Source organism: Salmo trutta, chromosome 5 (genome assembly GCF_901001165.1).
Source record: "Salmo trutta chromosome 5, fSalTru1.1, whole genome shotgun sequence".
NCBI classification, from domain to species: Eukaryota; Metazoa; Chordata; class Actinopteri; order Salmoniformes; family Salmonidae; genus Salmo; species Salmo trutta.
In genome coordinates this window covers 51,242,083-51,314,171 of record NC_042961.1, presented here as the reverse complement: position 1 = coordinate 51,314,171, position 72,089 = coordinate 51,242,083, and the positions used below count along the sequence as shown (strand labels likewise).

General features: G+C 42.6%; 3 protein-coding genes across 3 annotated transcripts; 2 read left to right on the top strand and 1 right to left on the bottom strand.

Moving 5' to 3' along the window:
• Positions 1 to 17,530: 17,530 nt before the first annotated feature.
• On the top strand, positions 17,531 to 52,008 carry LOC115194414 (cytosolic phospholipase A2 gamma-like). The gene is made up of 16 exons (XM_029754096.1): positions 17,531 to 17,673; positions 18,200 to 18,261; positions 22,449 to 22,556; positions 22,867 to 23,009; positions 23,152 to 23,347; positions 23,556 to 23,655; positions 23,756 to 23,896; positions 23,987 to 24,064; positions 27,502 to 27,537; positions 31,255 to 31,422; positions 31,533 to 31,700; positions 33,159 to 33,239; positions 33,529 to 33,612; positions 33,905 to 34,059; positions 35,315 to 35,489; positions 51,264 to 52,008. Exons 2-16 carry the CDS (start codon positions 18,211 to 18,213, stop codon positions 51,446 to 51,448), a joined length of 1,869 nt encoding a protein of 622 aa, XP_029609956.1. The 5' UTR covers positions 17,531 to 17,673; positions 18,200 to 18,210; the 3' UTR covers positions 51,449 to 52,008.
• Positions 52,009 to 58,814: 6,806 nt separating this feature from the next.
• Positions 58,815 to 59,973, top strand: LOC115194965 (60S ribosomal protein L4-A). The gene has a single exon (XM_029754869.1). The coding sequence runs from the start codon at positions 58,900 to 58,902 to the stop codon at positions 59,971 to 59,973; it is 1,074 nt and encodes a 357-aa protein (XP_029610729.1). The 5' UTR covers positions 58,815 to 58,899.
• Positions 59,974 to 64,749: 4,776 nt separating this feature from the next.
• Positions 64,750 to 67,616, bottom strand: LOC115194419 (negative elongation factor A). Its single transcript, XM_029754104.1, has 7 exons — positions 67,443 to 67,616; positions 67,254 to 67,323; positions 66,970 to 67,058; positions 66,663 to 66,774; positions 66,149 to 66,465; positions 65,763 to 65,862; positions 64,750 to 65,072 (listed from the first exon to the last, which is right to left on the bottom strand). Exons 1-7 carry the CDS (start codon positions 67,599 to 67,601, stop codon positions 64,888 to 64,890), a joined length of 1,032 nt encoding a protein of 343 aa, XP_029609964.1. The 5' UTR covers positions 67,602 to 67,616; the 3' UTR covers positions 64,750 to 64,887.
• Positions 67,617 to 72,089: the final 4,473 nt, after the last annotated feature.

Below are 72,089 nucleotides of genomic sequence, written 5' to 3'. Positions count from 1 at the left end.
TCGTTGTGCCTACTGCCCTCAGGTCAGAGATAATGCAGAGAATCCATTCCTCACACATAGGAACAGAGGGATGTCTGAGAAGAGCTCGCAAGTGTGTCTACTGGCCAGGCATGAATGCACAGCTGAGAACGTACATGGCACAATGTAGCACCTGCACTGCATGTTAGCAGAAAGAAACGTTGAGGCCACACGAAGCACCAAAGCGTCCCTGGGAAAAAATAGGGACTGACCTGTTCCAGTTCAACGACTGAGACTACATGTTCACAGTGGATTATATCTCCAACTTCTGGGAAGTGGACCATTTGGAGAACACACAGTCAAATGGTCATTCCAAAACTGAAGACACTTTGCACGCTATGGGATACCTGACATCCTTTACTCAGACAATGGTCCCCAGTACTCTTCAGACGAGTTCCGAAGTTTCAGCAAGGCTTGGGACTTTACATACATGAAGCGCACATTTCGGTACTTGCTGTATGACTGATGAGGAAGTCCATATTGCAAATGTACGGTCCCTTACTAGACGTCCGCGAACGTTTGTAAAATCGGCGGACGGCGGTGGGCCGTGCACCGGGGCCGGATCTTCCGGGAAGTCATCGAACGAAGTCTCTCGGACGTTCGGTTTCCGTTTAATAAAAAGTTCAAATTTTGGTCATTTTTCACCTGTCCCGGAAAATAACAGCAGAGGACGAATGGATCATATTGCAAATGTACAAAACATCACCAATCACGACGTGGCCTTTTCTCCTAAACGGAAAAAACTTCAAAGACGAAACTTGGCGAGCATAGGTTTGGCATAATGGGCAGTTGGCCCCGATCAAGATGGATTTGAGGCCTCAACGCTTTTTGAGTTATGGCCATTTTTCTGGGATTAAAGGTCAAAAATGAAAATAGAGCGCTAATTTGACCGCTTCAGGTCAAAGTACATGAGCCTATGGTGTCAGGAAAAAAGAACCAGACATTTATCTATCGTCATTTAAGAGAAATCGTACAATGTACAATTGGTGATGTTCAAAAAATAAAAAATATATAAAATAATTACAGATCCAGTTGCAGCGTGTTCAGATGCATCCGTTAACTTCTTACATCTACACGTTCCGCTAGCGGAACGTCTGCTCCAATATCCAATGATGGGCGGGGCGCGAAATTCAAACTCCTCTAAATCCGAAAACTTACACTTTTCAAACATATGACTATGTTACAGCTATTTAAAGACAAGACTCTCCTTTATCTAACCAAACTGTCCGATTTCAAAAAGGCTTTACAGCGAAAGCAAAACATTAGATTATGTCAGCAGAGTACCCAGCCAGGAATAATCACACAGCCATTTTTCAAGCTAGCATATCATGTCACATAAACCCAAACCATATCTAAATGCAGCACTAACCTTTGATGATCTTCATCAGATGACACACCTAGGACATTGTGTTATACAATACATGCATGTCTGTTCAATCAAGTTCATATTTATATCAAAAACCAGCTTTTTACATTAGCATGTGACGTTCAGAACTAGCATTCCCACCGAACACTTCCGGTGATTTTACTAAATTACTCACGATAAACGTTCACAAAAAGCATAACAATTATTTTAAGAATTATAGATACAGAACTCCTCTATGCACTCGATATGTCCGATTTTAAAATAGCTTTTCGGATGAAGCACATTTTGCAATAATGTAAGTACATAGCCCGGCGTTACAGGGCTAGCTATTTAGACACCCACCCAGTGTAGCCTTCACCAAAATCACATTTCCTATAAGAAAAATGTTCTTACCTTGCTTGTTCTTCATCAGAATACACTGCCAGGACTTCTACTTCAATAACAAATGTAGGTTTGGTCCCAAATAATCCATCGTTATATCCAAACAGCGACGTTTTGTTCGTGCGTTCTAGACACTATCCCAACGCTAAATCTCGGCCACGAGCATGACGCAAAATATGACAAAAAATTTCGAAATATTCCATTACCGTACTTCGAAGCATGTCAACCGCTGTTTAAAACCAATATTTATGCAATTTATCTCGTAGAGAAGCGATAATATTCCGACCGGGAATCTGCCTGTCTGTAAACTGAGGAAAAAACCAAAAGCCGGGGGCGGGGCGTGTCACGCGCCTAAGGCTTAGTCCATTGACTGACCACTCAGCTTTTGCTCTCGTGTGCTTCAGCCAGGGCTTTGAATGACATCATTCCTGTTTTTCCCGGGCTGTGAGACTCCATTGTTGACGTGACAAGTGTCACGTAAGAGCAGAGATCCTTTGTAAACGATAGAGAGAATCAAGAAGGGCAAGAAATGTTCAGACAGGGTACTTCCTGAACAGAAGCATCTCAGGTTTTTGCCTGCCATAGGAGTTCTGTTATACTCACAGACACCATTCAAACAGTTTCAGAAACTTTGGAGTGTTTTCTCTCCAAAGCTAATAATTATATGCATATTCCAGTTTCTGGGCAGGACTAATAATCAGATTAAATCGGGTACGTTTTTTATCCAGCCGTGAAAATACTGCCCCCTAGATGTAACAGGTTAAGGTGGGTTTCGGAGCTCTGTGAGATTTCTGTGATTTTCTGAAATAACACAAACTCATTCAACCCTCTGTAAATAAGTCAGTTCTTAACCTCTCTCGGGGAGTTGGGACGAAATCGTCCCACACTATTCAACAGCCAGTGAAAAATCTGAGCGCCAAATTTAAAACCACAAAATGTAATAATTAAAAGTTCTCAAACATAGGACTATTTTACATCAGTTTATAGATACACTTCTCCTGAATCGAACCACGTTGTCCGATTTCCAAAAGGCTTTACAGCGAAAGCAAAACATTAGATTATGTTAGGAGAGTACATAGACACAAATAACCACACAGCCATTTCCAAGCAACTAGTTAGCATCACAAATACCCAAAACACAGCGAAATGAAGCACTAACCTTTGACGATCTTCATCAGATGACACTCCTAGGACATCATGTTACCCAATACATGCATTTTTTTGTTCGATCAAGTTCATATTTATATATAAAAACAGCATTTTACATTTGCTCCTGTCGTTCAGAAAATATTTTGCCTCCAATACTGCCGGTGAATCAGCGCTACAATTTACAAAAATACTCGTCATAAACGTTGATATAATATTAAACTGTCATTCAAAGAATTATAGATGAACATCTCCTTTATGCTAACGCTGTGAAAGATTTCAAAATAACTTTACTGGGAAGGCACACTTTGCAATAATCTGAGTACTGCGCTCAGAAAAATACACTAAGGCAATACAGATAGCCGCCATTTTGGAGTCATCTAAAATATTAAATAGCATTATAAATATTCACTTACCTTTAACCTCTCTAGGGCAGGTGGCACCAAATCGTCCCACCTACGTAACAGCCAGTTGAATCCTGTGGCGCGATTTTCAAATACCTTAGAAATGCTATTCCTTCAATTTCTCAAACATATGACTATTTTACAGCTATTTAAAGACAAGAGTCTCGTTAATCTAACCACACTGTCTGATTTCAAAAAGGCTTTACAACGAAAGCAAAACATTAGATTATGTCAGCAGAGTACCCAGCCAGAAATAGACACCCATTTTTCAAGCTAGCATATAATGTCACAAAAACCCAGAAGACAGCTAAATGCAGCACTAACCTTTGATGATCTTCATCAGATGACACACCTAGGACATTATGTTATACAATACATGCATGTTTTGTTCAATCAAGTTCATATTTATATCAAAAACCAGCTTTTTACATTAGCATGTGACGTTCAGAACTAGCATACCCCCCGCAGACTTCCGATGAATTTACTAACAATTTACTAAATTACTCACGATAAACGTTCACAAAAAGCATAACAATTATTTTAAGAATTATAGATACAGAACTGCTCTATGCACTCGATATGTCCGATTTTAAAATAGTAGATTGCCCGGCATCACAGGGCTAGCTATTTAGACACCCAGCAAGTTTAGCACTCACTAAAGTCAGATTTACTATTAGAAAAGTTTGATTACCTTTCCTGTTCTTCATCAGAATGCACTCCCAGGACTTCTACTTCAATAACAAATGTAGGTTTGGTCCAAAATAATCCATAGTTATGTTCCATCAGCGGCGTTTTGTTCGTGCGTTCCAGACACTATCAGAATGCTAAATAACCGTCACGCGCACGGCACATTTCGTGACAAAAGATTTCTAAATATTTCATTACCGTACTTCGAAGCATGTCAACCGCTGTTTAAAATCCATTTTTATGCCATTTTTCTCGTAAAAAAGCGATAATATTCCGACCGGGAATCTGCAATTAGGTAAACAGCCGAAAGAAAATACAGCACGGGGTCGACTCGGGCACGCGCCAAATTCCTTTGCCCTCTTATCGGCCACTTGGCAAAGGCGATTATGTGTTTCAGCCTGGGGCTGCCTCGTCATCGTTCAGCTTTTTCCCGGGCTCTGAGAGCCTATTGGAGCCGTAGGAAGTGTCACGTTACAGCTAAGATCCCCACTCTTCAATAAACAGAGACAAGAAGAACGACTCCTTGTCAGACAGGCCACTTCCTGCATGAAACCTTCTCAGGTTTTTGCCTGCCATATGAGTTCTGTTATACTCACAGACACCATTCAAACAGTTTTAGAAACTTTAGGGTGTTTTCTATCCAAAGCCAATAATTATATGCATATTCTAGTTACTGGGCAGGAGTAGTAACCAGATAAAATCGGGTACATTTTTTATCCGGCCGTGTAAATACTGCCCCCTAGCCCTAACAGGTTAATAATCTTCATCAGAAGGCACTTCCAGGAATCCCAGGTCCACAATAAATGTTGTTTTGTTCGATAAAATCCATAATATATGTCCAAATAGCTCCTTGTTGTTCGCGCGTTCAGTTCAGCTACTCCAAATGTAAGAAGCGCGCCGAAAAGAAAAGTAAAGAAAGAAATCTATTTACGTTCGTTCAAACATGTCAAACGTTGTAAAGCATCAATCTTTTGGGCCTTTAGAACGTGAAACTTCAGTAATATCCAACCGGACGTTCCTGTGTCTTGAAAAACATTTTGGAACACAGGTGTCTTCTCACATGAACGCGTGCCAATGAACTGATGGGTCACCAACTTCCCAGCCTTCCTGTTGGCTCTCTTTTCACCATAGAATCCTAAAACAACGTTCTAAAGACTGTTGACATCTAGTGGAAGCCTTAGGAAGTGCAAAATGAACCCTAACTCACTGTGTGTTCGATTGGCAATGACTTGAAAGGACTCCAAGCACCAGAATTATCACTTCCTGGTTAGATTCTTCTCAGGTTTTTGCCTGCCATATGAGTTCTGTTATACTCACAGACATCATTCAAACAGTTTTAGAAACTTCAGTGTGTTTTCTATCCAAATCTACTAATAATATGCATATTCCAGTTCCTGGGCCTGAGTAGTAGGCCGTTTAATTTGGGTACGTTTTTCATCTGGCCGTGAAAATACTGCCCCCTATACCTTAAGAAGTTAGCGTAAAGACTTAAAACTCAATATTCTATAAGAGCCTAACCCAAGGAGGATATGTGTTCACTTTCAGCTTCCTGTGTCAACCAGAAGGGCCTTAAAATGGTGTCATAGGGGCTGTTTCGAAGGGTAAAAAAGGTCAGATCTTTCCAAAACTTCATGTGTGACTAGGCAACCCTCATGAACTGTAAATCAGTCATTTATCCCATCAGATGTCAAAGAAAAGCTCTCACACACACACACAGCAAGGATGGAGTGACACAGTGCGGTGCTTAAAGACACACAGAGCCTGCAATGGCATTACCATTATCTCTAGGCTGTGCCGAGTTCAACGAGATGCCCCGCTTGACCGTAGCTCGCTCGGTCTGAGCGCAGCGACCTTGAAAAAAAGTAGGCCCATAATGAAGCCTGGCCCTAAATTGCAGGTGCTTTTGGGTGACAGCGAGAGAACCGTTAGGGTTAGAAGCACAATTCGACCCCAGGAACGTTCCTGAGGTCCTCCCGATCTGTGCAAGCCTAACCTTGATCGTGTGGCATTAACGCTTAACCTGTTTAGGATAGGGGCAGTATTTTCACGGCCGGATAAAAAACGTACCCGATTTAATCTGGTTATTACTCCTGCCCAGAAACGAGAATATGCATATAATTAGTAGATGTGGATAGAAAATACCCTAAAGTTTCTAAAACTGTTTGAATGGTGTCTGTGAGTATAACAGAACTCATATGGCAGGCCAAAACCTGAGAAGATTCCATACAGGAAGTGCACTCTCTGACCATTTCTTGGCCTTCTATAGCCTCTTTATGGAAAATAGAGGATCTCTGCTGTAACGTGACATTTTCTAAGGCTCCCATAGGCTCTCAGAAGGCGCCAGAACGGGGAATGATGACTCTGAAGTCCCTGGGCGAAAAACTGCAGTGCATTTGGAAAGTGGTCGATCTGAGAACAATGACACGGGCGCGCGCAAAAAACATAACAATTATTTTAAGAATTATAGATACAGAACTCCTTTATGCAATCGCGGTGTCCGATTTTAAAATAGCTTTTCAGTGAAAGCACATTTTGCAATATTCTGAGTAGATAGCCCGGCCATCATGGCTAGCTATTTTGACACCCACCAAGTTTGCCACTCACCAAACTCAGATTTACTATAAGAAAAATTGGATTACCTTTGCTGTTCTTCATCAGAATGCACTCCCAGGACTTCTACTTCAACACCCAGTGTTGTTTTGGTTCCAAATAATCCATAGTAATATCCAAATAGCTGCGTTTCTTCTTGCGTTCAAGACACTAGCCGAAGGGTGACACGCCGGCGCATATCGTGACAAAAAAAATCAAAATATTCCATTACCGTACTTCGAAGCATGTCAAACGCTGTTTAAAATCAATTTTTATGCGATTTTTCTCGTAAAATAGCGATAATATTCCGACCGGGAGACGTATCCGTTCAAACACTAAAAATGTAAAATGGACTCTTCACATGCACGCGCGCCCGTCTCATTGTTCTCAGATCGACCACTATCCAAATGCGCTACTGTTTTTCACCCAGGGACTGCAGAGTCATCATTCCATTCTGGCGCCTTCTGAGAGCCTATGGGAGCCTTAGAAAGTGTCACATTACAGCAGAGATCCTCTATTTTTGATAGAGATGACAAAGAAGGCCAAGAAATGGTCAGACAGGGTACTTCCTGTATAGAATCTTCTCATGTTTTGGCCTGCCATTTGAGTTCTGTTATACTCACAGACACCATTCAAACAGTTTTAGAAACTTTGGAGTGTTTTCTATCCAAAGCTACTAAGTATATGCATATTCTAGTTTCTGGGCAGGAGTAATAACCAGATTAAATCGGGTACGTTTTTTATCCGACCATGAAATACTGCCCCCTATCCATAACAAGTTAAAATCGGACACTGCGATTGCATAAAGGAGTTCTGTATCTATAATTCTTTAAATAATTATGTTTTTTGTGAACGTTTATCGTGAGTAATTTAGTAAATTCACCGGAAGTTTTCGGTGGGTATGCTAGTTCTGAACGTCACATGCTAATGTAAAAAGCTGGTTTTTGATATAAATATGAACTTGATTGAACAAAACATGCATGTATTGTATAACATAATGTCCTAGGAGTTTCATCTGATGAAGATCATCAAAGGTTAGTGCTGCATTTAGCTGTGGTTTTGGTTTTTGTGACATTATATGCTAGCTTGAAAAATGGGTGTGTGATTATTTCTGGCTGTGTACTCTCCTGACATAATCTAATGTTTTGCTTTCGTGGTAAAGCCTTTTTGAAATCGGACAATGTGGTTAGAAAAAGGAGAGTCTTGTCTTTAAAATGGTGTAAAATAGTAATATGTTTGAAAAATTGAAGTTTTGGGATTTTTGAGGTGTTTGTAATTTGCGCCACGCTCTATCATTGGATATTGGTGAGGCGTTCCGCTAGCGGAACATCTAGATGTAAGAGGTTAACCTGTTACATCTAGGGGGCAGTAATTTCACGGCTGGATAAAAAACGTACCCGATTTAATCTGATTATTAGTCCTGCCCAGAAACTGGAATATGCATATAATTATTAGCTTTGGAGAGAAAACACTCCAAAGTTTCTGAAACTGTTTGAATGGTGTCTGTGAGTATAACAGAACTCCTATGGCAGGCAAAAACCTGAGATGCTTCTGTTCAGGAAGTACCCTGTCTGAACATTTCTTGCCCTTCTTTATTATCTCTGTCGTTTACAAAGGATCTCTGCTCTTACGTGACACTTCTCACGTCAACAATGGAGTCTCACAGCCCGGGAAAAACAGGAATGATGTCATTCAAAGCCCTGGCTGAAGCACACGAGAGCAAATGCTGAGTGGTCAGTCAATGGACTAAGCCTTAGGCGCGTGACACGCCCCGCCCCCGGCTTTTGTTTTTTTCCTCAGTTTACAGACAGGCAGATTCCCGGTCGGAATATTATCGCTTCTCTACGAGATAAATTGCATAAATATTGGTTTTAAACAGCGGTTGACATGCTTCGAAGTACGGTAATGGAATATTTCGAAATTTTTTGTCATATTTTGCGTCATGCTCGTGGCCGAGATTTAGCGTTGGGATAGTGTCTAGAACGCACGAACAAAACGTCGCTGTTTGGATATAACGATGGATTATTTGGGACCAAACCTACATTTGTTATTGAAGTAGAAGTCCTGGCAGTGTATTCTGATGAAGAACAAGCAAGGTAAGAACATTTTTCTTATAGGAAATGTGATTTTGGTGAAGGCTACACTGGGTGGGTGTCTAAATAGCTAGCCCTGTAACGCCGGGCTATGTACTTACATTATTGCAAAATGTGCTTCATCCGAAAAGCTATTTTAAAATCGGACATATCGAGTGCATAGAGGAGTTCTGTATCTATAATTCTTAAAATAATTGTTATGCTTTTTGTGAACGTTTATCGTGAGTAATTTAGTAAAATCACCGGAAGTGTTCGGTGGGAATGCTAGTTCTGAACGTCACATGCTAATGTAAAAAGCTGGTTTTTGATATAAATATGAACTTGATTGAACAGACATGCATGTATTGTATAACACAATGTCCTAGGTGTGTCATCTGATGAAGATCATCAAAGGTTAGTGCTGCATTTAGATATGGTTTGGGTTTATGTGACATGATATGCTAGCTTGAAAAATGGCTGTGTGATTATTCCTGGCTGGGTACTCTGCTGACATAATCTAATGTTTTGCTTTCGCTGTAAAGCCTTTTTGAAATCGGACAGTTTGGTTAGATAAAGGAGAGTCTTGTCTTTAAATAGCTGTAACATAGTCATATGTTTGAAAAGTGTAAGTTTTCGGATTTAGAGGAGTTTGAATTTCGCGCCCCGCCCATCATTGGATATTGGAGCAGACGTTCCGCTAGCGGAACGTGTAGATGTAAGAGGTTAACATAGGGCTATATATCATTTGGGCAGTATAAATGCCATTTGGACATGGTTCACTGACTTTTGGGTTTGGAAACCATCTTCCTATGATCGTACATGGCAAATGGACAAACATCCTGATTTGGCACATTCAATACTTTCATGTTGCAGTTGGACATTTCTTATGGCATTTGGCAAAAAAAAGGAAAAAAAAGTGACTTTTGACTTCGAATTTTGTCTGCCTATGAAATCATATTGCAAATGGACAAAACATATGCCTTATGTACAAGCAAAATAAAAATAAATAAATGATGTCAATAAAATATGTCAAAAGTATGTTCATACGGTTCTTATACATGTGTAATTGACAAAAAAATAAAAATCGGAAGAATTTCAAAAAATGGTCCAGAAAGCACTTTTTTAAGGGGGTGCTACGTTTTCGGAAAAAAAAACCTTTTCTTCAAAATTTGACTATTGGGTCTTGACTTGTGTTACATTTGCAATAAGAAAATTCACGGTGGAGCGCGCTCGCCATCTATTGGATATTTGCTGTAATTTGGCACATTCAATACTTTCATAGATGTATAATTGACAAAAAAAAATGTGGATATTTCATTTGGACATATCTTATGGCATTTGGCAAAAAAAAAAGAAAAAATGTCACTTTTGACTTCCTATGAAATCATATTCCAAATGTTTTACTTTGAGAATTTTTTAGGATTCGGATGTCTCATTTTTGCCAAAAGAATAGTATTTTCTTAGTTTCGTCTTATATTTTACACTGTCTGTATATAAATGTGTTGTGTTCTTTTTATTTGTAATTGATAACAATCAAAAAAAAAAAAAAAAATTATGTCAATAAAATATGTCAAAAGTATGTTCATACAGCTCTTATACATGTGTAATTGACAAACAAATCAAAAGAATTTCGAAAAATGGTCCAGAAAGCACTAATTAAGGGAGTGGTAATTGTTTTAATTTTTTTTATCACTTTTTCAAAATTTGACTCTTGGGACTTGACTTGTGTTACATTTGCAATATGAAAAAGGTACAGTGGAGTGCGCTCGCCATCTATTGGATTTTTGCGGTGTGACACTTGGCATTTGCAATATGATTTGGATGAAACGGCGTCCAAATGAGTGGTATTGTACATCGTGTGTATGATTCGTACAGTGCCAATATGTTCCCATTCATTTTTGTCCATTTGGAGGGGGTCTTCCCTTACACACAAAACATAGTCTCCAGGATACCCGCAAAGTAATTGGAAAGTGGATTTGGCAGTGAAAACAGCCAAAAGATTGATATCAAAAGCAAAGAGAGCATGCTGACCCATACCTGGCCATGCTGGATCAAAGATATACCCCGTCACAAGGAACATACAGCAGCCCTGCAATGGTGCTCATGGGAAGACACTACTTATAATGAGTGAAATACTTCTGAGACCGGGGATGGCAAACTGTCAGCTGGAGAAGTTCAAAGAAAGACAACAGAAACAGGCAAAGTACTACGACACCTCTGCTAAGGATCTCACAGAGCTGCAATGAGAGGACAGGGTGAGAGTTCAGCCACTCACAGGACAGAAACAGTGGTGGCAGAGGGCCACAGTAGTCAGACCTGTGGAGCAAAGGTCCTACGAGGTGAAGACAGAACAGGGACAAGTCTTCAGGAGGAACAGGCGACACCTGAGGAAGAGCAGAGACATAGAGGAGGATTTCCCCACTGTTGAGGAGCCTGGCACAGAGCCAGTAAACAGAGCACCAGCTGATGCCCAGCAGGGTGCTGAACACAACCTAGAGGTGAACGCTGCACCTCAACAAGAAGATCCAAACATGTCAGGTCAAGCACCTCCCGATGTAATCAACACTCCCCACACAAGGTGTGGTAGGACCTATACACCTGAAAGAATATGTGTGAAGGTAAAAAAAAATATATAATTCATGGACAGTCAGAGACAGTAAACAAACATTCAGTTCACATTCCAGTTTATTGCAGACATGGACGACAAGCCAAAGTTAGGTGGAGTCTGCCTTTGTTGTAAAAAAATTAAAAAGAGAACATGTAGCAATATTGATGTTACTCATATTGATGTTACACAGGAAACCAGTTGTTACTTACTTGATTAATGTGCTGGTTGACAACATGTCTAGTATAGTTTGCTTAACTATATATATTTGTCTGTCGTGACTACAACACAAAGCATATTGAAACATGGATCATAGAACCATAACACATTCACATTGCATGGCCTGGAGTTAGATCAGAGATGGAAGAGGAAGTGAGACATCTCACTGGCTCCTTGTTTCTGGTTCATAACAGAGAGGTAGAAAAAGAGAGAGGCCCAACTCCCTCTTCCCTCCCCTCCCCCACCCTAGCACTAACACACTTGATTCCACTCATCAACTCACCCTTAATTAGTGGAATCAGGTGTGTTAGTACTTGGGCAAAAGCTAAATGTGTATACAGGATTGGGAAACCCTGCTATAGGTAAACCTACCCTACATACACATGCACCCAGATCCTCTACTATAGACCTATAGTCTCACCACAACAGCTCTCAACCTTCAACAACTTTCCCTGTCTCAACACCATTAAATAAATATATATATTTTTTAATGTTTGCACTAGATACGTATCAATGAAGTTCATCTGTCCCTATTCAAATATACTTATTACTTAGTCTGAATGTCTGTATGGTCTGCCAGCTTAGTGCACAAACATAACAGGCCCAAGTAATTTCACTATCTAAATATTGGTATTCATTTTCATGAATTATTATCATAGTTAAAATGTTCCACCCCCCTCTCTCTTTGTCCTCCAGGCATACCTAACACTGCAGGTGTGGTGTCCCGGCGAGGGGTGCTCTCCGTGGGGGACACTACTCCCGTGGCCCTGCTGAAGGGGGGGCTGAGGCTATCCCCCAGGTGGCAGCTCAGGTGTGGCATTATAGTACTTATAACATGGTAATAACATGGTTATAACATGTAATAACATTATGACTGTGCTGATGTAATAACACAGGTTATGTCCATAGTAATAGGATACCAGGAAGAAGCTCAGGCCTGTTATGTTAAGTGTTCAATTCTTGCCATATCAGGCTACCTCACTCTATAGAAAAGGGATTTGGGCTCCTGCCCCTGTGGGCCGTTCTGGCTCGGACAAGGTTTACTTCTTCCCCAATTGTCTTCTCTCCTCCTTTCCTGTGGACATTTTTGGCCATAAAACCACACCATCCTGACTGGTTGCATCACCTCTTGGTACAGCAACTGCTCTGCATCTGACCGCAAAGCGCAACAGAGGGTAGTGCGTACGGCCCAGTACATCACTGGGGCCAAGCTTCCTGCCATCCAGGACCTCTACACCAGGCTGTGTCAGAGGAAGGCCCTAAAAATCAGTCCAAAAAAGAGTCCAGTCACCCAAGTCAGACTGTTCTCCCTGCTACCGCAAGGCAAGTGGTACCGGAGCGCCACGTCTAGGACCGAAAGGCTCCTTAACAGCTTCTACCCCCAAGCCATTAGAATGCTGAACACTTCAACAAATGCCTACTCTGACTATTTACCCCCTCATTTTATATATAAAAACAATGTGCCCTGATTCTCTTACACAGGCTCAATGTACACTCCCTGGACTCTAACCACGTGCTACACCCCAACACACTCACACACACACATTCCCTCACACACGCTGCTGCTACTCTGTTTATTATATATGCATAGTCACTTTAATCATATACATATTACCTTAATTACCTTGAGTATCCTGTACCCCTGCACATTGACTCCGTACCCCTTGTATTGAGCCTAATTGTTGTTTTATTGTTTTACTATTTTCTCTTCAATTTATTACGCACATTTTTTCTTACTTACATTTTAAAAACTCTGCATTGTTGCTTAATGGCTGGTAAGTTAGCAGGTCTACACCTGTTGTATTCGGCGCATGTGACAAATAAAATGTGATTTGATTTAAATACCACATTAATCAGATATCATACTGTACCTGACCATTACAACAGATCAACGATTTGACCAAATCAGTAGTCACTGTGTTTTTCCTTTGTTGTGCAGTGTGGTAGAAGTAGACCTAATAGTAGTACCAGTTACTGTTGGTGGGTTCCACAATCCTGCAGAGTTACATTACATTTGACAAATTGTAAATGGCCGTTATAGACCTAAGTGGAGTGGCCATCTTGGAACACAACGACTGTTCTTTCACAAACTGTTTTTAGACTACTACAGAGCCTGTGTCCAAAATCTGTCTTGCCTACTGCTTACTAAAACTACATACTATGTACTAATTGTACTACATCCTTTTTACAACATACTGTTTAGTAAAAATGTGCTAAGAACGGTGCAAGGACCCCTAATTAAAGCTGCATCAGCATCTTGGGGTCCAAGCTCAAGGCCAGATCCCCACATGGTTCTGTTTAGTCTTTAAAGACTTTAATGTTCTGAGAGATATGAAGAAACTAAGGTTTTATAACAAAGGAGGGGTACCTGCTAGGATGCACTCCATGTGGTGTAAAACAGAGTTGGGATCAGCAGGGTTTGCGGCGCTTGTGATGATGATGCTGCTTCAAGCCACCCTCTTCAGGAATGTGTGATGGCATGTTGAAGCAGGCAGCAGGGTTTGTGGCGTTTGTGATAATGTTTCAAGCCACCCTCTTCTGGAATGGAGGAAGCAGTGTGATGGCATGTTGAAGCAGGCAGCAGGGTTTGTGGCGTTTGATAATGATGCTTCAAGCCACCCTCTTCTGGAATGGAGGAAGCAGTGTGATGGCAAGTTGAAGCAGGCAGCAGGGTTTGTGGAGCTTTTGACAATGATGCTTCAAGTCACCATCTTTAGGAATAGAGGATGTAGGGTGATGGCATGTAGAAGTAGGCAAGCCAGCAGTGTCTGTGAAGCTTATGATGAGGATGCTTAAAGCCACTTAATTTGTGAATACCCTGAAAGTATGGGCCACCAACAACAATGTTAACAATGGAGCAAATGCATCCCATGACATTTCCACATGCAAATAACACTTGATTTGAATTATACATCTGTATTTCTTAAAAACTTTAATGTTCTGACAGATATGAGGAAACAAAGGTGTAATAAAAAGAGAGGTACCTGAATAAAATATATACTTAAACAGCTGTATCTCCTGATTGGTAGAATATATCTCTATCTGATTGCTCATTTGTAAAGCAGACAAGTAGACTAAGATATCATAAGCTCTAAGTATTAGTCTAATTTGTTGGGAAAGTGAACAAAACAGTGGGTGTTTCTAAAATAGGTTATTAAATCTTGGTCTACTTGTCTACCATTCAAATCTGAAATCAGAACAGAAATATCTACTGTCATTCAAGAGGTATCGCTGTTTTAGTAACCGCATCAGCTACTTTCATTAAGCTAACTTCCCACCGTTTATATAAATGGCATTGACCATTCAGAAATGTCAAATTATAGCACTTCCAGGGGTGAAAGTAAGGCGGTACGGTCCGGTATGGCATCCCGGCAAAATAAATAGTTGGGGTGCGCCGTACCGATAAAACATGATCCTATCACAATAATGAAAACAAAATGTCAAGACAACTGTAGGCTATTAAACCATTATAATAACCGCCAGTCAGACAATTGAACGAATGGACTTGAAAACTGGTGGTATAGCCTACGCTCCAACGTGATGTTGTTCGACGACAACATTGACATTTTTTCAAGGCAGATATGAGCGGCTGAGATGTGGGCGGACAGCAGTGGATGCATAAATTCTGGCCTAATGACAATCACCAAATGTCATTAACTTTTTGATGTTTTGTGTAACAGATGTCTGTTCCCATTCACCACTGTTTGGAGGCTGGAAATACATGTATGTTGGTAGTGGATGAACGTGTGGGGGTAGCCTAGTAAAGGTGAACGTGTGTGGGTAGTCTAGTAAAGATGAATGTGTGTGGGTAGCCTAGTAAAGGAGACCTTTGAAGTGATTGTTTGACAAGTGCGAGCACACAGAGGTCCCATACCGGGAAGTAATTCATTCTACTTTCACCCCTGATCACTTCATAATTAAATGAGACAATTAGAAAACAATGAGACTTTTGACACACATAAATCAAGTCTTATTTGCATGTGCTCCAATGTTAACATTGTTGTTTGTGGCCCAGTCATTGAGAATATTCACATATCACAAAGTAGCATGACAACTTGACAAAAAAAGAGACACAGTATTTGCATACCAGTCAGGGCAAATACTGTCTATACTGTAGCAGCATCTAAGGTACAGTGGAAGTCGGAAGTTTACATTTACTAGGATTAAATGTCAGGAATTGTGAAAAACTGAGTTTAAATGTATTTGGCTAAGGTGCATATAAACTTCCGACTTCAACAGTACCTTAAAGAATGTGAAATGTCAGAATAATAGTAGAGAGAATGATTTGTTTAAGCTTTTATTTCTTTCATCACATTCCCAGTGGGTCAGAAGTTCACATACACTCAATTAGTATTTGGTAGCATTGCCTTTAAATTGTTTAACTTGGGTCAAACATTTCGGGTAGCCTTCCACAAGCATCCCACAATAAATTGGGTGAATTTTGGCACATTCCTCCTGACAGAGCTGGTGTAACTGAGTCAGGTTTGTAGGCCTCCTTGCTCGCACACGCCTTTTCTGTTCTGCCCACAAATTTTCTATAGGATTGAGGTCAGGGCTTTGTGATGGCCACTCCAACACCTTGACTTTGTTGTCCTTAAGCCATTTTGCCACAACTTTGGAGGCATGCTTGGGGTCATTGTCCATTTGGAAGAACCATTTGCGACCAAGCTTTAACTTCCTGACTGATGTCTTGAGATGTTGCTTCAATATTTCCACACAATTTTCCCTACCTCATGATGTCATCTATTTTGTGAAGTGTACCAGTCCGTCCTGCAGCAAATCACCCCCACAACATGATGCTGCCACCCCCGTGCTTCACAGTTGGGATGTTGTTCTTCAGTTTGCAAACCTCCCCCTTTTTCCTCCAAACATAACGAGGTCATCATGGCCAAACAGTTTTATTTTTGTTTCATCAGACCAGAGGACATTTCTCCAAAAAGTACAATCTTTGTCCCCATGTGCTGGGGACAACCATAGTCTGGCTTTTTTATGACGGTTTGGAGCAGTGGCTTCTTCCTTGCTGAGCGGCCTTTCAGGTTATGTCGATAGAAGACTCGTTTTACTGTGGATATAGATACTTTTGCTCCAGCATCTTCACAAGGTCCTTTGCTGTTGTTCTGGGATTGATTTGCACTTTCGCACCAAAGTACATTCAAGTCTAGGAGACAGAACGTGTCCCTTCCTGAGCGGTATGACGGCTGCGTGGTCCCATGGTGTTTATACTTGCATACTATTGTTTGTACAGATGAACGTGGTACTTTCAGGCATTTGGAAATTGCTCCCAAAGATGAACCAGACTTGTGGAGGTCTACATTTTTTTTCTGAAGTCTTGGCTGATTTCTTTTGATTATCCCATGATGACAAGCAAAGATGCACTGAGTTTGAAGGTAGACCTTGAAATACATCCATAGGTACACCTCCAATTGACTCAAATGATGTCAATTAGCCTATCAGAAGCTTCTAAAGCAATGACATCATTTTCTGGAATGTTCCAAGCTGTTTAAAGGCACAGTCAACTTAGTGTATGTAAACTTCTGACCCACTGGAATTGTGATACAGTGAATTATAAGTGAAATATTCTGTCTGTAAACAATTGTTGGAAAAATTACTTGTGTCATGCACAAAGTACATGTCCTAACCGACTTGCCAAAACTATAGTTTGTTGACAAGAAATTTGTGGAGTGGTTGAAAACGAGTTTTAATGACTCCAACCTAAGTGTATGTAAACTTCCGACTTCAACTGTACATCAGGAAGGCTGAGTGACACTGAGGATTGAGTGACGTTTAAAAAAAAAATCTGAAGTGACATGTTGGTACTAGCGAAAATAAAATGGGCATAGGTGTCGGCCTACTGGTTATGTTCAGTATAAGAAAATCATCCCCCAAAATTCCTACCACTCCAGTTCCACAAGGAAGTGTCACTAATTATGTGTTACTGAGCAACAGTTAGGTGTCTCCTGCTATTATCCCAGTATCTGTCACTCCCAGCATGTGTGTGTGTGTGTGTGTGTGTGTGTGTGTGTGTGTGTGTGTGTGTGTGTGTGTGTGTGTGTGTGTGTGTGTGTGTGTGACTGGGCCTATATAAGATGACAGAGGATGGGACTAGAGTGTAGAGATCAAGAGGAGATCAACTGGAGGTGAAGATTAAGACTGGACTAGTCTGCTCTACTACACTATACATCTCTGGTAAGACTTCTCTGTCTATAAACTGCATGTAGCATTTGTGTGTTGTTTTACTATTTTATTGATTAATCAATAAAATAGTATAATATCATATATATATATATATATATATATATATATATATATATATATATATATATATATATAAATAATCAAGAAAATAGTATAATATCATATATATATATATATATATATATATATATATGATGTTTTAAAGCCCTTTGTGACAATCTGTCTTTGTAAAAAGTGCTATATAAATTAATGGGATTGATTGTTGTGTAATAAAATGATGCAGGTGACCTTTATTCAAATCAGTCTAGAGTCTTTGGCTTCTAGTGTTGAAGTCACATTGATAGATGTGTTTAGGACATAGAAAATATATATTAGAGTGTCTTTGGGTTTCATCTGAGTACTATGTCCTTGAGTAATTGACTATCACAGTAATGTTATTAATTTATAGAACATGTTATCAAGAGTTTTCTGACCCTTTGACATGGATAATAACAAAGGGATTGGTTTGTGTTTAAAGGATCTGTGTAAATGAATTCAACAAGAGCAATGTTGCAACCAAAAGATACTCTTACTCTTAAGGTAAGAAACTCATCTTCACAATATAGAATAGGACATTTGTCTGAAAGGAACTCCACAATACTATAAAAATACCTTCTTATTGAAATGGTATGCTACTGCATAGTGGATATCGCTAAAATATATATTGAATAAAGCCCTTTTCTGTTGCTGTCAATATGAAGTTCACCAAATTGTATCACAATGAAAGGAAGCTTACTTCATTATGTTTATGTACAGCACCAGTCAAAAGTTTGGACACACCTACACATTCCAGGGTTTTTCTTTATTTTTCCTATTTTCTACATTGTAGAATAATAGTGAAGACATCAAAACTATGAAATAACACATATGGAATCATGTAGTAACTAAAAAAGTTTTAAACAAATCAAAATATATTTTATATTTAAGATTCTTCAAAGTAGCCACCCTTTACTTTGATGACAGTGTTGTGTCTTTGGCTATGCAGGATTAAGTGATATGACATGCTATTCTATAAAATAATTTCTCTGTAATTAATATTACCTGATTAAGCTAATCAGATAGATAATTAACTAGAAAGTCAGGGCACCATGAAAGAATGTTTATAGTGCTGTTATCTCCTGAATAAACTCTTAAAGACCTAGTAAACTTTTACATCAGTAGCAGTCAATATTTAATTGTCACCTTGTTTAGTCTCATCTGAAAGTGGTAAATTCTTGGTTATCTTCACGAACCCTGGCTAACAAGTTGAACCAGCAATACAAAATTGGGTTTAATTATTTATTTACTAAATGCCTAAGTAATCACACAGAATTACATGTACCGAATGGAACATACATTGATTCCAAATTATGTCATAAAGAAAACTTCCCTGGTGGACGGAGCCGACATGATGGCTGGTTACACAAAGGAAAGGGGGTTGGGTTTGAGTGAAAGAGCGGGAAGACTGAGTAACAAAGGGAGAAGCTATGCTATCGTAAATACAGTATCTTATGAATTGTAAATTACCACCCATTTGAAAAAGGAGAATGCAATAAATATTTACTCTGAGCTGCGCTTCGGTAGATTGGTCATCGATGGAAGGCCGGTTTGTCCTTTATGGATCTCTGAAGAATGTTTAGTGGTGAACTGGAGCGTGGTAGACTGGATACTCTGTCCGTCCTCTCCTAGCCCACGTTTAGCGACTGCTGCTAACTCAACGGCTAGGAGGTATCACTTCTGGAGTGAATAAGAGTTCAAAGTTCATACCATTTACATTTACATTTACGTCATTTAGCAGACGCTCTTATCCAGAGCGACTTACAAATTGGTGCATTCACCTTATGATATCCAGTGGAACAACCACTTTACAATAGTACATCTATATCTTTTTTACTATATTCTATCCCACGTATTCCTTAAAGAGGTGGGGTTTCAGGTGTCTACGGAAGGTGGTGATTGACTCCGCTGTCCTGGCGTCGTGAGGGAGCTTGTTCCACCATTGGGGTGCCAGAGCAGCGAACAGTTTTGACTGGGCTGAGCGAGAACTGTGCTTCCGCAGAGGTAGGGGGGCCAGCAGGCCAGAGGTGGATGAACGCAGTGCCCTTGTTTGGGTGTAGGGCCTGATCAGAGCCTGAAGGTACAGAGGTGCCGTTCCCCTCACAGCTCCGTAGGCAAGCACCATGGTCTTGTAGCAGATGCGAGCTTCAACTGGAAGCCAGTGGAGTGTGCGGAGGAGCGGGGTGACGTGAGAAAACTTGGGAAGGTTGAACACCAGACGGGCTGCGGCATTCTGGATGAGTTGTAGGGGTTTAATGGCACAGGCAGGGAGCCCCGCCAACAGCGAGTTGCAGTAATCCAGACGGGAGATGACAAGTGCCTGGATTAGGACCTGCGCCGCTTCCTGTGTTGCCATACCAAGTTGCCATACTTTTAACTCATGCTATATTCTGGCTGATATAGTCGAAATTCATCCTTTCGGCGTGTATATCGTCATCTTCACGTTAAAATTCGATGCTAATTTCATTAGGTTATTATCTGAGCCATTTCAACGTGGGGACCGTCGTCCTCGGAACAGGAAGTTACATTTTCGTCAAGAGCTTTATATAGGAGGGGAGAGAAGGGCGTGTTTCATAGTTTATAACCAATGTCTCTTCACTTGGGCGGGGCCACTGAGTTGAGCATAGTTCACTCATGAAAACCCAATTCTCTCATTTGGAAGCTAAAATTACATTTCATCTTTTCACAAATAGTTTCATATTTAAACATTTAAATTGCACAACAATTCCATGTGAATCTGATAACTATAATGTGTAGATATTCCAAGATACTAATGATAGGATGACATAAACTGTAAGAATGTCTCAGATGCCAACTGATCTGACATCATATTCATTAAGTACCAACGCATATTTTCAACTGGTTGGATTACCGAAATATGGTTCCATTTCCCACCTTTTGATGTCCCCAGAATCTCTGTGTTAACCAAGGGATTTTCAATAGTCACATCAGTAGAGTAGAGAGAGGAAAAAGGGGAAAGGTATTTATGGGAGTCATAAACCTACCCCCCCCCCCCCCCAGGGCAACGTCATGACAACAGCTTCACACACTCTTGGCATTCTCTCAACCAGCTTCATGAGGTAATAACCTGAAATGAATTTCAATTAACAGTGTATCTTGTTAAAAGTTAATTTGTGGAATTTCTTTCCTTCTCTATGCATTTGAGCCAATCAGTTGTGTTGTGAGAAGGTAGGGGTGGTATACAGAAGATAGCCCTATTTGGTCAAAGACCAAGTCCATATTATGCCAAGAACAGCTCAAATAAGCAAAGAGAAATGACAGTCCATCATTACTTTAAGACATGAAGGTCAGTCAATCCGGAAAATGTCAAGAACTTTGAAAGTTTCTTCTAGTGCAGTCGCAAAAACCATCAAGCGCTATGATGAAACTGGCTCTCACGAGGACTGCCACAGGAAAGGAAGACCCAGAGCTACCTCTGCTGCAGAGGATAAGTTCCTTAGAGTTAACTGCACCTCAGATTGCAGCCCAAATAAATGCTTCCCGGAGTTCAAGGAACAGACAAATCTCAACATCAACTGTTCAGAGGAGACTGTGTGATTCAGGCCTTCATGGTAGAATTGCTGCAAAGAAGCCACTACTAAAGGACACCAATAAGAAGATGAGACTTGTTTGGGCCAAGAAACACAAGCAATGGACATTAGACCAGTAGAAATCTGTCCTTTGGTTTAATGAGGATGGTTCCAACCTCAGTGTCTTTGTGAGACGCAGAGTCGGGGAACAGATGATCTTCGCATGTGTGGATCCCACCGTGAAGCATGGAGGAGGAGTTGTGATTGTGTGGGGGTGCTTTCCTGGTGACACTGTCTGTGATGTATTTACAATTCAAGACACACTTAACAAGCATGGCTACCACAGCATTCTGCAGCGATACGCCATCCCATCTGGTTTGGGCTGAGTGGGACAATCATTTGTTTTTCAACAGGACAATGACCCAACACACTTACAGGTGTGTAATGGCTATTTGACCAAGAAGGAGAGTGATGGAATGCTGCATCAGATAACCGGGCCTCCACAATCACCCGACCTCAACCCACTCGAGATGGTTTGGGATGAGTTGGACCGCAGAGTGAAGGAAAAGCAGACAATAAGTGTTCAGCATATGTGGGAACTCCTTCAAGACTGTTGGAAAAACATTCCAGGTGAAGTTGGTTGAGAGAATGCCAAGAGTGTGCAAAGCTGTCATCAAGCCAAAGGGTGGCTACCTTGAAGAATCTAAAATATAATTTTATTTGTTTAACACTTTTTTGGTAACTACATGATTCCATATGTGTTATTTCATAGTTTTGATGTCTTCACTATTATTCTACAATGTAGAAAATAGTACAAAAAATAGTACAAACCCTTGAATGAGTAGGTGTGTCCAAACTTTTGACTGGCACTGTATACTGTACTCATAAGAAACTCAGAATATGAGGATGGCATTAGTCTGCAACATACCACACTGTACTGTAATACATAGCTATGAATATGCATCCAGAATTAAGGAATAAAATCTACTTTTCTGACAAAGTAAGAGTATAAACTGTCAGAATTATGTTTAATTATCTTAAAATAACTTTCAATTGAAATGCCATGTTACTTTATAAATGTTATGGCTCAATTAAAACAAACTGTATCATTATGAAATAATATCTTGTACAGTTTTTTCCGTCTCTCGTTCATTCTGTCAGACTGTGCGTCTGTCTCACTCCATCAATGATGAAGAGATAAAATACGTGACGTTGAGGAAGACTCTGATTAAGAAGTGGCTGAAAGGTCAGGGTTTCAACTGTGAGCTGGTGGGTACTCCTGTCTTCTCTATCGATCACTCTCTCTGGTACACATGGTCTTTCTCTAACTCCTCTGTCTCCACAGCCAACTACATATGGAGCCCCCTCCCCACTCCCATGTCTCCAGCTGCCTGCTATTAGCCCCCCCCCCCCCATCATCCATATATAACGCACTGTATGATGGGATACTGATGTGAAATCCTTTAGATTTGATCTCTCTCGGTCTCACTCTCTCTGTCTGTCTGTGTGTCTGTCTGTCTGTCTCTCTCTCTCTCTCTCTGTCACTGTTTCTCTCTGTCTCTCTCTCCCCATCTCTCAGGAGGATGTTCCTAACATAGCATTGCTGGGGTCAGGTGGAGGAGAGAGGGCAGCAGTGGGCATGCTGGGATCTCTGTTTCAGCTGGAACAGGACAACCTGCTGGGCAGCCTCCTCTACATGTGTGGGGTGTCAGGCACCACCTGGTATATATATATATATACATACACACACACACACACAAACTATTATTCTTAGCAGGAAAGTTTATTTTGAATGTGCTGAAACAAATGAGGTATCTCTCTCACACCCTCTTACTCACTCACCCAATCACTGACACACACACAGGTGCATGTCATCTCTGTACAGCGATCCAGCCTTGTCGTTGAGTGAGCGTTGTGATGAGGTGATAATGAAGATGAAGGATTCTACGGTGGACTGGAGCAAAGCTGTGGAGTGGCTGAAATTGAGGAAAGAACAAAACCAGGACTTCAACCTCACTGACTTCTGGGGCGCCTTCATTGCCTGCTATTTCATGAAAGAGGTCAGTGTATGGTTGTGTGTGTGTTTGTGTGTGTGTCTATCTGTCTGTTTGCCAGTGTGTGTGTGTGTGTGTCTGCCTCTGTATCCCCCCATCATCTCTTCACCACCGTTGTTCTCTCTTGCCCCCCACCCACCATCTTTCCCTGCCTCTCCACCCCCCCATCTCTCCACTCCCCATCTCTTCCCCCTTGTTCTCTCTCCTGTATCAGATGCACACTCGCTGTCTCTCTGAAGATACTAACATCATCAAACCCTACCCCATCTACAGCGCCATAGAACTGGACTGCCACAGACAGGGTGACACTAAAGGTGACTTATGCAGGGTTCATGCAAACTTGGAAATTCAGAACTTTCTGAGTCAGACAAAGCCAATGAGTGTACATTTCTGTAATTTACCAACTTTCTGTAGGGGTGTGGTTTGAGATGACCCCCTACGAGAGCGGCTTCTCCGGATTGGGCGCTTTCGTCCCCACTTCCTGTCTTGGGAGCCAGTTTGAAGGCGGGACTCTGAGAGAGAAGAGGAAGGAAATGGACATGGTTCTGCTGCAAGGTGGAGAACGCATAGACACACATGCAAACGTGCACACACACTCACACACACACATCAATTTATTGTTGTTTGTTTGTTGTTGCTGGGCAGGTATCTGTGGGAGTTCCTTTGCAGACAGGCAGGTGAACAATGCTTATGTGGTAAAAAAGATCTGGAGCTTATTTGGAGGTAAGTTACAGTACAGCATGCTAGTTAGCCTGCAACCGAGGAACAGACACAGTACAGACACACAAAGAAACAACAACAATGAAGAGAATCACCTTCAATCAAAAAGAAACACAAAAAAATGTAAAACAATACTCCAAAACAATAGTAGACAAACTACAGGACACTACTAGACCATAAACTACAGGACACTACTAGACCATAAACTACAGGACAATACTAGACCATAAACTACAGGACAATACTAGACCATAAACTACAGGACAATACTAGACAATAAACTACAGGACAATACTAGACGATAAACTACAGGACACTACTAGACCATAAACTACAGGACAATACTAGACCATAAACTACAGGACACTACTAGACCATAAACTACAAGACACTACTAGACCATAAACTACAGGACAATACTAGACCATAGACTACAGGACACTACTAGACCATAAACTACAGGACACTACTAGACACTACTTTGGGGCAGGTAGCCTAGTGATTAGAGTGTTGGACTGGTAACCAAAAGGTTGCAAGATCAAATCCCCGAGCTGACAAGGTCATTTTTTATTTTATTTTTCCGTTATTTTACCAGGTAAGTTGACTGTGAACACGTTATCATTTACAGCAACGACCTGGGGAATAGTTACAGAGGAGAGGAGGGGGATGAATGAGCCCATTGTAAGTTAACCCGCTGTTCCTAGGCTGTCATTGAAAATTTGAATTTGTTCTTAACTGACTTGCCTAGTTAAATAAAGGACAATACTTAAGTGATAATGCCAGTGAAGCCGGTGTTTGAGGATATTTTGGCACGGGAGTTGTTAGGTTCGAGACAAAGCCGAGGTCAGCAAACTGTGCCAATATATCCTCCAAGCACCGGCTTCGAGGGCATAATCACTTTTATACAATGGGGTAGCTACATATTCAAATAATGATTGACATATTTTTATTAAAAACATTATTTTGATATATTTATTAATACTATCTAATCCTTCCACAAGATATAGTCGCAACACAAATCTAGGGTTGCTACCCAAGCCGGCCGGCCGGTTAAGTTGTTAGAGACGCGACCCAGCCGTTCAGTCTTTTTGTTCTGTATCTATGGACGCAACCCAGTCGTTTGTTCTAAATGTTCTTTTGCCATATTGGCTGTGATCAGCATTAATTTTGCAGATAGATTATAGCTTCCATCAATGTAAATGTCTTCATCACTTCCAAACTCCCATATATTTTTTTGCAAATATATATACACACATACAGTTGAAGTCGGAAGTTTACATACACTTAGGTTGGAGTCATAAACTCCTTTTTCAATCACTCCCCAAATTTCTTGTTAACAAACTATAGTTTTGGCAAGTTGGTTAGGACATCTACTTTCTGCATTACACAAGTAATTTTTCCAACAACTGTTTATAGACAGATTATTTGACTTATAATTTACTGTATCACAATTCCAGTGGGTCAGAAGTTTACATACACTAAGTTGACTGTGCCTTTAAACAGCTTGGAAAATTCCAGAAAATTATGTCATGCTTTAGAAACTTCTGATAGGCTAATTGACATAATTTGAGTCAATTGGAAGTGTGGATGTATTTCAAGGCCTACCTTCAAACTCATTGCCTCTTTGCTTGACATAATGGGAAAATCAAAAGAAATCAGCCAAGACCTCAGAATTTTTTTTGTAGACTTCCACAAGTCTGGTTCATTCTGGGGAGCAATTTCCGAACACCTGAAGGTACTACGTTAATCTGTACAAACAATAATACGCAGTATAAACACCATGGGACCACGCAGCCGTCACACCGCTCAGGAAGGAGACACGTTCTCTCTCCTAGAGATGAACGTACTTTGGTGCGAAAAGTGCAAATCAATCCCAGAACAACAGCAAAGGACCTTGTGAAGATGCTGAAGGAAACAAGTACAAAAGTATCCATATCCACAGTAAAACGAGTCCTATATCGACATAACCTGAAAGGCCGCTCAGCAAGGAAGAAGCCACTGCTCCAAAACCACCATCAAAAAGCCAGACTACGGTTTGCAACTGCACATGGGGGCAAAGATCGTACTTTTTGGAGAAATGTCCTCTGGTCTGATGAAACAAAAATGAAACTGTTTGGCCATAACGACCATCGTTATGTTTGGAGGAAAAAAGGGGGAGGCTTGTTAGCCGAAAAACACCATCCCAACCGTGAAGCACAGGGGTGGCAGCATCATGTTGTGGGGGTGCTTTGCTGCAGGAGGGACTGGTGCACTTCACAAAATAGATGGCATGAGGGAGGAAAATTATGTGGATATATTGAGCAACATCTCAAGACATCAGTCAGGAAGTTAAAGCTTCGTCGCAAATGGGTCTTCCAAATGAACAATGACCCCAAACATACTTCCAAAGTTGTGGCAAAATGGCTTAAGGACAACAAAGTCAAGGTATTGGAGTGGCCATGACAAAGCCCTGACCTCAATCCCATCGAAAATTTGTGGGCAGAACTGAAAAAGCGTGTGCGAGCAAGGAGGCCTACAAACCTGACTCAGTTACACCAGCTCTGTCAGGAGGAATGGGCCAAAATTCACCCAACTTATTGTGGGAAGCTTGTGGAAGGCTACCCGACATGTTTGACCCAAGTTAAACAATTTAAAGGGAATGCTACCAAATACTAATTGAGTGTATGTACACTTCTGACCCACTGGGAATGTGATGAAATAAATAAAAGCTGAAATAAGTAATTCTCTCTACTATTATTCTGACATTTCACATTCTTAAAATAAAGTGGTGATCCTAACTGACCTAAAACAGGGCATTTTTACTAGGATTAAATGTCAGGAATTGTGAAAAACTGAGTTTAAATGTATTTGGCTAAGGTGTATGTAAACTTCCAACTTCAACTGTACCTTTTAAAAAATATAGAAATGTCCTTTCTTACTCTTCAACCCTACCACCCCTCCCCCAATTGGAGCAAACTAGTGAACAACCATTCTTAGGCCTGTATTTCCAGTTTATACATACTATATACATTTTATGGACACAGTCTATTTTACAATAGTTAAATATACATATATGTTACTCCTGTCCCTCCTCTACTCCCAACCTCTTCCATCTATTTCTGACGTCCATCCGGTTTGATTTCCATTTGCCATATCTTTCAAATTGTGCTTTTTCAAAAAAGTTCTTAACCTGTATACATTTTACGGGCACAGTATGTTTTACATTAGTTATCTTGCTGTTATTAGTCCCAACCTTCAGCTCCATTTAACCCCTTCCACCTATCTCTTAACACCATCCATCTTGGATTTCTATTTGCCATATATTTTTCTACTGTGCTATGATCTTTCACAACATTTCTGAACCTTTCTATTCTCATTGTTTTTACAGATTGTAAATTGAAAATAAACAATTTTGCTAAAAGTATTATAATATTATTGATCAATTGACTATGACTTTTCAGATCCCCCAGTACTGTCATCTGCAGGGTCAGGTCCAGGTAAATATTGCAATTCTTCAGCTATTCCTGAGCTTGTGGCCGTATGGACAGTACCAAAACAAATGATCTAATGATTCCTCCTCTTCACAGCAAAATCTGCAGTGCTGGGAAAGTTGTATCTCCCATATAAATAACATTCTATTGGTTGCAAGAATTTGTATAATAATTGAAATTGAAAAGTTTTGAATCCGGCGTCATTTTGCGTATCAGTTCAAAAACCATGTGCCATGGAATCGGTACGTCAGAAATCTCTTCCCAACTATTTTGCAATCTATATGGCACGGCTGTCAATTTTTTGGTCCTTAAATGAAACTGGTATACTTTTTTATTTATCACAATTTTCTTTAACCAATTATGGGTTCCTGAGTGGCGCAGCGGTCCAAGGCACTGCATCTCAGTGCTAGAGGAGACACTATAGACCCTGATTCGATTCCATGATGTATCCCAATCAGGCCGTGATTGGGAGTTTCATAGGGCGGCACACAATTGGCCCAGCATCGTCTGGGTTTGGCTGTCATTGTGAATAAGAATTTGTTCTTAACTAACTTGCTTAGTTAAATACAGTTAAAAAAAAGTTCCTTCTATTTTTGCGGTAATGCTGCAATTAGTTGGTTGTAATTTTGGGTAGAGCAGACATTTCCATATGTTTTTGTTAGCTGCATGTATGACATCACTCCACTCGTATTGATGATATCATCTACAAAGATGATACTTTCTTTTTTTTTCTTTTTTTTAAATGTTTTTTTTAATCAATTAGTATATTTCAGTTTAACCACAATATCTGGTGTATTATTTGTTTTGTCTTTTCTGGTGGATTTAAACATTACATTTAAATTGCAACCAACCAAGATTATTGTTATAATCTCTACCTGGCACAGCCAGAAGGGGACTGGACACCCCTCAGAGCCTGGTTCCTCTCTAGGTTTCTTCCTGGGGTTCTTCCTTTCTAGGGAGTTCTTCATTGTCACCGTGGATCTACATCTGCATTGCTTGCTGTTTGGGGTTTTAGGCTGGGTTTCTGTACAGCACTTTGTGACATCGGCTAATGTAAAAAGGGCTTTATATATACATTTGATTGATTGTATATAGACTGTAAACTCTCCTTCCAGACTCATATCAAACATCTCCAATCCAAAATCAAATCTAGAATCGGCTTTCTATTTGCAGCAAAGCCTCCTTCACTCACGCCGCCAAACTTGCCCTAGTAAAACTGACTATCCTACTGATCCTCGACTTCGGCGATGTCATCTACAAAATAGCTTCCAATACTCTACTTAGCAAATTGGATGCAGTCTATCACAGTGCCATCCGTCTTGTTACCAAAGCCCCATATACCACCCACCACTGCGACCTGTATGCTCTAGTCGGCTGGCCCTCGCTACATATTCGTCGCCAGACCCACTGGCTCCAGGTCATCTATAAGTCTATGCTAGTTAAAGCTCCGCCTTATCTCAGCTCACTGGTCACGATAACAACACCCACCCGTAGCACGCGCTCCAGCAGGTATATCTCACTGGTAATCCCCAAAGCCAACACCTCATTTGGCCGCCTTTCCTTCCAGTTCTCTGCTGCCAGTGACTGGAACCAATTGCAAAAATGGCTGAAGCTGGAGACTTACATTTCCCTCACTAACTTTAAACATCAGCTATCTGAGCAGCTAACCGATCGCTGCAGCTGTACATAGTCCATCTGTAAATAGCCCACCCAATCTACCTACCTTATCCCCATATTGTTTTATTTACTTTGCTGCTCTTTTGCACACCAGTATCACTACTTACACACCATCATCTGCTCATCATCATCTGCTCATCTATCACTGCAGTGTTAATCTGCTAAATTGTAATTACTCTGCTACTATGGCCTATTTATTGCCTATTTATTGCCTTACCTCCTCATGCCATTTGCACACACTGTACACTTGTGTGTAACTCTGTGTTGTTGTTTCTGTCGCACAGCTTTGCATTATCTTGGCCAGGTCGCAGTTGTAAATGAGAACTTGTTCTCAACTAGCTTACCTGGTTAAATAAAGGTGAAATAAAAAACAAAAAAATTGATTGAAAAATAGCAATATTTTCAAATAACTGAAAGTGAGAGGTTAATCTGAATAAAGGGAAAACGGCCTTTTTTTGAATATAGGGTGAGACATTCTTACTAATTTGCTAGAGAACCAGTTTGGATTTAAGTATAACTTTTGTATGACTGAAGCCTTTAGTTGCGAGGTCTAATGCTTTAATATTTAATCACTTCTGCCCTCCAAATTCATATTCATTATATAAATAGACCTGTTTAATTTTGTCTGGCTTGCCGTGCCAAATAAAATTCTATATTTTTTTCTCATATAATTTCAAAAAACTGTTGGCTAGGTGTAGGCAAGACCATAAGCAAATAGGTAAACTGGGATATGACTAAAGAGTTAATCAGGGTGGTTTTTCCACAAATAGAAAGGTATTTACCTTTCCATGGTAGCAAGATCTTATCTATTTTTGCTAACTTTCTATTAAAATTATTGGAATGAGATAATTTCTTTCTTTCGGGATATTTATACAGAGTATATCCACATCACCGTCAGACCATTTTATTGGTAAACTACATGGTAATGTAAAACTAGTTTTTTTTAGTGATCCAATACGTAACATAGTACAGTTATCACAATTTGGTTGTAATCCAGAGAGGTTAGAAAAATTATCTAGATCCTCTATGAGGCTGTGGAGGGACCCAAGTTTTGGACGTTCTTATCCCTTGCTTGCTAGCTAGCCAACTACGGCTAATTACAGTCATGGCAAAAAGCCAGAATAACAGCAATGTAGCCGCATTTGGATTTGTTTAATTAAGCTGTTTTCTGGTGACATTATTTGGGTACATCCATAACAGTGGGCTAATGAGGCGTGATTTCACATGGCATAGAAATTTGTTCACTTGTCAAGGCCACTGTTGTTCAGAGGAGCTATCCAACAAGACAGCTAACAAAATCACTTCATACTGAAGCTGAAAAGACTGCAAACTAGTTGCACTTTGTTTCGTTGGACCTGTTTTCAATTGATATTTCATTGTATACTCGTTCATTACTATGGGGCAGCTGGAGATCGAATTGGTAAATTGAAACAATGTTGCAAATGTCAGAGATAGACAGCAATGTTTATACAAATCTCTGCTGTTGAAAACTAAATGTTAGTCTAAATTAAATGTGAGATTATGTCAACATGCTTTTTATAGTAGAGATCAAGTTTATAAATTGCCTGGCTGGTCTGATGAGACAGTGGATTGCGTAGTCAGATGGAACAGAGTAAATAACTATTTTAATGTCATAGATTTAGCCGTGGAATCGACACCGGCTGGAAACTGGTTTTAACCAATCAGCATTCAGGATCAGACCCACCTGTTGTATAATAGACAATAAACTACAGGACAATAGCAGACAAACTACAGGGCAATACTAGACATTATTCAACGGGTGGGTCTAATCCTGAATGCTGATTGGTTAAAACCGCATTCCAGCCGGTGTGGGGAGGTAAATTGACCAGAGGAGGCTGGTGGGAGGGGCTATAGAAGGTCAGGCTCATTGTAATGGCTGGAATGGAATAGGCCAAGAGGACATCCTCAAGGTCCGAGGGCGACACATGAGTTTTACATGTCTCAGGCAGGGTTACCTCATCATGAGAGGAGGTTGTGTTTCCAAATCACCTCTTCTACACGTGACCAACCTGTTCTGTTCTGCAGGGCACGAGAGCATAAGCGTTGAGTTTGAGAGTACAGGGAAGGTAGAGGTGTGTGAGAGTGTGCCCTCCCGAGTGGTGAGCTGTATGTCTGAGCTGATCAAGTACGCTGAGGACCCAGATCCACTGAAGACAAGGGAAGTCATCACCACACTGGGACAGCTACTGAAAGGTGAGACACACACATATCTATACACACACACACACGCACGCACGCACGCACGCACGCACACACACACACACACACACCATTATCATGAACTATGTGTATAATGACTTTAGATCTTGTGAGCAGTAAGGGCGAGATGCTGTGGAACATGGACTCTGAGAGCTGGAAGAGAGCCAGCCTGGTGGAGAGAAAGAAGTTCATAGAGACAGTTAGTCTGGAGCTCATCCTCACCTCAGACAGCTGGACAAAAGACTGGAAGGACAAACGCTACACCTGCAACGGTAACAATGGCATAATATTACTCCAACACCAGGTTAAACCATTGAACTACAGCCTGCACTCTGAGATAAAAAGGGTTATTGGCTGTCCATGTGGGAGAACACTTTGAAGAACCTTTATGGGGTCCATGTACTGTTGAACCCCATTAAGTTCCATTCATAACATTCTGTGGAAAAGGCTCTACATGGAACTTAAAAGGGTTCTACATGAAACCCAAACAGGTTATCAAAGGGTTCTCCCACGGCGACAGCCAAAGAACCCTTTATAGGTAGGTAACACTATGTAGTACTTGTATTCTTAGAGGCATTAGACCCTGCACCTGCTCAGGTAACACTATGTAGTACTTTTATTCTTAGAGGCATTAGACCCTGCACCTGCTCAGGTAACACTATGTAGTACTTTTATTCTTAGAGGCATTAGACCCTGCACCTGCTCAGGTAACACTAGCTTCCACAGTACCATTTCTATTACCTGACTTTGGCTTCATGACTCAAGACCCTGTTAGTTCACTGAGCTGATGCCTTGGAGCGGAGTTTTTTACAGAAGGTTTGGGGACCTGGATGTAAAATGCAGTATGGTTATGTGGTAATATGGTCTTAGTGTAAGAGGGTTTATGGTACTAGGTAGTTATAAACAGTGGACATCTGTATCTAGTACAGCTCCAATAAGGGAGGCTGGTGGAGGGAGAACTCAGAGGACGGCTTATTGTAATGCTTGGGAATGGCATCATGAACGGTATCAAACACATATCAAACACGTGTTTGGTACGATTTCTCAATCCGTTTCATCCATTACAATAAACCCATGCTCCGATTTCTCCCGCCACCAGCCCCCTGTGGTTCAGCATCATGTCCAGCCACCCAGTCACTTATAGGATACGTGTTCCTGCTGTACGCGATAGTGGTTACTGGCTAATGTGTGTGCACGCACATATCAGACAATAACAAGAGGGATACATATGGAAGATTGGCCTGTCAGGTGTTAGATTGGGGTTGGTGAGTGGGAGTACAACAATGACTTAAATCTTGAAGATTGGCCTGTCAGGTGTTAGATTGGGGTTGGTGAGTGGTAGTACAAGAATGACTTGAATCCTGAACGTCAGGAGTTCAAATCAGTTTCGGGTCAATTTTGACAAAAGTCCTTTAAGTGTTTTTGTTTGCTAATTCTTGTTGCTAATGCACATTTTTGATAGTACCTTCCATTGACAACTTACCCTTATCCAAGCCACTCCAAGTTAATGCCTAATCCTAACCACTCAAAGTTAAGGCCTAACCTTAACTAGTGATGTTAGGTTTGATACTGGAGCTCTGAGGCATGTATCGAGGTCTCTAAGCAGCTAACTTTGAACCATTGTGCCAATGTGTGTTTTACTTTATCAAAAGTATGAAATCAATGACGTACGAAGCTTCATTTTTATCATGAGCTTTTTCAAACTGTGTGTTACATGTGTTACATGCCAGACCATGCAAATGAAGGGATGTCCGCGGAGTCGATGAGAACATCGGACAAATGGTCATTTCCAATCTCCCGGTTCCCCGATGGTAATGTTTTTTTTTCATTAATTAAATCAAATCAAACTTTATTTGCCACATGCGCCGAATACAACACGTGTAGACTTTACCGTGAAATGCTTACTTACAAGCCCCTAACCAACAATGCAGTTCAAGAAAAAACATACCTTTACCTTTCTATTACCTTTCTATCCAGTATGTGTGTGTGTACTCCAGTAAAGGAAGGATATAGAACAGACTGTATACTCTCTCCATCACTGAGATTATTTTTGACCAGTTGATATGAATTATTTTAAATTGGTGTGTGTGTCTCCCCAAGGATTGTGGATTGTAAAGAACATTTTCCCTTTGGTCCAAACATGGGAATGGGGAACCACGTCCAACTTCCTCTTCAAGTTCCAAGGTACAGTAACATCAGACCTCTTCCTAACATGATAACATAACTAGTATCAGTCATCAGGATCTGATGTTTCCCTTCAAAATATCAACTTTCTTGGTTTGTTCTCTCTTTCTCTCTCTACCCGCCTCTCTACTCCTCTCTCTTCTCGCTCCCCTATCTCTCTAATCCCCCCATTTCTCTCTACCCCCTCACACTCTCTCCCCCCTCGCTCTCTCTCCACCCTCACTGTCTGTCTCTCTACCCCCTTCTCTACGCTCCCTCTCTCTCTACCCCTCCTTTCCCTCCATCTCCCCAGATACTAACGTTCTGAGCAGCATGGCATCCAAAGAGAAGATTCACCTGGTAGATGCTGGGTTAAAGATGAATTCTCCCTACCCCCCCGTCCTGCGCCCATCCAGGGACGTTGACCTCATCATCTCCTTGGACTTCAGCGAGGGAGACCCCTTTGAGGCAAACACACACACACACACACACACACACACATGCTTATTCCTATTCAAGCCTTTCAGAAGAACATGAAGTGCCTAGATAGTAGTGACCCTCTCAATTCAATTCAATTCAAGGGGCTTTATTGGCATGGGAAACATATGTTAACATTGCCAAAGCTAGTAAAGTAGATAATATACAAAAGTGAAATAAACAATAAAAATGAACAGTTAACCTTACACTCACAGAAATTCCAAAAGAATAAAGACATTACAAATGTCATTATGTCTATATACAGTGTTGTAACAATGTGCAAATGGTTAAAGTACAAAAGGGAAAATAAATAAACATAAATGTGGGTTGTATTTACAATGGTGTTTGTTCTTCACTGGTTGCCCTTTCTCTGTGGCAACAGGTCACAAATCTTGCTGCTGTGATGGCACACTGTTATTTCACCCAGTAGATATGGGAGTTTATCAAAATTGGGTTTGATTTGAATTATTTGTGGATCTGTGTAATCTGAGGGAAATATGTGTCACTAATATGGTCATACATTTGGCAGGAGGTAAGGAAGTGTTGCTCAGTTTCCACCTAATTTTGTAGGCAGTGTGCACATAGCCTGTCTTCTCTTGAGAGCCAGGTCTGCCTACGGTGGCCTTTCTCAATAGCAAGGCTATGCTCATTGAGTCTGTACATAGTCAAAGCTTTCCTTAAGTTTGGGTCTGCCACTGTGTACTCTCTGTTTAGGGCCAAATAGCATTCTAGTTTGCTCTGTTTTTGTATTAATTCTTTCCAATGTGTCAAGTAATTATCTTTTTGTTTTTTCATGATTTGGTTGGGTCTAATGGTGTTTCTGTCCTCTCTCTCCCTTCTCTTGCTCTCTCTCTAGGGAGTAGGGGCTAGGAGGTAGTGACTAGGAAGTAGGGCCTAGGGCACATGTCAAACTCATTCCACGGAGGGCTGTGTCTGCGGGTTTTCGCTCCACCCTTGTACTTGATTGATAAATGAAGGTACTAATTAGTAAGGAACTCCCCTCACCTTGTTGTGGAGGTCTTAATTGAAAGGAAAAACTAAAACCCGCAGCCACTCAGCCAGCCATGGAATGAGAGACACCCCTGACCTAGGGAGTAGGAACTAGGGACTAGGGAGTAGGGGCTACAGAATAGTGACTAGGAAGTAGGTAGTTGTGACTTGGAAGTAGGGCCTAGGGAGTAGGGACTAGAGGCTGGTTAGGAGAAGGACATTGACATAACCATACTACTGATCCTGCTCCTCACAGACGGTGTTTAGTGCCAAAAAGTATGCACTTCAGCAGAAGGTCCCCTTTCCCCCGGTGAAGGAGAGTGTGAGAGATGAGAAAGACCGTCCGCAGGGCTGCTACGTTTTCGAGGGGCGACGCCCTGAAGAGCCCACCATCATGCACATGCCCCTGTTCAACCTGCAGAACTGCAAAGGTCTGTGGTAGTCATCATAGTAGTCAGTGTCTATCTGTCTTTTATACTTGTCTCTCTGACTACACCCTATTCTGACCTCTCTCTTATTTTCTGTCTCTTTGTTTTTCTCTGTGTCATGTCTTTTTCTTGTTTATCTGCACACACTGTCTGCTTTTTATGATGGAATTAGTATTTTTATTTTACTTTACATTTATATAACTAGGCAAGTCAGTTAAGAACAAATTCTTATTTTCAATGACGGCCTAGGAACAGTGGGTTAGCTGCCTTGTTCTGGTTGCAGAACAACAGATTTTTACCTTGTCAGCTCGGGGATTCAAATCGTGCAACCTTTCGGTTATTAGTCCAACGCTCTAACCACTAGGCTACCTGCCATAATGCACTTTAAGGTGCATTACCACTACCGGGCTGGGCTGGACTGGAGTGTAGACTTCAGTTCACCTTTCAATCACCCACGTGGGTATATGTTACTAAAAACCAAATCAGGAGATAAGAGAGGCAGGACTTGCAGCGCGCAAGCATTGTGGGTGAAATGATTGAATACTGCACGCGACACGAGCAGTGTGGTCAGCATGTTAGTCTCGGTCTCAGTCTCTGTCTCTAAGTTGTTCTAAGTGTTGTATCTGTATTAATTCTCTGGGCTCTATTTTTAACAAACCTAACGCCATGGTAAATCTAAACATTGGCGGTAGCACCATAGAAGCCATACTCAAGCGCGATCCGGACCCAGAACGGGGTCAATATGTCACGAACTGGCTTGTAGCCCATAACAAAAAGGGAGGCAATGCAGAGATCAAGGAATAACAAATATATTTATTAACTAAAGAAAACTATATACAATTAACAATGCTGTGTGTAGTCAGTAATGTACAGTGAGGGAAAAAAGTATTTGATCCCCTGCTGATTTTCTACGTTTGCCCACTGACAAAGAAATGATCAGTCTATAATTTTAATGGTAGGTTTATTTGAACAGTGAGAGACAGAATAACAACAAAAAATCCAGAAAAATCCATCAAAAATGTTATAAATTGATTTGCATTTTAATGAGGGAAATAAGTTTGCGTACGTAGATGTGATGAGGGATGAGGGGTGTCACTGGCTACACCCCCATAAAATCAGGGACCACCAAGGACCCCGGAACATCACACTAACCAAACATAAACAAACAAAATACTGCCCTGATAAACGCTATCACCCTGCCCCAGCCAACCTCATCCTCCCCAGACCTCAGAAACCTTTGCGCACACGAAGCAACCTTTAAAACCTCTTATGGCTTGGCGGCAGTATTTCGACGTCTGGAAGAGAAGCGTGCCCAAAGTAAACTGCCTGTTACTCAGGCCCAGAAGCTAGGATATGCATATACTAGCATTGGATAGAAAACACTCTGAAGTTTCCAAAACTGTTAAAATAATGTCTGTGTAAAACAGAACTGATATGGCAGGCAAAAACCTGAGGAAAATCCATCCAGGAAGTGGATTTTTTGACGTGGGTAGTTTTCAATTGAATGTCTATAGAGTATCTAATGGGTTAGGACCCAGATTGCAGATCCTATGGCTTCCAATAGATGTCAACAGTCTTTAGACATTATTTCAGGCTTGTTTTCTGAAAAATTAAGAAGAATGAGACCTTTCTGTCAGTGGACTGTAGGATCATGCAGTGCTGGTTTGCGTGCATGACTGAGTGCGCGCCCTTAGTTGTTTTTCCTTTCTATTGAATACGCTGTTGTCCGGTTGAAATATTATCAATTATTTACATAATTGACAACCTGAGGATTAATTATAAACATCGTTTGACATGATTCGACGAACTTTACCGGTACTATTAGGATGTATTCGTCTGCATGTTTTGACCGCCTTTGAGCCAGTGGATTACTGAACAAAACGCGCCAACAAAACAGAGTTTTTGGGATATAAAGAGGGACTTTATCGAACAAAACAAACATTTACTGTGTAGCTGGGACTCTTGTGACTGCAACCATATGAAAATCTTCAAAATGTAAGTGATTAATTTTATCGCCATTTCTGACTTTTGTAATTCCTTTACTTGGTTGTAAAATGTTTGTATGCTTTTGTAAGCGGGGCGCTGTCCTCAGATAATCGCATGGTATGCTTTCGCCGGAAAGCCTTTTTGAAATCTGACAAAGCGGCTGGATTAACAAGAAGTACATCTTTAAGCCGATATATAACACTTGTATTTTTTATGAATGTTTATTATGACTATTTCTGTATTTTGAATTTGGCACTCTGCAATTTCACCGGATGTTGTCGATGTGGGTCGCTAGCAGAACGCCTGCGCCAGAAAGGTTAAGAGGAAAGAAGAAAATGAGGACAGCAGAGAATAGATGACAGGAGCGACAGGACAATACAAAATAGATAAAATAAACAGTGGCCAGTCACGTGGATGACACGCATACCCTCTGGGACCACGCATATGAGAAAACGCGTGTCCACCGATCAATAGGACCAGACGCGTTCAGGAACAGCGCGCACGAGAGAGCACGTCAGCAACGACATTATCAGTACCCCTGATGTGCCGCACATCGAGATGAAATGCCTGTAAAAAAACAGCATCTCATTATCCTCAGATTAGGACACATCATAGACCTCAAAAAGGTGAGAGGGTTATGGTCGGTGTAGACCACAATAGGTACTACACCCGACATGGCGCTGTTGGAAAACGTGACCAAACAGATAAGAGGTGAAATTAGAACATTGATCACTCTGAATAACCTTAGGGCTTCCAAACAGCGAGAAACTGAGTCAAAGCTATTAGCAGACTAAGTGGTGATAGACCGGAGAGGATAGGCAGCAGGAAACCTAGTTGTCTGACATCACAGTGATCACAGACCACTACTACCATTCTTCGAGTGAGGCAGAGGGCCAACATAGTCAATAATCAGATACTCAAAAGGTTGCCTGACTACGTGAATAGGAAACAGTGGTACCGGCTTAATAGCTTAACTTCTCTAGGGCCAGTGGGACGAAATCGTCCCACCTACGTAACAGCCAGTGGAATCCTGTGGCGCGTTATTCAAATACCTTAGAAATAATGTTACTTCAATTTCTCAAACATATGACTATTTTACACCATTTTAAAGACAAGTCTCTCGTTAATCTAACCACACTGTCCAATTTCAAAAAGGCTTTACAGCGAAAGCAAAACATTAGATTATGTCAGCAGAGTACCCAGCCAGAAATAATCAGACACCCATTTTTCAAGCTAGCATATAATGTCACATAAACCCAAACCACAGCTAAATGCAGCACTAACCTTTGATGATCTTCATCAGATGACAACCCTAGGACATTATGTTATACAATACATGCATGTTTTGTTCAATCAAGTTCATATTTATATCAAAAACCAGCTTTTTACATTAGCATGTGACGTTCAGAACTAGCATACCCCCGCAAACTTCCGGTGAATTTACTAAATTACTCACGATAAACGTTCACAAAAAGCATAACAATTATTTTAAGAATTATAGATACAGAACTCCTCTATGCACTCGCTATGTCCGATTTTAAAATAGCTCTTCGGTGAAAGCACATTTTGCAATATTCTAAGTAGATAGCCCGGCATCAGAGGGCTAGCTATTTAGACACCCACCAAGTTTAGCCCTCACCAAAGACAGATTTACTATAAGAAAAATGTTATTACCTTTGCTGTTCTTCGTCAGAATGCACTCCCAGGACTTCTACTTCAATAACAAATGTTGGTTTGGTTCAAAATAATCCATAGTTATGTTCAAATATCCTCTGTTTTGTTCGTGCGTTCAAGACACTATCCGAAGTGTAAAGAAGGGTGATGCGCACGACGCATTTCGTGACAAAAAAAATTCTAAATATTCCATTACCGTACTTCGAAGCATGTCAACCGCTGTTTAAAATCAATTTTTATGCCATTTTTTCTCGTAATAAAGCGTTAATATTCCGACCGGGAAAGCGTGTTTACTTTCAAAGAGAGAGAAAATAAAAACATGGGATCCCCTCGTGCACGAGCCTCAGTCTGATGGTCCTCTGATCGGCCACTTACCCAAGGCGCTAAAGTTTTTCAGCCAGCGGCTGGAATTACATCATTCAGCTTTTTCCCGGGTTCTGAGAGCCTATGGGAGCCGTAGGAAGTGTCCCGTTACAGGAAAGATCCTAAATTTTCAATAAACAGAGCCAAGAAGCCCAAGGAATGGTCAGAGAGGGTACTTCCTGTACAGAATCTTCTCAGGTTTTTGCCTGCCATATGAGTTCTGTTATACTCACAGACACCATTCAAACAGTTTTAGAAACTTTAGGGTGTTTTCTATCCAAATCCAATAATTATATGCATATTCTAGTTTCTGGGCAGTAGTAATAACCAGATTAAATCGGGTACGTTTTTTATCCGGCCGTGTAAATACCGACCCCTAGCCCTAAAAGGTTAACTTCTCTGGGCTACGTGGGACGCTACTGTCCCACTCACGGTTCACACTATTCAACAGCCAGTGAAATATCAGGGCGGCAAATTCAAAACAACAAAATCTCATAGTTCAAATTTCTCAAATATACAACTACACTGCTCAAAAAAATAAAGGGAACACTTAAACAACACAATGTAACTCCAAGTCAATCACACTTCTGTGAAATCAAACTGTCCACTTAGGAAGCAACACTGATTGACAATAAATGTCACATGCTGTTGTGCAAATGGAATAGACAACAGGTGGAAATTATAGGCAATTAGCAAGACACCCCCAATAAAGGAGTGGTTCTGCAGGTGGGGACCACAGACCACTTCTCAGTTCCTATGCTTCCTGGCTGATGTTTTGGTCATTTTTGAATGCTGGCGGTGCTTTCACTTTAGTGGTAGCATGAGACGGAGTCTACAACCCACACAAGTGGCTCAGGTAGTGCAGCTCATCCAGGATGGCACATCAATGCGAGCTGTGGCAAGAAGGTTTGCTGTGTCTGTCAGCGTAGTGTCCAGAGCATGGAGGCGCTACCAGGAGACAGGCCAGTACATCAGGAGACGTGGAGGAGGCCGTAGGAGGGCAACAACCCAGCAGCACGACCGCTACCTCCGCCTTTGTGCAAGGAGGAGCAGGAGAAGCACTGCCAGAGCCCTGCAAAATGAGCCACAAATGTGCATGTGTCTGCTCAAACGGTCAGAAACAGACTCCATGAGGGTGGTATGAGGGCCCGACGTCCACAGGTGGGGGTTGTGCTTACAGCTCAACACCGTGCAGGACGTTTTGCATTTGCCAGAGAACACCAAGATTGGCAAATTCGCCACTGGCGCCCTGTGCTCTTCACAGATGAAAGCAGGTTCACACTGAGCACGTGACAGAGTCTGGAGACGCCGTGGAGAACGTTCTGCTGCCTGCAACATCCTCCAGCATGACCGGTTTGGCGGTGGGTCAGTCATGGTGTGGGGTGGCATTTCTTTGGGGGGCCACACAGCCCTCCATGTGCTCGCCAGAGGTAGCCTGACTGCCATTAGGTACCGAGATGAGATCCTCAGACCCCTTGTGAGACCATATGCTGGTGCGGTTGGCCCTGGGTTCCTCCTAATGCAAGACAATGCTAGACCTCATGTGGCTGGAGTGTGTCAGCAGTTCCTGCAAGAGGAAGGCATTGATGCTATGGACTGGCCCGCCTGTTCCCCAGACCTGAATCCAATTGAGCACATCTGGGACATCATGTCTTGCTCCATCCACCAACGCCACGTTGCACCACAGACTGTCCAGGAGTTGGCGGATGCTTTAGTCCAGGTCTGGGAGGAGATCCCTCAGGCGACCATCCGCTCACCTCATCAGGAGCATGCCCAGGTGTTGTAGGGAGGTCATACAGGCACGTGGAGGCCACACACACTACTGAGCCTCATTTTGACTTGTTTTAAGGACATTACATCACAGTTGGATCAGCCTGTAGTGTGGTTTCCAACTTTAATTTTAAGTGTGACTCCAAATCCAGACCTCCATGGGTTGATAAATTGGATTTCCATTGATTATTTTTGTGTGATTTTGTTGTCAGCACATTCAACTATGTAAAGAAAAAAGTATTTAATAAGATTATTTCTTTCATTCAGATCTAGGATGTGTTGTTTAAGTGTTCCCTTTATTTTTTTGAGCAGTATATTTTACACCATTTTAAAGATACACTTCTCCTTAATCCAACCACATTGTCCGATTTCAAAAAGGCTTTACGGCGAAAGCATAACATTAGATTATGTTAGGACTGCGCCAACACAAGAAAAACCACACAGCCATTTTCAGGAGAGGCGTCACAAAAACCAGAAATACAGATAAAATTAAGCACTAACCTTTGACGATCTTCATCAGATGACACTCATAGGACTTCATGTTACACAATACATGCATGTTTTGATCAATATCCATTTTACATTGGCGCGAGATGTTCAGAAAGTATTTTGCCTCCAAAACTTCCGGTGAATGAGCACAACAATTTACAAAAATACTCATCATAAACGTTGATAAAATATTAAACTGTTATTCAAAGAATTATAGATCAACATCTCCTTAATGCAACCGCTGTGACAGATTTCAAAAAAGCTTCACGGGGAAAGCACACCTTTGCAATAATATGAGTACGGCGCTCAGAAAAAAACATCAGGCAATACAGATACCCACCATTTTGGAGTCATCTAAAATCATAAATAGCATTATAAATATTCACTTACCTTTGATGATCTTCATCAGAATGCACTCTCAGGAATCCCAGGTCCACAATATATGTTGTTTTGTTCGATAAAGTCCATCATTTATGTCCAAATACCTCCTTGTTGTTAGCGCGTTCAGTAAGCTACTCCAAATGTAGGAAGCACGCTGAAAATTTCACGACGAAAAGTCAAAAAAGGTTTTATTTACGTTCGTAGGAACATGTCAAACGATGTATAGCATCAATCTTTAGGGCCTTTTTAACATAAATCTTCCATAATATTCCAACCGGACGATTCCAATGTCTTCAAAAACGTTATGAAACACAGCTACCTCTCACATGAATGCGCGCCACTTAACTCATATCCTTTTCTGACTCACCAACTTCCAGGTCCTCTTGTTCGCTCTCTGTTCACTGCAAAAGCCTGAGACATGGTTCTAAAGACTGTTGACATCTAGTGGAAGCCTTAGGAAGTGCAAAATGAACCCCTTTCCGTCACTGTGTGTTAGATAGGCAATGACTTGAAGACTACAAGCCTCAGATTTCCCACTTCCTGGTTGGATTTTTCTCAGGTTTTTGCCTGCCATATGAGTTCTGTTATACTCACAGACATCATTCAAACAGTTTTAGAAACTTAAGTGTTTTCTATCCAAATCTACTAATGATATGCATATCCTACCTTCTGGGCCGGAGTAGCAGGCAGTTTAATTTGGGCACGTCATTCATCCTGAATTTCCAAATACTGCCCCCTATCACTAAAAAGTTAATTAGGTTTACCAGTTAATTGACTGGTGTGAAAGGTTTTGATGAACGCAGAAACATCCCTCTTTAACCTAGGTCAAAAATAAATGTCTCAGTATGCGATTGTAGGTTTGCCTCACGCTCAGATGTCCAGCAACATCGTTGTGGGAAGTTTTCAACACCAACTCCCAAAACTTAACTGGTACAACAACCTGACCAATAGCCTCCCCCACAAAACAACTACTATGAGGCATCCACTTTCTCATCAGGACATGGGCGACATCTCCCAATGGTTTCACAGGCACAATTTGGTCACGCAACTCTTCTAATGTGGGGTCAGCCCATTGCTCCTTGATGAGATTGGAGCGAGGCACAGATAACGGGATCACAGGGAAAGTAGTGACAGATTTATAACATTATCATCAGTCTGCGCAGTGACCAGATCGCCACGGCTCATGGAACGAGTCACCGCGCATGCAGAGAACACCTCTGGGGAACTCTGTGCGCTCTCATCGGGAATCCCTACAAACGATGGCTTAGCAGAAACAACTAGAGATGGAGACACGACAGGCCATACACGCTCACCAGCAAAGTTATTCCCAAGGATAACGTTGATACCCTCAATAGGCAACGAAGAACACACCCCTACCACAACCTCGCCTTTCACCAGTTCAGAATCCAACATCAGTTTATGCAATGGAATTGACAATATTCAACCCGATTCTCCTCATTAAAATACTATTCCCTGAATCAGTCACAGCAGAGAAGTGTAACACAGGCTAACAAATGACTCAGAGGCACCTGTGTCCCTCAGGATCGTCACTGGGTTGTTACTTCCTAACAGAGAAACAAAACTCTCCGTAATGAAAGGTAAATAATCTGGGTCAAGTGGGACTTTCACATGCCCCTGGGCACGAGATGGAGTGAAAAGAGCGAACTGATGGACAGGCGCTGCTAACACCTTAGACTAAGGTTAAAACCTCTTGAATGTCTCATCCCGTTAGCGGGATCATTTTCCAGCGAAAACTCCTAGCGACATTAGCATAACGAAATTCAATATTTTTTTTTTTTCAAATATAGGGCTGTCTCATATCGTTTTATAGATACACCTCTCTTGAATCGACCCTCGTTGTCCGATTTCAAAAAGGTTTTACAGGAAAAGCACAATATTAGATTATGTTAGAGGAGTACTTTGTAAAAATCGCATCATATGAATTTTCCAACCAAGCACACGCATCACATATAGCCAAAAAACAGCTAAATGCAGCACTAACCTTTTACAAACTTCATCAGATGACACACCTAGGACATCATGTTACACACAGCATGCAATCTTTTGTTCAATAAAGGTCATATTTCTATATAAAAACAGCATTTTACATCGGCACCTGAGGTTGACTAACTATTTTCCCATATAATGCGTCCCGGGAAACACTGCTACAATTTTATAAATTACTATTCGAAAACGATTTTTTTAATATATATTGTCAATCTAAGATTTATAGATGAATATCTCTTGAAAACACCAGTCAAAACAGATTTTAAATTAACTTTACAGGGTAATCACACTTTGAGATCAAATGGGATGCGATACCCAGAAATTGAGCTCGAAAACGTAGCTCGGCGCCACCTGTGAACAATAGCAGAAACATCTTATATTGTATAATATCGCCAATAATCCCTCACCTTTAGTTGTCTTCATCAGAAATCACATCCCGATGTCCCAGGTCCATGACAAATGTATTTTCGGTCGAAAAAGTCCATGCTTTATGTTCCATTAGCTTCCTCTTGCTAGCGCGTCCTAAGGCTGTAATCAAATGTTGATCCGTGGGCGGCAGCTGTCTAACGCAAAATGACTGTTTACGGTAAGTGAGGGTCGTTCAAACATGTCAAACGTTGTATCAAGAAATCGTCAGGGCCTGTTTCAACAAGAAAGCCAATCAGATTCAAGTGGGACGATTTCATTGTGTTTCAAAAAACTTCCAAAGGTGGGGGCAGACACGGCCGCCAACGTCACAATGCTCATGGCCCTCCGACTGTGACCAATTGCCACATCGTCTCTTTCACTGAGTTTCTACCGTAGAACCCTCAAAACACTTTGTAAAGACTGGGGACATCTAGTGGAAGCACTGGAAAGTGCTCAATTTTCATTTTTTTACGTTGTGATTTATAGGGAAGGCTGTGAAGTCGAGTCCACAATTCAGATTTCCACTTCCTGGTTCAATCGGTCTCGGGGTTTTGACTGCCATACGAGTTCTGCTATACTCACAGACACCATTCAAACAGTTTTAGAAAATTTAGGGTGTTTTCTATCCATATAAAATAAGTATATGCATGTCTTAGCTTCTGACTTTGATTAGTAGGCCGTTGAAAATGGGAACGATTTTTTTCCAAAATGCGCTGTGGCGCCCCCTATCCTAGGGGAACGGCAAGAAGTTAACGTTAGCGCAAGTACTGCATTTACCCTTAGCCCTGAGAACAGGACATTCGTTTTTCCAATGACCTGAACCCTGACAGTAGTGACACTCTTGACTAAAGTCAGCTTTACCACGGGAGCCAGGGTCAACCCTAGATGAATGAAACTCTGCCCGTAAACCAAAGTGTCTCAGTGGGCGAGAACCAATCTCTTCGAACGCCCCCACTCACTCCAAATACGGGGCTCTGCAAAGCCACTGAGTCAAAACATACTCACCTGCCAAAACCGCAGCTTCAGAGAATCTTCACTTTCATTTGTTAATGTATGCGGCTAGACAATCAGGGATTGTGTCCTTAAATTGCTCTAGCATAAATCAGATCACACAGCCCCTGGAAACACCAGCAATTAAACGGTGAAGATACCTCTCGTGCAAACTCAACATGAGTCTGTTTATCAACCTTTTTTAAAGTTCTAAATCGTTGGCGGTAAGCCTCAGGAATCAATTCGTAAATCTGTAACACAGCCATTTTAACCTGACACTGTCGACTACACCAAGAGCTGAATATGCTTCCTGCGCTTTACCAGTCAACACACACTGCAACATTAAACTGTGATCAGAATCAGGCCAGCTCCTAGCGTCAGCAACACCCTCAAACAACGAAAAAAAACGTCTCTGGGTCCTTCTCATTAAATTTTACATTTTGGCAACAGCCGTACGTTTTCAACAGTATCAAATGTGTCCGTGGCACGACCGAGCGAGGAACAACCGCTAGGTAAATCAGGGTCACTTTCACAAAGCAAACTCTCCCCCGGAATCTTTCCTTCCCTAACTAATTCTAGCCGCTCTTGTTGCAGCTTGATTTTAGCACACGCCAAATCCTGTTTAAATTCCAATTCCTTTTCATACTTAACACGATCATGCTCCAGTTTAGCTTGTTCTTGCTCTAGCTGTAACAGAAGCAGTTCTTTCTGCTGTTCAAAAGGAAGACTACTAGGGCTAACAGACGGAGAGGCCATTGTAACAAAACAGGGAGACTGCTGGGGTGGTGGCGAATCCTTGTCAGAGGCTGCCACAGTGGTAATGTTGAGTATACCACTTTGCATCAGATTGGCCTTCAATATCAACCTAACAGAATTTGACGTTTATCACTTATTTCAACCTGGTAGTGATTAGTGATCTTCAACAGCTGTTCTTTAGTACATAATTCTAACAGTTCCTCTGATGGAACGCGAATGAACTCATCTACATTAGACGCCATAGTCACAAGTAACTACTAAAAATAATCTTGCTCTTCCCCTCTGCTGAGCACACCAGACCACAACAAGAGAAACGCAAATCACACTGGGTACCACAGGATAGAGATGAGATACATAACGAGCTTCCCCAAATCCTACAATAACTCAACCCTAGTCTTCATGCGGATTTGCGGTGTGTAATTACGCACTGTAGCCCGCTGGCATGGGGGAAAAAACTGCACGGATGTGCCCCCGGGACAACTGCTCCGTCCACAGACACCACACAAAAAAAAACATGCCCAACGTATTTCAAAGTGGAACATGTCACTAAGCCTAACAGGGAAAAAGAAAGGCTATAGCTCCAGGTAGCAGGTGGCACTACTCTACCCAAATCTCTCATTGGAGGTACACAGCAGATTGAACTCTGCTCCTCAAACCAATGTCCCAACAGCGAGAGGGGCAAGAATCCCCAGCCTGGGCAGGGGCCTGGAAACTAACCAATGTTACTCTCTCCAATGCAGCACACAACCAATTATCCACCGCAGCGGCAAGTTTAACAAAGGCAACCAACCGTGGTCCTACCAAACAGCGCAACTCAAAACAGCTGTACCAAAAGATGCAAACAAAGCACCTACAGAGTTTATCAAACACTAACTCCACATTTTCTCCCAAACAAAATACACATACCAGTTAGCTTAACTACACTAGAATTAGGCCTATTGGCATACTTTTCCATGCAACGCACCATTTGATGACATCACCGGACAACCAAAATCACTGATCCGTCTAAGGCACTATACCGAACACTTATAAGACAATGCAATGAATACCAACCAAAACGCATCCCAATTAGCATTAATCCCTTATAATGCAACAAAATACTATACGCAAAAATGTCTAGGAACCAACCTTATAATCCTGGATGAGCCCCCACTTGTCACGAACCGGCTCGTAGCCCGTAACAAAAAGGGAGACAACGCAGGGATCATAGAATAACAAAATATATTTATTAACTGAGGTAAACTATATACAATTAACTATGGGGTGTGTGTGTGGTCTTATGAAAGGGAGTAGTTGCGTACATAGATGGTGATAATGAGGGCCGTTGAAAGGTGCCACAACCAAAAATAACAGTGTGTCTGCATGGAGTGAGTCTCCTCAATGAACAGGGGAAAGGTGAATTTATTCTCGGGACACACCCAAGCCCAGGTGTGTCCCATTTCCCTGACAACCCTCCCGGCTCCACCCACCGACATCCTATTAAGGAAAACAAGAGCAAAGAAAAAGAATTCGGCAGACAGAGTGGGAGGTTGTCAACACTCGGACCCGCGGTGCGTATAGACCCTGTTATGGGTCTGGATCCGGACCACATTTGAGTATGGCTGCTATAGTGCTACCACTAACGCTTAGATTTACCATGGCGTTAGGTTTGTTAAAAATAGAGCCAAGAGAATTAGAATACAGATACTTACAAAACTTGTTTTACTCAGTCAGGCTTTGATCCCAGGTATCATAAACACACATAAGACATGGACAAATGTGTAGAAATTAGCTTTAAAACTTCAAAATGTTCTCTCCGCCAACAACAGGTGTGTAAACAGTTTTGGGTCGATTGGGTTGTGAGGTGGGGGTTTGTTACTGTGCAGATAATTGACGATATCCATCCAGTTATCACCTACAGCAAGGTCAAACAAGTTAATGTTTTCGACAATTTACTAAACTACTTATTTAGAACCATAGTTACAGCAAGTCAGTCATCACAAAGACAACAGGAGCAGGGTCTATTTTTCTCCACTTACTGTCTGACTGACGTGCCCAGAAGCCAGGATATGCATATAATTGGTACCATTGGATAGAAAACACTTTGAAGTTTGTAGAAATGCTAAAATATCGTATGAGACTATAACACAATTGATATGGTAGAAGAAAACCGGAACCAACCGGAATTTTTTTTTTTTGAGAGCCCATGCTCTTCCAATGGAACGTATAGGGTCATATCCAAATCCAGCTCCCAGATTGCAATTTCTATGGCTTCCACTAGATGTCAACAGTCTTTGTTCAAGGTTTCAGGCTTGTTTCTTCCCAAACAAGGAAGAATTTTGAGTTTTAGCACTGGGAGTCAGAGTAGGAAATCAGTCTGTGCGACGAAGAGGACTCGCACCTGCTAATTTTGCTTTCCTATTGAACATACTTCCTTCCGTATGAAATATTATAGTTTAATTACATTTTAGGGTACCTGAGGATTAAATAGAAACATTTTGACTTGTTTTAACAAACTTTAGCGGTAGCTTTTTGGATTCCTTTGTCTGCAGGTTGAACGAGTGGATTACTCAAATCGATGGCGCCAACTGAACTGACTTTTTGATATAAAAAAGGAATTTATCTAACAAAACGACCATGCATGTTGTAGCTGGGACACTTTGGATTGCAAATCAGAGGAAGATTTTCAAAATAAGTTAATATTTAATCACTATTTATGATTTTATGAAGCCTGTGCTGGTTGAAAAATATTTTGATGTGGGGCGCCGTTCTCAAACAATCGCATGGCATGCTTTCGCTGTAAAGCCTATTGTATATCGGGCAATGCCGTTAGATGAACAAGCTTTTAACCGATATAAGACACTGTACCTAAATGTTTAATATCCATCATTTTAATGATTATTTATTTGAATTGCGCGCCCTCCAATTTCACCGGAAGTTGTCGACAGGTGTCCCCCTACTTGTAGACTAGTTCAACGCCAATTCCATCCTCCTCTCTTTCATTTTGGCAAAACGGTCTATGGCTCTGACATACAGTACACTTATTTTTTGTTGTCATAGGCTAGCAAGTATTTTAACTAAGTAGCCTAACTTCATCACATGGGCAACAATGAACCAGCTAAGTTTGCTAGCTAGTTAATGTGAGCTACATATAGGCTACTACGTGGGCAACACATACTGAGACAGTGGGGCAGTGTTTCCCCTGCTCGGATGATTTCTCCAGTGAGACTCAGCCACTTGCAAATTGACTTAAACATTATAAAAACACAGAGAGAGATGACATAAAACATTTTCAATTATGAAATAATTTATATTGGTCAAATATTTGGGGAAGCCTAGCTTCCCTTGGCATCCATGACTACAAGCCACTGCTAGGAAATTGTATGACCGGACCTTCTCAAATAGTACTTGAGTACCCCTGCGTTTTAGGTTTGGGGTTGTTTAAGAAATATTTTAGCTATTTTCACAACAAAAAAGTACCAGTGCACTGCTGGCGCAAAAGGACTGGGTTTTGATGAAAAAATAAGTTGTGGGTATGACGAGGCTTGGCCTCTCACTGGCCAATCAGAACGTGCTCCACGGCAAAATGTGGTTTCTTCCATTTGTGTATTTAAGGTATTTTATGTATTGCCCTGAAGTCAATTCCAATATTAGTCCGTTATAGTATATTAAATGGCTTACATAAACAAAATATAACCTATCTTTGCTAAATAAATTAACTTGAACCCATTTGCTGTCCACATTGTTCAAAGTAATTACATTTACTTTGAACAGATCAGTTGGCTTCAATAGGATTCACACTGATATAGGGGCTAGGCCTACTGTAAATTGCATTATGGCTGAGCATGGACATGCCAAACATTGTCAATAAGCAAAATGTAATTAATTATTGATAAGGCCTAAAAAGAGAACGAATAATTCTAAACAAAACTCATTTTAAATAGGCTGTCACACTTACAGGTACCATAATTTCTCCCAGTGGGCATATAATATTAAAACAACGCAGCACATCCAAACTTTTCACAGTAGCAGGACAAATATCCACTATAAAGGGAGAATGTCCACTCACCATTATACACTGCTCCCAAATAGGCCTACTGTATGTTTTATGAACATAATCGGAACCATTTTACAGATCAGATCGCATTCACACATCTCCAGAAGATGTATTGCATGCAGACGTTGTAACCATAAAACCAGGAAGGTGAATAATTCTAATAAGATTGTTTTTCGTTTAATTGTATTACAACCAATCTTTTTTTAAATACATGTAAAATGTAATCGGCAGGATAAAAAAAAGACACTATGAAAACGGAAAACATGCAGGTGTTACAGATTACAGATAACTTCTAAATATGAGGTTTACCAGTGTTCGCCGAGGTTCTCATCTCTCGTTTCATGATGGGAATGGACACGTAGGTTTTTGCGCACGTCCAAACCAGGACCTCATGGCTAAAATAAATGTGGGCCTGCCTACAATTCATAGATACAAAGGTAATGTCAGTTTACTGTTTTATTCCTATGAAACTTAATATTTTAATAACGTTTTGGTGATTTTAAGATTTATTTCCAAGCTGTCTCAGGAGTCAAACCCTTTATCGACATTATTGACTACTTCGCGATTGCTCTTGTTCCATGCGCATATGGGAAGTGTGTCACCCCAAACAACAGCTTTTGGTTGGTCTTAAATATCCCAATCAGCGGTTGCTGAAATTAGCGCTTTGGATCATGTTTTTAAGGACACACCTCAAATATTTCCACTCCTCCCATCTGAGCGCAAGCGAGCTGATATAAGACAGGTCAATTGCCGAGAAAATGCCAGTGGGGCTAGGCCTACTGTAAAAATGCCAGTTTTTACATGATGAAATTGCAAACGTATGTGTATTTGACACTAGCGTCGCCTTAACACCTCAGCTGTAAATATAACCCTCTGTGTTCAAAGTTGTGTTGTAAGGTTCTCTGTTCTCTTCCTAGACAAGGAGGAGATTAAGGAGGAGAGGGAGAAGTACAAAACGATCCATCTGCACTACGGTGAGCCTGAGATCGAACACCTCCTGAAGAAGGCCAAGGACAACATGAAGAACAACAAATACAGGATCCTGGTACAGATCATTATGGCTGTCCAACGCAGAAAGAATCGCAAGTCAGTGGCTCAATAGCCTGCATCTGTGGTGTAAAGTACTACAGTATTTTGGGGAGTATCTTCACTTTACTATTTATTTGACAACTTTTGCTTCACTACATTCCTAAAGAAAAGTATATATTTCTTACCCCATACACTCTCCCTGACACACAAAAGTAGCCTACTTGTTACATTTTGAACGCTTAGCAGGACAGAAAATGTATAATTCACGCATTTATCAAGAGAACACCTGTTAGTCCCTACTGCCTCTGATCTGGTGGACTGATTAGAAGCACGTGCTGCTCATCTGTGTTCCCACCAAATGCTGATTTAAAACGACGTGTACCTACACAATGGAGAAAGCTGAACCCTCTGTGTATACCATCCCTAATGCATTAAAAACCTTGATTTTATTTTTGAGTGCAGACACATCACACCCTTCGTCTGAATTTGCGGTTTTTACGCACAAACCAAACTTCTGGGAATGCTTGATTGTCCCCGCTGTTTAGAACTCACTAAACATAAATGCTTCTTTTGATGTTGGAGTGTGCCCCTGGCTGTCTTTGAAAAATAAAATGGTGCCGTCTGGATTTCTAATTTAAGTAATGTGAAATTATTTATACTTTACTCAAGTATTTTACTGGGTGATTTAAACTTGAGTCATTTTCTAAACTCAGCAAAAAAATAAACGTCCTCACTGTCAACTGCATTTATTTTCAGCAAATATATATTTATATGAACGTAACAAGATTCAACAACAGACATAAACTGAACAAGTTCCACAGACATGTGACTAACAGAAATGTAATGTGTCCCTGAACAAAGGGGGGGGATCAAAATCAAAAGTCAGTATCTGGTGTGGCTGCCAGCTGCATTAAGTACTGCAGTGCATCTCATGGACTGCACCAGATCTGCCAGTTCTTGCTGTGAGATATTACCCCACTCTTCCACCAAGGCACCTGCAAGTTCCTGGACATTTCTGGGGGGAATGGCCCTAGCCCTCACCCTCTGATCCAACAGGTCCCAGACATGCTCAATGGGGTTGAGATCTGGGCTCTTCGCTGGCCAGGGCAGAACACTGTGTAAAAGGAATTTATATCTTTGATGATAATAATCAATAATCAATTCGCCTTGACTAATGCCCAAGGTTTGTAAGACAATGGGTTAAAATAATTAGGCAAGGACTCAGCTTTCTGCAAAAGGTATCTGTAGCTTTTATTCAGAGAACGTTCTCCCGTCCGGATAACAAAACAGTCATTATATAGTTCTTGCTTTCTTACGCACATGCATTTACACACACTGTTGGTGACCTGTCTCCCCCACAAACTTCTCACACTCTTTATCACTCCCCTGATCTCGCCTGTTTCTTTCCCTCAAGATAAGAAATGCTTTGAAGCTTCCACTCCCAGGACCATCTGTCTCCTGGTGTCCCTCGTAATTGCATATACACATTCCTTCCCCTATCACATGGTTCCTGAACTTTCTAGAACTAATCAAACTTATCTATCCCTACATTGATCATTACATTTATTATTCATTAACCATTCTGTATGACTAATAATTCATCATGGTCTATTGATTCATTTACCTTTAATAGATAATTCTCTTATCAATTCCACCCTTAAATGATTCAATAATTCACCATGATTTGATCAGATGCTATATGAGAACCATACTAATCACACGATATATGTAAATGCAATAATCACTCGCTACATGGAAATACATCACACACTATATGGAAATACATCACATCACTATATGGAAATACATCACATCACATGCTATATGGAAATACAATACATCACACGCTATATGGAAATACAATACACTATATGGAAATACAATACATCACACGCTATATGAAATACAATACATCACACTACAATGATTTAAACAAGTCCAATACATGAATATTCCTCATATACATCCATTACTGTCCTAGGCCTATTTCCAATTATGACACTTCTGTTTAGGATTTTCATCATAATTTTCATTTAAGGAACAGTGTATCTAAATGTTGAAAATTGTTTCATCAAACATTGGCTCCTCGTTTTCGAAAGAGACGGAATCATCTCCCTGGCCTGGAGGCCCGCAATCGCCATCCCACTGATCAGAGCTCGGAATCGGTCCATATCTCACCATCTGCTGCGTCATCGATCTCTCTAGAGTCCTGGTGATTAAACCTCTCACACATGGGACGAGACAACATCCACACAACACAAGCACACTCATACAGGTGAAAGCAGCCCACAATACAGTACTGACAACACTTCTCCATTTTCCAAACATGTTGTCAAACCATCCCGTGATGGAAGCGTCTACCCCTGAGTTTTCTGCCAACTCATGGGCTAGAGTGGTTAAACCTGCCAGGGCCTTAATTACTGATCCGTCTGGAGCTGTGTTATTGGGGATGTAAGTACAGCATGCTGATCCAAATATCACACATACGCCACCCTTCTCAGCCAGTAACATATCCAATGCGATTCTATTCTGCCATGCCATTAGACTAGTAGCGTCAGTCTGTTCCGCTAATCCTTTAATAGCATCTCTAGTATAATTGATGAACCGCTGCTGATTATAATATATATAATTGATCCAATCTACATTCTTATTGAGAGTTGACCACCAGAAAATGCTAGACTCCAATCCTGCCCATATCTGATTTCTAGCTTTGAATTCGTCTGGCACTCCCCTTGGAACCCCAATACTGTCGATGTATACTCTGTCGTCAAAAGACCCTGACGGAGAGCTCCTTTTCATCCTTTGCCCTGTCGTGAGATCTTGATGTTGGATAAGGGTGAATGGCATCCCTAACTGTACCAGAGCACATGTGCCCGACCAATTTGTAGGTAGAGTTGGCCATAATTCCACCCCCCCACACAACCACCAGACATCAGCCCTTGGTTTTTTCATTTTACTGAAGTCCTCAGAGCTCAACCATCCTCTCAAATCCTTCAAAGTCCCATCCGTTGTGACATTCTCAGTCCTGTTACACCTAGCCACCTCCCCCACTCTTATCCCATGAGGGTTGTACCTGGCTAAACAATAATATTCTCCTCCTGCCACAACAAATGGAGGAAGGCTAGACCTAATAGCCACATGGGGATACAAATAATGTAGAGCATTACAGCTGTCATTGTCCGGCTTTCCTACTCTCATGAAAAGCTTTACCATACACGCTACTCCCTTAGGTGAGTTAGTTCCATCGAGTGGAAACGGAACTGTTGTTAACCGGGGTTTAGCTGTTCCACATGCATAGCACTCCTCCTTAGCCATGGACCTTGCTGTATATTGTATCCATTCCATCCACAAATTGGTATCCTCAAACCCTGTTTCTACCTCCATGACTTCTTTGAGATCCTTAGTCTGAATTATCTGCACTGGTCCTTGATTTTTGAATATTCCACTGGTAATGTTCATTTTCTCATTGGAATAGCTGGTATCCTGGCTATCTGTAGATCCATCACCCCCTCTAGCCTCTACTACCCGGAATGGCACCTTAGTGTCAACATTAGTCTGGTCAAAGCCCACATACCATAACCCAATATCCTCTTTTCTAGCATCCTTTATGGTTATTCGTACCTTTATACAATACCTCCCTTGCTCTGGATTGCAGTCAAAAACTCTGACCTTTACTACACTCCATCTATTCGTATATTGGGAATGGGTATTTACATATCCTTCTCTCTCAGTGTGAGCTATAACCTCATCCCAGGAGTTATATGGGGATCTACACAGATATCTCCCCCAAAAGGTCAAAGTCCTAGCCTGCCAGTTCGTAAGGGACCCTATCTGGTCTACATAGAATTCAACGGACACATCCTTCCCGAACTCTACTCTGACCTCTTTCTTCCCCAGACTGAGTGATCTCAGCTGTCTTGGTGTCTGTAAACCCCCTTTCTCTCCATTATAGGTTAAGTTACCTTCTCCTGCCTTCTCGAGTGGCTCATGGTGTATTAGGACTATGGCTCCCACAATTAGACAGCTCAGACCGGCCAGTACCCCTGTAAAGGCCCACCCTTTTCCCGAGAACATATCACTAGCCAGAGGCCAACCCATACTTCCACTTCTATTGAACGCACACAGTGAGGATCGGGCGGGTTAGGGAATCTTCGTTAGAGAGGTGACCCCCGAGCCCTATTGGTTATCGGTTCTTCTCCTAACTCTGTGTTTGTTCGTCAGTGTCAGTGTGTCTTACCCTCTTGCAGTGTGTAATATGGACCCAGGTCGTTCTTTCTGCTATTCGTACTGCAAAGGCTGTCACCAGTAGCACCTGGTATGGTCCGTCCCACCGGGGCTGCTTCCAGTCCTTTTTCTTGAGGGATTGGACCCAGACCCAATCCCCTGGTTGGATCTTATGTGTCACCTTCCTCTGCAGCTCTCCTGCTGGACATAAAATCTTTGACATACGGGTGTGGTTAGTAAATAATTTCCTCATGTGTTCTATAATTGTATTTTCTGATTCTACATGACCTTGATCAGGCTCTCCTAGTTCAGGCATTCTATAGGGCCTCCCGAACACTTTCTCGAATGGAGATAATCCATCTTTATCCGGGGTTATCCTTATGGTCATTAACACTATGGGTAAACATTGTACCCAGTTTTTCCCTGTGCTCATGTGAGCCTTCCTTAACCTAGATTTAATGGTGCCGTTCATGCGCTCGATCAGACCTGCGGATTGCGGCCTATAGGAACAGTGTTTCTTCATTTTTATCCCTAACTTCTGCCCTATGTTATCTATGACTTGATTGGAAAAATGAGACCCATTGTCCGAATAAATGGTTTCTGCTAGGCCAAATCTGGGAATGATATCTTGGCATAGTGCCCTTGCCACTGTCAATGCATCTGCCGAGGAGGTGGGGAAAGCCTCTACCCACTTAGTGTATTTATCTATGATAGTTAGACATCACTTCTTTCCTTCACTTTTAGTGAGTTCAATAAAATCCATTTCTAGTTGTTGAAAAGGATATTTCGCCCGGGGGTATTCTCCCTGTGGCATCCTCTGTCTACCTTGATGATTATTCTGCGCACAAATAACACATCTGGAACAAAAATTTTTAAGGTAGTTTGTGATCCCGTACGTTACAAAGTGTTTTCTTATTGTTTCCACCATCCCTCCTGTTGATACGTGGCTTTGCCCATGTATCAATATTGCAGCGTATCGAAACAATGACTTAGGTAATATAGGCAAGTCCCCCTGATACCAAATTTCATCCCTATACACGGCTCCCAACTTTTCCCATTTCGAAATCTCTTTTACTGGCGCTCTGGACTGGCAATCCTTCAATAGGGTTCTGTCTATCGTTATTGGCTCTTTCAAAAACTGTTGTATCGGTGACTGTGGCTTAAGGCCTGCTTTCTTGGCTTCCTGGTCCGCCCTCCTGTTTCCATTGCTAATACTATCTTGTCCTGCTGTATGCGCGTCACATTTACAAATGGCAAGTTCTTCTGGTAGAAGCACAGCATCTAAGAGATTCAAGATCAACCGGGCATGCGTAATGAGTTTTCCCGACGTAGTTACCATTCCCCTATTTTTCCATTGAGCTGCAAAGACGTGTACTGTATTAAAAGCATACGCACTATCCGTATAAATGGTCACTCGTTTACCTTTCCCTAACTGACATGCCCGGGTGAGTGCCACAATCTCTGCCTGCTGCGCCGAATAGTTCCTAGGCAGGGGCTCTGCTTCCAAAACCTCAACCTCTGTCACTACCGCATAACCTGTTGCATTTGTGCCATCAGGGTTCTTCCTTGATGAGCCATCTACAAACATAGTCAGTTCACCATCCTGTAAGGCTAGGTCTGTTAAGTCAGGTCTTGGTAAAACCACCTTCTCAGTCTCTGTTACACAATTATGAGGACTGCCATCTGTCCCAATTGGAAGTAATGTGGAGGGGTTCAATGTAGTACAACGTTCAATTGTTAAATTAGGCATGTTTAACAGAATTATCATACATGACAAATGTCTTGCTGGTGACATGTAAGCCATCTTGTGTTCCAATAGTAGGATGGATACTGCGTGTGGTACCTTCAGAGTTAGATCATGATAAAGTACCACTGAAGCAGAGTCCTCCACCGCCTGTGCAGCTGCTACCACTGATTGTAAACATTGTGGCATAGCCTGAGCTACTTCATCTAGTCTGGAGGAGTAGTAAGCAATTGGCTTGTTTTTCCCCCCATGTTTCTGTGTTAATACAGACGTCATGAACCCCTCCCTGCAATCCACCGTTTGTGTAAAGGGTCTATCATATCTAGGAAACGCTAAAACTGTACTATCTGTTAACAGTTTCTTGATGCTAGTAAACTGCTCTTCTGCCTCCCTATTCCACAGTATCTTTTCTCCAGCTGCCATAGCTTTACCATATATTAGTTCACTGAGCTTTCCAGTCTGTAATGCAAAGTGGGGAATCCACGCACGGCAATAGTTGATCATACCAAGAAAACTCATCATCTGTTTCTTATTGAGTGGTTTTGGTGCTTCTAAAATGGCCTTCTTTCTAGTCAGGTTTAGTGTTCTACCTTGCTGTGTTATGGTGTGCCCTAGGTAGATGACCTCCTCCCTCCACAGCTGCAACTTTTTCCTACTGACCTTATGGCCCTGCTCAGCTAAGAACATTAACAGAGCCAGAGTGTCACTTTTACATCCCTCTTGGGAGGAGTTTGCCACCAGAATGTCATCTACATACGTCAAAATTTGGCTTCCTTTTGGGGGTTCAAATTGGCCTAGATTTCGAGTAATTGCCTGGTTGTAGATCGTAGGACTTTCGGAAAATCCCTGGGGAGTCCTTGAGTACGTCCATTTGCTCCCTAAAAATGTGAACCCAAACCACCCTTGGCTATCGGGGTGGACTGGAATGCTAAAGAAAGCATTTGCCAAATCAATCACCGTGAAGTATGCACTCTCGGGTTTCAATTGGTTCAACAGTGTATGTGGGTCTGGCACACATGGGGCCCGTGGAATGATACTCTGGTTCACCCCTTGTAGATCCATAACCATTCTCCAATCAGTACTTGGTGCCGCTTTTCTAACTGGAAAAAGTGGTGAGTTACAAAATGCTTCATCCCCTGGGATGATTACCCCTCCTTTCCTTAATTGTTCAAAAATGGGAGTGATTCCTTTTATTGCCTCGGGTTTCATGGGATATTGTTTCTGATATGGCCTATAATCTGATTTAGGTACAACCCGAATTGGAACTGCCCCTTTAATTAATCCTACATCTGCTGGACCTTTTGACCATAAGTCCTCCGGTATTCCTCCTAACTCTAATTCCTGTTCTTCTGTCAACAGGTATCCCCGTGGTCCAGATGTACAGCAGGAACACTATTTGCTCTCCAATTTAATTTCCTGCGATACCTCTTGGTGGAAGGACTGTGTTGATCTTCACTTCCCATCTCTACCCAGTCTGTTATTCTTTTTCTACTGTGGCCGCCATTGAGTGAGGAGCGTGGTTCGAGGCGAGCCGAGACTTCAAAAAAAGATATAAGATGGCTTGTGCCCGGCCTTTAATCTCGATCTACTCCGAGAAAGGAGAAAGCTCAGGCAAAAATGTTGTCATGCCTGCGGTGTTCAAGGCTCCCATCCGCCCCGACATTGTGAACTTCGTGCACACCAACATGCGCAAGAACAGTCGTCAGCCCTATGCCGTCAGCGGACTGGCAGGTCACCAGACCAGTGCTGAGTCCTGGGGTACAGGCAGAGCTGTGGCCCGTATCCCCCGTGTGAGGGGAGGTGGTACCCACCGATCCGGCCAGGGAGCTTTCGGCAATATGTGTCGTGGAGGTCGTATGTTCGCCCCCACCAAGACCTGGCGCCGCTGGCACCGTAGGATCAACACCACCCAGAAGCGTTACGCCATCTGCTCCGCCCTGGCCGCCTCCGCCCTGCCTGCTCTTGTCATGTCCAAAGGACACCGAATTGAGGAGATCCCAGAGGTTCCCCTGGTGGTTGACGATAAAGTGGAAGGTTACAAGAAGACAAAGGAGGCTGTGCTGCTGTTGAAGAAACTCAAGGCCTGGAACGACATCAAGAAGGTGTACGCGTCACAGCGCATGCGATCTGGTAAAGGTAAGATGAGGAATCGCAGGCGTATCCAACGCAAAGGACCGTGCATCATCTACAGCCAAGACCAAGGTGTCACCAAGGCCTTCAGAAACATCCCTGGTATCACCCTGCAGAACGTGAACAAGCTGAATCTGCTGAGGCTCGCCCCCGGCGGTCACGTTGGTCGTTTCTGTATCTGGACCGAGTCCGCCTTCCGCAAGCTGGACCAGCTCTACGGAACCTGGCGCAAGTCTGCCACTCTCAAGGTGGACTACAATCTGCCCATGCACAAGATGACCAACACAGATCTGAGCAGGATTCTGAAGAGTGAAGAGATCCAGAAAGCACTTCGTGCACCAAACAAGAAGATCAGGCGCAGAGTCCTGAAGAAGAACCCTCTGAAGAACCTGAGAATAATGATGAAGCTGAACCCCTACGCCAAGACAGCCAGACGTCAAGCCTTCCTGCTGCATGATCCGGCTCGAAGGACCAATTGTAAAAGGAATTTATATCTTTGATGATAATAATCAATAATCAATTCGCCTTGACTAATGCCCAAGGTTTGTAAGACAATGGGTTAAAATAATTAGGCATGGACTCAGCTTTCTGTTAAAGGTATCTGTAACTTTTATTTAGAGAACGTTCTCCCTTCCGGATAACAAAACAGTCATTATATAGTTCTTGCTTTCTTACGCACATGCATTTACACACACTGTTGGTGACCTGTCTCCCCCACAAACTTCTCACACTCTTTATCACTCCCCTGATCTCGCCTGTTTCTTTCCCTCAAGATAAGAAATGCTTTGAAGCTTCCACTCCCAGGAACATGTGTCTCCTGGTGTCCCTAGTAATTGCATATACACATTCCTTTCCCTATCACATGGTTCCTGAACTTTCTAGAACTAATCAAACTTATCTATCCCTACATTGATCATTACATTTATTATTCATTAACCATTCTGTATGACTAATAATTCATCATGGTCTATTGATTCATTTACCTTTAATAGATAATTCTCTTATCACACTGACATTCCTCTCTTCGCACAGCTTTGAGATTGCCTGCAATGACAAGCTCAGTCCGATGATGCTGTGACACACCGCCCTAGACCATGATGGACCCTCCACCACGATCCTGCTCCAGAGTACAGGCCTCGATGTAACGCTCATTCCTTCGACGATAAACGCAATTCCGACCATCACCCCTGGTGAGACAAAACCGCGACTCATCAGTGAAGAGCAGTTTTTGCCGGTCCAGCGCCGGTGGGTTTGTGCCCATAGGCGACGTTGTTGCCGGTGATGTCTGGTGAGGACCTGCCTTTCAACAGGCCTGCAAGCCCTCAGTCCAGCCTCTCAGCCTATTGCGGAGAGGCTGAGCACTGATGGAGGGATTGTGCGTTCCTGGTGGAACTCGGGCAGTTGTTGTTGCTATCCTGTACCTATTAATTTCCTGTTACACTTTACATTAGAATTATCACTGAGCTCACAGTTATGTCTATTTAGGTGGAATCTACATTTATATAGCTATATTCATAAAAAATAAAATTGTGCAGAGAGGGTTTTTCCATGTTACAATCATTTCAGCACCATTACATTATTGAAATAAGCATGCATGGACATACTCATCTTCGATTGTATATAATTTCACTGCCATCAGGAAAGCACAAAAGGGTGTTTCAGAACTATGTTGAAACTGGTGGTCAAGCTTCATGCCCGTGGTCTGGTTTTGTATCCCAGCAGGTAAGATTTATTTGAAAAGAAAAAAAGTTTTTTGGGGGTGAAATGCTAATTTCTAGTGACTTGTTTTGAATAAAGGATACAGACAAATCTTAGCCTTGTAATTTGCTTACATTTTAAGGCAGGCCTTGCAGAGGAGCACTTACTCTGGTACAGTCCAATCAGTCTTAGGGACATTCATATGAGTGACGGCTCGTGATTGACTGAGGCGGACGGCCTGCTGAAATGTTTGGACAGAAATGCATTTCATTACCTTAGCCTATAGTTAATTAAACCAGTGAAAGGCAACAGTTCGCCAAGAAAATAGGGTTTTTCAACAGGTCCAGTGCTGCAAGATCCATAAATTCAACTAAATGCCCCAAATCATGTGTTAATTAAAAAGCCTGACTGGATTGACATAACAGAATACCACCAGTCCTGATAGAAATCAGAAATGACTGCAGATCAAAAACACAATTCCAGCATAACTGAAATTGCAGAGAAAAGCTTAATTGTCAACTATATTGCCTTGCAAAAAATAAAAACCTTATCCTCTCCTCCATTAGTGAATAAGAATACAATTTTGGGACATACAAATGGTAAACATTCAGGGCCATACACCAAAGCAAAGCACCAGTCTGAGTCTACTGAAGGATTGGGTCTCATCAAGTAGCAAGCAATGAACATTCAAGCTGTGTTGGCTAATCTGGAAATTAATTACACCAACCTTTCATCTTGTAGCCTAAACCTCTGTCATGAGCATGACAGTCAATCCGAAGGTCACGTGCCGCACAAAGTCAGTGCTGTATTGATTATGGGTTACTTTATTCCTGATTTCAGATTGTAATGACATATACAGTATACTCACAGCCGCTCATCCCACCACGAGATGCTGCCTGTTGGGGCCAAAATCCCATTCGTTTTCACATCTGTTGACCATGATTACTGCCTGCTGTTGGAATGGAGTTAGATCAGAGCGGCTAGGGCGTTCAAAGCTCCACGCCCCAAGAGGAGCAATAGACTTGAAGCAGCAGTGCATTTCTTCTCAGAACCTCTAGCTGTCAATGTAATCTAATGTAGCGGTCCTGGATGCTAAAACATGCCCCCCTCAGAGCAATGAAGCCAACTGAAATAGTTTGGAACATATACTGCTCAAAAAAATAAAGGGAACACTTAAACAACACAATGTAACTCCAAGTCAATCACACTTCTGTGAAATCAAACTGTCCACTTAGGAAGCAACACTGATTGACAATAAATTTCACATGCTGTTGTGCAAATGGAATAGACAACAGGTGGAAATTATAGGCAATTAGCAAGACACCCCCAATAAAGGAGTGATTCTGCAGGTGGTAACCACAGACCACTTCTCAGTTTCTATGCTTCCTGGCTGATGTTTTGGTCACTTTTGAATGCTGGCGGTGCTTTCACTCTAGTGGTAGCATGAGACGGAGTCTACAACCCACACAAGTGGCTCAGGTAGTGCAGCTCATCCAGGATGGCACATCAATGCGAGCTGTGGCAAGAAAGTTTGCTGTGTCTGTCAGCATAGTGTCCAGAGCATGGAGGTGCTACCAGGAGACAGGCCAGTACATCAAGAGACGTGGAGGAGGCCGTAGGAGGGCAACAACCCAGCAGCATGACCGCTACCTCCGCCTTTGTGCAAGGAGGAGCAGGAGGAGCACTGCCAGAGCCCAGCAAAATGACTTCCAGGAGGCCACAAATGTGCATGTGTCTGCTCAAACGGTCAGAAACAGACTCCATGAGGGTGGTATGAGGGCCCGACGTCCACAGGTGGGGGTTGTGCTTACAGCCCAACACCGTGCAGGACGTTAGGCATTTGCCAGAGAACACCAAGATTGGCAAATTCGCCACTGGCGCCCTGTGCTCTTCACAGATGAAAGCAGGTTCACACTGAGCACATGTGACAGACGTGACAGAGTCTGGAGACGCCGTGGAGAACGTTCTGCTGCCTGCAACATCCTCCAGCATGACCGGTTTCGCGGTGGGTCAGTCATGGTGGTGGCATTTCTTTGGGGGGCCGCACAGCCCTCCATGTGCTCGCCAGAGGTAGCCTGACTGCCATTAGGTACCGAGATGAGATCCTCAGACCCCTTGTGAGACCATATGCTGGTGAGGTTGGCCCAGGATTCCTCCTAATGCAAGACAATGCTAGAGCTCATGTGGCTGGAGTGTGTCAGCAGTTCCTGAAAGAGGAAGGCATTGATGCTATGGACTGGCCCGCCCGTTCCCCAGACCTGAATCCAATTGAGCACATCTGGGACATCATGTCTCGCTCCATCCACCAACGCCACGTTGCACCACAGACTGTCCAGGAGTTGGCGGATGCTTTAGTCCAGGTCTGGGAGGAGATTCCTCAGGAGACCATCCGCCACCTCATCAGGAGCATGCCCAGGCGTTGTAGGGAGGTCATACAGGCACGTGGAGGCCACGCACACTACTGAGCCTCATTTTGACTTGTTTTAAGGACATTACATCAACGTTGGATCAGCCTGTAGTGTGGTTTTCCACTTTAATTTTGAGTGTGACTCCAAATCCAGACCTCCATGGGTTGATAAATTGGATTTCCATTGATTATTTTTGTGTGATTTTGTTGTCAGCACATTGAACTATGTAAAGAAAAAAGTATTTAATAAGATTATTTCATTCATTCAGATCTAGGATGTGTTATTTTAGTGTTCCCTTTATTTTTTTGAGCAGTGTATTTAAACCGTAAAATGTAAAGGCTACAGCACTTATGAGTGTTTTAAACATACTTTATTTTGGACTATAGGGTGCCGCCCCCAACACGCTAATGGACAAGCCGCCACTGAATACCAGTGAGACTGCATTGTCTTACGACAGGTGTCGTCATGCTAGTGCAACCCCCGTTGCCTGAACTTCCTGTCTTGAAGAGTAATCCGACAGATCAGGGTGGACGAAGCTGTCAACAGTGCGTCTTTACCATAGACCAACTTTACCCTAATCATCATGATCTTAGAGAGAGATATTCTGAAGGACTTATGTTAAACACTCTGGAATCTGAACATGTTTTCACTTTATTAACTTCCCTTCTTGGTAAGGTAAGTAGTAAGCTGCAAACGTCCCATTATTTACCTTATCACAATGAAAAACACGGACAGTTGTAATAACGACTTTCTCTTGACATAGTGTGGCATGCTTGTACCTTTAATAGTAAAGCAAGTGTTAAGTTGTCTTATCAAAATAAGGTATAACTTTGTACCCCTCCCCTTACCAAACATTCAGGAATCTGAGGGGACATATAAACAAAAACAGAAAAACAAACCAATGGGGGGGAAAAAGTTTTGAGTATCCCCCCTGCCTGGCAATGCAGGAACTTTGAAAGAGGGAGCCATACCCCCTTAACCTGTACCCCCCTATCCCTCCCACTAAACCCTCCCTAGCCCCTCACACACTGAATTTGGCCCATGTGTGTATGCACAAGTGTGTGTGTGACAAGTCCCTGTCCACCAGAGGAGGATTTGGTCTGTGTGTTGATGCTTGCAAATGTATGCTTGCAAATGTATGTATGTATGTATGTATGTATGTATGTATGTATGTATGTATGTATGTATGTATGTATGTATGTATGTATGTATGTATGTATGTATGTATGTATGTATGTATGTATGTATGTATGTATGTATGCATGCATGCATGCATGTTTAGTCCCGACAGGCAGGCCAGCAGCCACCTCAGGAGGCGTTGGTGAGTGGTTTGTACTTCTTGAGGAGGGTCCACTGTCCTGTGGAGTAGTTCATCTCAAACACTGTGTCCACCAGCATGGTGGTGCTGCCCGTGCCATCCGCCTTGGGAAGGATCTCTGTGTGTTCACTCAGCTTTATCTGGATAATGTCCCCCTGCTCCGGACATGGGTTCTCTGGAGAAGGAGGAGGGGATAGATCAGTTAGATGTTCTAGAGTGTTAGGGTAGAAGGGTAGAAGGGTTCTCTGGAGGAGGAGGGGATAGATCAGTTAGATGTTCTAGAGTGTTAGGGTAGAATGGTTCTCTGGAGGAGGAGGAGGGGATAGATCAGTTAGATGTTCTAGAGTGTTATGGTAGATGGGTTCTCTGGAGGAGGAGGGAATAGATCAGTCAGACGTTCTAGAGTGTTAGGGTAGTAGGGTTCTCTGGAAGAGCAGGGGATAGATCAGTTAGATGTTCTAGAGTGTTAGGGTAGAAGGGTTCTCTGGAGGAGGAGGGGATAGATCAGTTAGATGTTCTAGAGTGTTAGGGTAGAGGGGTTCTCTGGAGGAGGAGGGGATAGATCAGTTAGAGACGTTTTGTGGTGATATGGTAGAAGTCAGACATTTTCAACTAGCAGTGAGGGTAAGAGTGTTAGAAGGTGTGTTTGTGTACACATGTACATGTGAGTAAATAGCCAGTTAGGCTTAGATTCGACCCCCACCAGAGGGCTTGCACATATCCACATTACTAAAACATTACTAGTATGTTAAACTCACAGTATACGACTAGGTGGACATACTCCAGGGAATATTTCTAATCCATTGCAAAAAGCTATTACTTTTTACTAAAATGAGGGAGTATTTTGCCGAAAGCAGTACAGTACCTCTGGATCCGGCCATGAAGCCCAGGATGAGCGCTTTCTCTGGTCTGGTAACCTTGTTGGCCGTCTTGAACATTTCCTGAGCAGCATACATCTGGTCTCTCTGAGGTTACACACAGAGGTTACACACAGCGGCACAGAGGTTACACACAGCGGCACAGAGGTTACACACCACTAAGGTAGGTAAAACAACCACACATCAGCCATTGCAAGTAAACCACCATTCCACATACCGTACTACAATCTCTACAGTCAATGTTTGTATGTAAGCATAGCAGTCTCACATAGTAAGTAGTCCAGATTAGAACGCTCGCCCAATATAATGGTTATTCTAAGTAGAATACTAGTGTGGATATTGGAAGTCCCAATGACGCCTTGAGCCAACTCACCGTGAGCGAGAGGTTCTTCTTGGGCTGGGGCTGCTGGGGCGTGGGCGTCGGGGGCTGGGGGGGCTGTGTGGTGGGGGTCTCGGGCTGCGTGGCGGTGGCGGCAGCCGGGGGTCCGTTGCTGCTGGCGGGGGTGCTGGCTGGCATGCTGGGCGAGGCGGGGGCGGTGGGGCTGGTGGCAGTGTTGCTGGCGTTGTACATGGGCGTCCTCTGTTTGAACTGGCCCGGGTGGGTGCTGGTGACGGCAGCGCCGGGTGTGGCTGACTCCTCAGGCTGGCGACCCGACTGCAGGGCGTCACGTCCCAAACCACCTGCGTTCGCTAGAATGAAGTACCAGTTATCGACATGAGACTATCGCTATATCACTCTGCCAATCTGAGAAGATTGGATAGGAGTAACTACAGAAAACTTGTCTGGAGTGCAAGGAGTGGAATGTTAGCACAAACCGACTGATACCCAGGCTAGCCAAATGGAGGGTTACCCTGAGATCTGAGTAACAGCTCTGTAGGTGTCTCACCTGGCTGTGTCTCTGAACTGGGAATGTAGGAAGTGGAGGGGACCATACTGGGGGTAGACGGCAGGTAGCTCGTAGACGGCAGGGCGCTCTCGTTGTTCAATGCACCCAGTTTCTGAAACACAGGAGAAGTGGGTCAAAACCGCTGTATAAGTTGCATTACATTGTGTGAGTTAGTGTGTGTGCGCGTGCGACACCGAGCGAGCGTGCGCGAGTGACACCGAGCGAGCGTGCACGAGTGACACCGAGCGAGCGTGCGCTCGTGACACCGAGCGAGCGTGTGCACGTGACACCGAGTTAGTGTACCTACCTGTGTAGATACCAGTCCAGCAGCATAGTCTGGTGTAGCGTTCTCCACCACAGCCTCCTCTTTAGCAGCTTTCTCCCCAGCCTCTGTTTCTGTACACACAGAGAGACACAGAGAGAAGGCCATAAGTGGTTTAAGTGAAGACTCAACTTTTCTTGTCCTGAATGTTGTAGAAAATACCACTAGCAGATAATCAATTAATACGAGTCAGTGAGTCTGAAGGATGGTGAACAACAGTGAAGACTGCTAGCTAGAGAGGGATAGATGGAAATAGAAAAGGCAGTTACCCAAAGTCTTTCTTCTCCTCTTTGCCTCTCTACCAGCTCCCACCATATCCAGCTCTGAGATGTCTAACAACTGGAGAACAGAGAATAATGTGCATCAGCTTCTCTTGACACATTTCAACACACACTATGTAGGGAATAGGGTGCCATTTGGGACACAACCCATGCCACTTGTTAAGCCCCCTTAGTCACCTTGACCCCCCTCTCCTTGCGCAGGGGTGTCCGTGCTGGGGCGATGGGTGTGCGGTTGCTGGGGGGGCTGAACATGCTGGGGGTGGTGGGGCTGCGGAACGGGGCTTTGGGTATCCCCTTCAGGGGTGCTGGAAGGAAGGGTAGAAAACATGATAACATGATCTCAGCAACCACTCAGATACCAGTGGGTATAAATCAGGTTTTCCGTTAGGAAAATGTGGCGCCGGACATTTGACTGGCAGCATTTACATTTACCGGACTTTTTAGAAATGTACCAGACTCATATGCATTGGGTGTGTAACCTGATTAGGGCGTCCACCCACAGTGCTCAAAATGACAGAAAAATCACATTTAGAGTATGGCAGTTCATCTTAACCGAACATGCAACTCAAGGATGCAACTTGCGCAATTTGAAGATGCTAGAATAACTGTCCACATGTATTTTTCCTCAGGGGGTGGTAGGAGGGGGGATACTAAGAGGAAGGGGCGGTTGAAAGGGGGACACTAAGATACTAAGAGGAAGGGGGCGGTAGAAGGGGGGATACTAAGAGGAAGGGGGTGGTAGAAGGGGGGATACTAAGAGGAAGGGGGCGGTAGGAGGGGGGACACTAAGAGGAGGTTGCGGTAGGAGGAAGGTGGTAGGGTGCGGGAGAAGTAGGAAAAGGGAGGTAGGATGTGGGAGAGGAGGTAGGAGGGGAGATGTTGGACGGGGTAGGAGGGCGTGGGTGGGCACGCCTCTGAAGCCACCCCACCATCTGTCAGATCAGAGCCTGTGCCAACAGTCAGGGTTAGAGAATTCCGTGAACTTTCCTGGTTTCGAGAAATCCTGTTTGGAGGATTGCTGCTTATTCCCGGTATTTTGCAAACCTATTTAGGACAGGATGGGACAACCAATAATAATAATAATAATTATTATTTAGATGGGGGTACTCAGAGGAAGTGGGAGGTAGGAGGGGCCGGAGAGGAGGGGGGTACTAAGAGGAAGGGGGGAAGTAAGAGGGGAGATACTAAGAGAAAGGGGGGAGATAGGAAGGGACAGGTAGGAAGGAAGAGGTACGGGGAAGCTGAAGCCCTCGCCACCATCTGTCAGAACAGAGAGTGTGCCAACAGACAGGACGGGACAACCAGGCACGCCAGCCCAGGCCGTGTGTGATGTGATGTGTGTAAGATACACACCACTTTAGTGTTGCTGTAACTACAGATCAAACATTTTATTAATAGATTAGTAATAGTTCAAATGTGAATAGAATATTAGATATTAATAGATTATACATATTCAAGATGATTCTGCTAAAGATGCACTCTCAAACCATTGTATAATTTCAGCCAGTAGTTTTGAAAGTGGTGCTCATGAGCCAAAAGTGGTCCCCGTTTTTTGTGTACTAAGCCATTAAATTGTGTACTATGTCATCCAGTTTGTGTGATATGTTACGTCCTGCAAATTATTATTATCATAATCGTTATATATTTTTGCATGATATGTTATGAATACAATTTGTTGTGCTTTAAGATCCTGGAGTGCATCTTTATTAGCGATTAATGTCATGCATCCCAAATCGCACCCTATTCCTTATATAGTGCACTACTTTTGACCAGGGCCCACAGGGTTCCATTTGAGACACAGCCTTGGTCTCTGGTAAAAGCTCAGAGGGATCCCACAGTATTAATTCCTAAGCTGCTGGTTCCATGGTTCAAGAAGCGCCATCCCGTTTATTTGACTTCATTCCGATTCAATTTGTTAGATTTAGAGAAGCTAAATACCACTTAGCTGTAATTATCTCTGTACGGGGGTCACTAACTTCAGATAGGATGAAAGAAAGAGGCAACTGACATTTTCAAACTCTTCTTTACCCAGTGTGTAATACCTACGTTTCAAGCAGACCACCATAGACCATGTGGACAAGAACGCCAAGGTAACCTGTCTAAATGACTATCGCATGACTACACGTAGCACCCACATCTGTAGCCATGAAATGCTTTGAAAGGCTGATCATGGCTCACATCAACCCACTCCAAGTCGCATACCGCCCCAACAGATCCACAGATGATGCAATCTCTATTGCACTCCACACTGCTCTCTCCCACCTGGACAAGAGGAACACCTAAGTGAGAATGCTGTTAAATGTCTACAGCTCAGCGTTCAACACCATTGTGCCCTCCAAGCTCATCACTAAGCTCAGGACTCTGGGACTGAACTCCCTCTGCAACTGGATCCTGGACTTCCTGAGGCACCACGTCCAGGTGGTGGGGGTAGGCATCTGCCACACTGATCCACAACACGGAGGCCCCTCAGGGGTGCGTGCTTAGTCCCCTCCTCTACTCCCTGTTCACCCACGACTGTGTGGCCGCGCACGACTCCAACACCATCCTTAAGTTTGCTGGCGACACGACGATGAGACAGCCTATAAGGAGGGTGTCTGTGACCTGGTAGTGTGGTACCAGGACATCAACCCCCAACGTCATCAAGACAGAAGAGCTGATCGTGGACTACAGGAAATGAAGGGCTCGAGCACACCCCCCCTCCACATCGACGGGGCTGTAGTGGAGCGGGTTGAGTTCCTCAGTGTCCACATCACTAAGAAACTATCGTGGTCCACACACCAACACAGTCATGAAGAAGGCTTAACAACGCCTCTTCCCCCTCAGGAGGCTGAAAAGATTTACAACTGCACCATTGAGAGCATCTTGACTGGCTGCATCACTGCTTGGTATGGCAACTGCTTGGCATCTGACCGCAAGGCGCTACAGAGGGTAGTGCGTACAGCCCATCTTTGCCATCCAGGAACTCCAAACCAGGAAGTGTCAGATGTAGGGCCTAAAAATGGTCAAAGACTCCAGCTACCCAAGTCATAGACTGTTCTCTCTGCTATCGCACAGCAAGCGGTACTGATGCAGCAAGTCTGGAACCAACAGGACCCTGAACAGCTTCTACTCCCAAGCCATAAGATCGCAAAATAATTAGTCAGGTTAGCTATTGGTTAACTATTTAACTATTTGCATTGACCCTTTTTTGCACTAACTCTTTTGACTCGTCACATACAGTACGTTGCTGCTACTGTTTATTATCTGTCCTGTTGCCTAGTCACTTTATCCCTACCTATATGTACATATCTACCTCAACGACCTTGTACCTCTGCACATTGACTCGGACTGGTCTCCTGTGCATTTAGCCACATTCTCGTTCCGCATTGTGTATTTATTCCTCATGTTATTATTTTTCTATGTTCTCTTTTTTCCTCTCTCTGCATTGTTGGGAAGGGCCCGTAAGCATATCACTGTTAGTCTACACATGTTGTTTACAAAGCATGTGACGAATACAATTTGATTTGATTTGATAGGCTAGGATCAGAGAAAGGAGGAGAGAAGACAGAGAGACAAGACAGCGAGGGGGGGTGTTGGAGGAGAAGAGAGAGTACCCATCGGCTCACCTGTGTGAGACAGGTGGTGGAGTCTAGCATTCTAGCTGGCAGGGGGTTGGAAAAACTGAAGCAAGAGCCTCAACTTCCTCCTTCTCCCCATCCCTATTCTCCTCCTCCTCCCTATTCTCCTCCTCCTCCCTATTCTCCTCCCCTCGCTATTCTCCTCCTCCTCCCCTCCCTATTCTCCTCCTCCTCTCCTCCCTATTCTCCTCCTTCTCCTCCTCCCTATTCTCCTCCTCCCTATTCTCCTCCTTCTCCCCCTCCCTATTCTCCTCCTTCTACCCCTCCCTATTCTCTTCCCCTCCCTATTCTCCTCCCCTCCCTATTCTCCTCCTCCTCCCTATTCTCCTCCTTCTCCCCCTCCCTATTCTCCTCCTTCTACCCCTCCCTATTCTCTTCCCCTCCCTATTCTCCTCCCCTCCCTATTCTCCTCCTCCTCCCCTCCCTATTCTCCTCCTTCTCCTCCTCCCTATTCTCCTCCTCCCTATTCTCCTCCTTCTCCCCCTCCCTATTCTCCTCCTTCTACCCCTCCCTATTCTCTTCCCCTCCCTATTCTCCTCCCCTCCATATTCTCCCTCCTCCCTATTCTCCTCCTCCCCTCCCTATTCTCCCTCCTCCCTATCCTCCTCCCTATTCTCCTCCTCCTCCTTTGAGAAACATTGGCTCTGAGAAGAAGGGATCAGCTGGTTAAGAGTCAGACATGGAGAACTAGGAGCTAGCTTGACTAGAGAGGGGGTCATAGGACCCTGGTAGATGGGGATGGGAGTAGACAGTAGGGTGTGAGGGTATCATAGCCCGGGTTTGAAGGAAGTGGAGAGGACTCTACCAGGGCAGTAAGGAGGAATGGAAGGAGGAGAGAGCTATTACAAGAGCTTTAAACACTATTTCATTTGGAAAGATTTTTTACTCAGGATTATAATGTGACAGATTTTTTTATTCTAACTGGTATAGGAAAAGAATATGCTTCCTGCCGTGGACGTGCATTGGTAGGAGAATATGGTGTGATGTTATCATATGACCCCCCCTCCCTCCATAACCCTTTTTATTGTGCTTAACAAGATTATTGTCTATCCATTCAGATGAAACCTATAAGGGTAATTCAGTTGATAAGCAGTGCACAACCTTGCTGTGTGTGTGTGTGTGAGATTAAACAAAAGCTCATTAACAGCTTGTGTCCGCTTTAGTGTGTGTTCATACTTGATACAGATCATCCCTTTGTTAGTGTTAA

What these genes read in the sequence shown, in the direction of transcription:
- LOC115194414 (XM_029754096.1), top strand. Translation starts at nt 18,211, where the DNA reads ATGAATTCAACAAGAGCAATGTTGCAACCAAAAGATACTCTTACTCTT. An exon ending in CAGACAGGGTGACACTAAAG is followed by an intron (nt 23,656 to 23,755) that starts GTGACTTATGCA and finishes AACTTTCTGTAG; the next exon opens with GGGTGTGGTTTGAGATGACC. An exon ending in CTTCCTCTTCAAGTTCCAAG is followed by an intron (nt 33,613 to 33,904) that starts GTACAGTAACAT and finishes CCATCTCCCCAG; the next exon opens with ATACTAACGTTCTGAGCAGC.
- LOC115194965 (XM_029754869.1), top strand. Translation starts at nt 58,900, where the DNA reads ATGGCTTGTGCCCGGCCTTTAATCTCGATCTACTCCGAGAAAGGAGAA.
- LOC115194419 (XM_029754104.1), bottom strand. Translation starts at nt 67,601, where the DNA reads ATGTTATCATGTTTTCTACCCTTCCTTCCAGCACCCCTGAAGGGGATA. An exon ending in CAGTTCAGAGACACAGCCAG is followed by an intron (nt 66,466 to 66,662) that starts GTGAGACACCTA and finishes ACTTCATTCTAG; the next exon opens with CGAACGCAGGTGGTTTGGGA. An exon ending in AGAAGAACCTCTCGCTCACG is followed by an intron (nt 65,863 to 66,148) that starts GTGAGTTGGCTC and finishes GTGTAACCTCAG; the next exon opens with AGAGACCAGATGTATGCTGC.